This window comes from Triticum aestivum, chromosome 4B (assembly GCF_018294505.1).
Source record: "Triticum aestivum cultivar Chinese Spring chromosome 4B, IWGSC CS RefSeq v2.1, whole genome shotgun sequence".
Classification (NCBI taxonomy): Eukaryota; Viridiplantae; Streptophyta; class Magnoliopsida; order Poales; family Poaceae; genus Triticum; species Triticum aestivum.
The window spans coordinates 85,592,958-85,665,046 of NC_057804.1; the positions used below are offsets into that span (position 1 = coordinate 85,592,958).

Sequence of the window (72,089 nt, forward strand, 5' to 3'; positions counted from 1 at the left end):
CATCAAAAGTATGTCATCTACATATAATATGAGAAATGCTACAGAGCTCCCACTCACTTTCTTGTAAATGCAGGCTTCTCCATAAGTCTGCATAAACCCAAACGCTTTGATCATCTCATCAAAGCGAATGTTCCAACTCCGAGATGCTTGCACCAGCCCATAAATGGATCACTGGAGCTTGCATACCTTGTTAGCATTCTTAGGATCTACAAAACCTTCCGGCTGCATCATATACAGTTCTTCCTTAAGATAACCATTAAGGAATGCCGTTTTGACGTCCATCTGCCATATCTCATAATCATAGTATGCGGCAATTGCTAACATGATTCGGACGGACTTCAGCTTCGCTACGGGAGAGAAAGTCTCATTGTAGTCAATCCCTTGAACTTGCCGATAACCCTTAGCAACAAGTCGAGCTTTATAGATGGTGACATTACCATCCGCGTCCGTCTTCTTCTTAAAGATCCATTTGTTTTCTATCGCTCGCCGATCATCGGGCAAGTCTGTCAAAGTCCATACTTTGTTTTCATACATGGATTCTATCTCGGATTGCATGGCTTCAAGCCATTTGTTGGAATCTGGGCCCGCCATCGCTTCTTCATAGTTCGAAGGTTCACCGTTGTCTAACAACATGATTTCCAGGACAGGGTTGCCATACCACTCTGGTGTGGAACGTGTCCTTGTGGACCTACGAAGTTCAGTAGCAACTTGATCCGAAGTACCTTGATCATCATCATTAATTTCCTCTCCAGTCGGTGTAGGCACCACAGGAACATATTCCTGAGCTGCGCTACTTACCGGTTCAAGAGGTAGTACTTCATCAAGTTCCACTTTCCTCCCACTTACTTCTCTCGAGAGAAACTCTTTCTCCAGAAAGGACCCGTTCTTGGCAACAAAGATCTTGCCTTCTGATCTAAGGTAGAAGGTATACCCAATGGTTTCCTTAGGGTATCCTATGAAGACGCATTTTTCCGACTTGGGTTCGAGCTTTTCAGGTTGAAGTTTCTTGACATAAGCATCGCATCCCCAAACTTTTAGAAACGATAGCTTAGGTTTCTTCCCAAACCATAATTCATACGGTGTCGTCTCAACGGATTTAGACGGTACCCTATTTAAAGTGAATGTAGCTGTCTCTAGAGCGAATCCCCAAAAAGATAGCAGTAAATCGGTAAGAGACATCATAGATCGCACCATATCCAATAAAGTGCGATTACGATGTTCGGACACACCGTTACGCTGAGGTGTTCCAGGCGGCGTGAGTTGTGAAACGATTCCACATTTCCTTAAGTGCGTACCAAATTCGTGACTTAAATATTCTCCTCCACGATCTGATCGTAAGAACTTTATATTTCGGTCATGTTGATTCTCTACCTCATTCTGAAATTCCTTGAATTTTTCAAAGGTCTCAGACTTGTGTTTCATCAAGTAGACATACCCATATCTACTTAAGTCATCAATGAGAGTGAGAACATAACGATATCCTCCGCGAGCCTCAACGCTCATTGGACCGCACACATCAGTATGTATGATTTCCAATAAGTTGGTTGCTCGCTCCATTGTTCCGGAGAACGGAGTCTTGGTCATTTTGCCCATGAGGCATGGTTCGCATGTGTCAAATGATTCATAATCAAGAGACTCTAAAAGTCCATCAGCATGGAGCTTCTTCATGCGCTTGACACCAATGTGACCAAGGCGGCAGTGCCACAAGTATGTGGGACTATCGTTATCAACTTTACATCTTTTGGTATTCACACTATGAATATGTGTAACATCACGTTCGAGATTCATTAAGAATAAACCATTGACCATCGAGGCATGACCATAAAACATATCTCTCATATAAATAGAACAACCATTATTCTCGGATTTAAATGAGTAGCCATCTCGTATTAAATGAGATCTAGATACAATTTTCATGCTCAAAGCTGGCACTAAATAATAATTATTGAGGTTTAAAACTAATCCCGTAGGTAAATGTAGAGGTAGCGTGCCGACGGCGATCACATCGACTCTGGAACCATTCCCGACGCGCATCGTCACCTCGTCCTTCGCCAGTATCCGCTTATTCCGCAACTCCTGCTTTGAGTTACAAATATGAGCAACGGCACCGGTATCAAATACCCAGGAGCTACTATGAGCACTGGTAAGGTACACATCGATTACATGTATATCACATATACCTTTAGTGTTGCCGGCCTTCTTGTCCGCTAAGTATTTGGGGCAGTTCCGCTTCCAGTGACCCTTCCCTTTGCAATAAAAGCACTCAGTATCAGGCTTGGGTCCATTCTTTGACTTCTTCCCGGCAGCTGGCTTACCGGGCGCGGCAACTTCCTTGCCGTCCTTCTTGAAGTTCTTCTTACCCTTGCCTTTCTTGAACTTAGTGGTTTTATTCACCATCAACACTTGATGTTCCTTTTTGATCTCTACCTTTGCTGATTTCAGCATCGAATATACTTCAGGAGTGGTCTTTTCCATCCCTTGCATATTGAAGTTCATCACAAAGCTCTTGTAGCTCGGTGAAAGCGATTGAAGGATTCTGTCAATAACCGCGTCATCCAGGAGATTAACTCCCAGCTGAGTCAAGCGGTTGTGCAATCCAGACATTTTGAGTATGTGCTCACTGACAGAACTATTTTCCTCCATCTTACAGCTGAAGAACTTGTCGGAGACTTCATATCTCTCGACCCGGGCATGAGCTTGGAAAACCATTTTCAGTTCTTCGAACATCTCATATGCTCCGTGTTGCTCAAAACGCTTTTGGAGCCCCGGTTCTAAGCTGTAAAGCATGCCGCACTGAAGGAGGGAGTAATCATCAGCACGAGACTGCCAAGCGTTCATGACGTCTTGGTTCTCTGGGATGGGAGCTTCACCTAGCAGTGCTTCTAAGACATAATCTTTCTTTGCATCTATGAGGATGATCCTCAGGTTCCGGACCCAGTCCGTATAGTTGCTGCCATCATCTTTCAGCTTGGTTTTCTCTAGGAACGCGTTGAAGTTGAGGTGGACATGAGCGTTGGCCATTTGATCTACAAGACATATTTGCAAAAGTTTTTGGACTAAGTTCATGATAATTAAGTTCATCTAATCAAAAAATTTAATGAACTCCCACTCAGATTAGACATCCCTCTAGTCATCTAAGTGATACATGATCCGAGTCCACTAGGCCGTGTCCGATCATCACGTGAGACGGACTAGTCATCATCGGTGTACATCTCCATGTTGATCGTATCTTCCATACGACTCATGTTCGACCTTTCGATCTCATGTGTTCCGAGGCCATGTCTGTACATGCTAGGCTCGTCAAGTTAACCTAAGTGTTTTGCATGTGTAAATATGTCTTACACCCGTTGTATGTGAATGTTAGAATCTATCACACCCGATCATCACGTGGTGCTTCGAAATGACAAACTTTCGCAACGGTGCACAGTTAGGGGGAACACTTTCTTGAAATTATTATGAGGGATCATCTTATTTACTACCGTCGTTCTAAGTAAACAAGATGCATAAACATAATAAACATCACATGCAATTAAACAGTGACATGATATGACCAATATCATATAGCTCCTTTGATCTCCATCTTCGGGGCTCCATGATCATCTTCATCACCGGCATGACACCATGATCTCCATCATCATGATCTCCATCATCGTGTCTCCATGAAGTTGCTCACCAACTATTACTTCTACTACTATGGCTAATGGTTTAGCAATAAAGTAAAGTAATTACATGGCGTTAAATCATTGACACGCAGGTCATACAATAATTAAGACAACTCCTATGGCTCCTGCCGGTTGTCATACTCATCGACATGCAAGTCGTGATTCCTATTACAAGAACATGATCTCATACATCACAATATATCATTCATCACAACTTTTGGCCATATCACATCACAAATCATATGCCGCAAAAACAAGTTAGACGTCCTCTAATTGTTGTTGCATGTTTTACGTGGCTGCAATAGGGTTCTAGCAAGAACGTTTTCTTACCTACGTGAAAGCCACAACGTGATTTGTCAACTTCTATTTACCCTTCATAAGGATCCTTTTCATCGAATCCGCTCCAACTAAAGTGGGAGAGAGAGACACCCTCTAGCCACCTTATGCAACTAGTGCATGTCAGTCGGTGGAACCTGTCTCACGTAAGCGTACGTCTAAGGTCGGTCTGGGCCGCTTCATCCCACAATACCGCTGAAGCAAAATAAGACTAGTAGTGGCAAGAAAGTTGACAACATCTATGCCCACAACAAATTTGTGTTCTACTTGCGCAAAGAGAACTACGCATACACCTAGCTCATGATGCCACTGTTGTGGAACGTTGCAGAAAATAAAAAATTTCCTACGGTTTCACCAAGATCAACCTATGAGTTCATCTAGCAACGAGAGAGAGGAGTGCATCTACATACCCTTGTAGATCGAGTGGAAGCGTTCAAGAGAACGGGGTTGATGGAATCGTACTCGTCGTGATCCAAATCACCGGAGATCCTAGCGCCAAACGGACGGCACCTCCGCGTTCAACACACGTACGGTCAGGGAGACGTCTCCTACTTCTTGATCCAGCAAGGGGGAAGGAGAGGTTGATGAAGATCCAGTAGCACGACGGCGTGGTGGTGGATGCAGCAACGATCTCGACAAGGCTTCGCCAAGCTTCTGTGAGAGGGAGAGGTGTAGCAAGGGGAGAGGGAGGCGCCAAGAGCATGGGTGCGGATGCCCTCCCTCCCCCTTCTTTATATAAGGCCCCTAGGGGGGCGCCGGCCCTAGGAGATGGGGTCTCCAAGGGGGGCGGTGGCCAAGGGGGTGGCTTGCCCCCCAAGGCAAGTGGAGGCGCCCCCCACCCCTAGGGTTTCCAACCCTAGGCGCAGGGGGCCCAAGGGGGGCGCACCAGCCCACCAGGGGCTGGTTCCCCTACCACTTTAGCCCATGGGGCCCTCCGGGATAGGTGGCCCCACCCGGTGGACCCCCGGGACCCTTCCGGTGGTCCCGGTACAATACCGGTGACCCCCGAAACTTTCCCGATGGCCGAAACCTGACTTCCTATATATAATTCTTTACCTCCGGACCATTCCGGAACTCCTCGTGACGTCCGGGATCTCATTCGGGACTCTGAACAACTTTCGGTTTACTGCATACTCATATCTCTACAACCCTATCGTCACCGAACCTTAAGTGTGTAGACCCTACGGGTTCGGGAGACACGCAGACATCATCGAGACGCCTCTCCGGTCAATAACCAACAGCGGGATCTGGATACCCATGTTGGCTCCTGCATGCTCCTCGATGATCTCATCGAATGAACCACGATGTCGAGGATTTAAGCAACCCCATATACAATTCCCTTTGTCAATCGGTACGTTACTTGCTCGAGACTCGATCATTGGTATCCCAATACCTCATTTAATCTCGTTACCGGCAAGTCACTTTACTCGTACCGTAATGCATGATCCCGTGACCAGACACTTGGTCACATTGAGCTCATTATGATGATGCATTGCCGAGTGGGCCCAGAGATGCCTCTCCGTCATACGGAGTGACAAATCCCAGTCTCGATTCGTGCCAACCCAACAGACACTTTCGGAGATACCCGTAGTGCACCTTTATAGTCACCCAGTTACGTTGTAACGTTTGGCACACCCAAAGCACTCCTACGGTATACGGGAGTTGCACAATCTCATGGTCTAAGGAAATGATACTTGACATTTGGAAAAGCTCTAGCTAAATGAACTACACGATCTTTGAGCTATGCTTAGGATTGGGTCTTGTCCATCACATCATTCCCCTAATGATGTGATCCCGTTATCAATGACATCCAATGTCCATAGTCAGGAAACCATGACTATCTGTTGATCAACAAGCTAGTCAAGTAGAGGCTCACTAGGGACATGTTGTGGTCTATGTATTCACACGTGTATTACGATTTCCGGATAATACAATTATAGCATGAATAACAGACAATTATCATGAACAAAGAAATATAATAATAACCATTTTATTATTGCCTCTAGGGCATATTTCCAACACTCCCGCCCCGGCCCGAAGCGGCGGCGACCAGTGGATGCCGAGGAGGAGGACGTCCTCTTTTTCCTCCTCCTCCCGCTCCTCCTCCTTCTCCGGGTCGCCGACGCTGCTCAACGTCAAGGCCGAGCCCGCCGAGACGCCGCGCGGCCGGCGAACACGCAGCGCCGACATCGTCATCAATGATGGCGGGCGCGCCTCCTCTTTGGCTCCTCCCCGCTTCGTCAGGCCGAAGACGGAGCCCGGGCTCGCCGCGGTGAAGACGGAGCCAGTGCTCGCCGCGGTGAAGACGGAGCCAGGCCTCTCCGACGAGGCGGCCTTGAAGTGGGCGCATGAGGATTAGGCGCGGATGGAGCTAGAGCGCCAGTGTCGTGCCCTAGAACAGTACTCTACTCGGCGCCGCGACCGCGACGAGGGAGGCGTCGTCATTCTCAACGATGACGACGACGCGCCGCCACCAGTCCGCTAGGGCAACCCTGGGTAGGGGTCTAGAAGGGACGGCCGTGTCAAGGAGGAGAAGGACGACGACGAGGACAACAACGATGGAGGCGACGACGACGAGGACTTCGCTGTGCTCAGTGCGTTCTTCCTGTAGTATAGGCCTTTATTTTTTAGGTTTGCTATGTAAAAACTGTTTAAGTCACCAAAGTATATTAAAAAAAATAAAAAATCTTCTGGGGTGACCCTGGGGCCGGTGGCTGGGAACCCGATCGGCCCCAACCCGATTTTTTCGCCGGGTCGCCCCTAGGCGGCGATTTTCGAGCCCTCTGGGGGCCTAACGGCTGGACATGCTCTAAAAGCAGTAATATCTGGTAAGTTCCAGAACCTAGCCATTGAGTTCCACAGTTCCTTCGCAAACGTGCATCTGCACAAAGCATGGAACGAGTCCTCAATCTCGTTTCCACATATCGGACATGTTGGGAACGTAGCATGCAATTTCAAAAAAAATTCCTATGTTCACGCAAGATCTATCTAGGAGATGTATATCAACAAGGGGGAGAGTGTGTCTACATACCCTCGTAGAACATAAGCAGAAGCGTTTCACAACACGGTTGATGTAGTTGAACTTTCTTCACGATCCACTGATCGAGTACCAAACATACGACACCTCCGAGTTATGCACACGTTCAGCTCAATGACATCCCTCACCTTCTTGATCCAGCAAGGCGTCGAGGTAGTAGATGAGTTCCATCAGCATGACAGGATGGTGACGGTGATGGTGAAGTGATCTCCGCAGGGCTTCGCCTAAGCACTACGAAAAAATGACCGGGGGAGTAAATTGTGGAGGGGGGCACCGCACACGCCTAGGCAATTGTCTTCGGTGTGCTAGGAGTCCCCCTCCCACATATATATAGGTGGGGGGCAGGAGGGAGCAGCCAGGGGGCTCCCCAAGTAAGATCCGAATCCTACTTGGGGTTTCCCCAACTGGCGCCCCCTGCCTTTTTCACCGGAGAAGAAAGGGAAGGGGGAAGAGAGAAAGGGAAGAGGGGGCGAACCCCCTCCTTCCTTCTCCCAATTCGGCCTCCTGCCATAGGGGGGACGCGCCAACCCTTGTGGGCTAGTGTGCTCCCCTCTCATGGCCCATATGGCCATATCTTCCCCCGGGGGGTTCCGGTAACCCCTCCGGTACTCCGATAAATACCTGATACACTCCGGAACACTTCCGGTGTCTGAATACCATCGTCCTATATATCAATTTGACCTCTTGACCATTTTGAGACTCCTCATCATGTACGTGATCACATCTGGGACTCCGAACAACATTCGGTCACCAAATCACATAACTCATAATCTCTTATAATACTATATCATCAACGAATGTTAAGCGTGCAGACCCTACGGGTTCGAGAACTATGTAGACATGACCGAGACACCTCTCTGGTCAATAACCAATAGCGGAACCTGGATGCTCATATTGGCTCCCACATATTCTACGAAGATCTTTGCCGGTCGAACCGTTATGACAACATACGTTATTCCATTTGTCCATCGGTATGTTACTTGCCCGAGATTCGATCGTCGGTATCTTCATACATAGTTCAATCTCGTTACCGGCAAGTTCCATAATACATCACCTCATGACTAACCCCTTAGTTGTTTGCTTGCAAGCTTATGATGTGTATTACCGAGAGGGCCCAATGATACCTCTCTGATACTCTAAGTGACAAATCCTAATCTCGATCTATGCCAACTCAACAAACACCTTCGGAGATACCTGTAGAGCATCTTTATAATCACCCAGTTACGTTTTGACGTTTGATAGCACACAAGGCATTCCTCCGGTATCCGGGAGTTGCATAATCTCATAGTCGAAGGAATATGTATTTGACATGAAGAAAGGAATATCAATAAAACTGAACGATCAATATGCTATGCTAATGGATGGGTCTTGTCTATCACGTCATTCTCCCAATGATGTGATTCCGTTCATCAAATGACAACACATGTCTATGGTTAGGAAACTTAACCATCTTTGATTAACGAGCTAGTCTAGTAGAGGCTTACTAGGAACACAGTGGTTTGTCTATGTATCCGCACATGTATCAAGTTTATGGTTAATACAATTCTAGCCTGAATAATAAACATTTATCATGAAATAAGAAAATATAGAATAACAACTTTATTATTGCCTCTAGGGCATATTTCCTTCAGGACAAACGGCTGAGTCCTCTAAATTTCTTGAGTGTTTGAGTTACCAGGTTGGCAAGGAATTAGTTGCAAGCCTCCAGGAGAAGATTTTTACCTTCGGTGGGACATTACAACCCCAGATGGCTGCCCACATCGATCGTTCACCATCTTGTGCAGTGCTAGAAGCACTCTGGTCAGCCTGGTATATGTCGTCAAATGCAAGGTGGTAAACACTTCTCACCGAGAAATTTCGATTTTTTCACATGCCCAGGCTAGAAGATTCATGCTAAATGTGTATTAACCGTATCAAGTTTAGCATGATTTTTTTTCACATGTATCAAGTTTAGGATTTCTTCGACATCGAGAGGAAACAATTGACGGACCAATTGAGTGTTCCATGTACCATCTAGATTCAACACTTCATAAGCCCATCGAAGACGACACCTGCCCTTTGAGGAAATTACTTTGAAGGTGGGTTTCCTAGGGATCCATCGATCCCTCAAGATCCGAACTTGGGTTCCATTACCTATGCGCCAAATCAATCCCTTTTTCAACAGATCGAGTCCATGTGAAATACCTTGCCACGAGGATGAAGGGTTGCCGGTGAAGACAATATCCTCTAGCTTACCATTGGGATAGTATTTGGCCTTAAGGACTCTAGCACAAAGGTTGTCAGGAATTGTCAACAATCGCCAAGCCTAGCAGGCAAGCAATGCTTGATTAAATGGCCGAAAATCTCGGAAGCCAATACCACCCATTCCTTTCGGATTGATGATGTGTTTCCCAAGCCTTTCAATGTGTTTTTCTCTTTCCTTTCTCAGACCCCCACCAATAGTTTCAAATCATTTGGTTGAAGTCGTCACACAGCCCCAATGGGAGCTTGAAGACACTCTCAAATAAGTAGGCACTGATTGAGCAATAGATTTTATAAGAGCATCTCCAATAGCCGTGCCAAAAGACCCACGCGTGTGGTAAACTGACATTTTAGCGTGCACGAGACGTTTTCGCGCGCTCCAGCGGAGGCGGGAAACTAGCATGTGCAGGAAGCGATTGCGCGTGCGGGGAAAAGTGGCAGCTCATGCGGTAGATTTGGCACACCGCGTTCGGTGCGCCTATAAAATTATAGCGCCCTCTGCTGCTTCTCGTCGCTCCCTCCATAGCTTTCTCTCCTTTCCGCCGACATGCCACCACCGTGCCTGTTGGGGAACGTAGTAATTTCAAAAAAATTCCTACGAACACGCAAGATCATGGTGATGACATAGCAACAAGAGGGGAGAGTGTTGTCCACGTACCCTCGTAGACCGTAAGCGGAAGCATTAGCACAACGCGGTTGATGTAGTCGTACGTCTTCACGATCCGACCGATCCAAGTACCGAACGTACGGCACCTCCGAGTTCAGCACACGTTTAGCTCGATGACGATCCTCGGGCTCCGATCCAGCAAAGCTTCGGGGATGAGTTCCGTCAGCACGACGGCATGGTGACGATGATGATGCTCTACCGGCGCAGGGCTTCGCCTAAACTCCACGACGATATGACCGAGGTGGAATATGGTGGAGGGGGGCACCGCACACGGCTAAGGAACGATCCGTAGATCAACTTGTGTGTCTATGGGGTTCCCCCTGCCCCCGTATATAAAGGAGGGAGGGGGGAGGCCGGCCGGCCCTTGTTGGGCGCGCCAGGAGGAGGAGTCCTCCTCCTAGTAGGAGTAGGACTCCTCCTTTCCTACTCCTACTAGGAGGGGAAGGAAGGGGGAGAGGAGGGGAAGGAAAGAGGGGGGCGCCCCCCCCTCCTAGTCCAATTCGGACCAGAGGGAGAGGGGGAGTGCGGCCCTTCCTGGCCGCCCCTCTCTCTTCCCACCAAGGCCCATGTGGCCCATTAACTCTCCGGGGGGGTTCTGGTAACCCTCCGGCACTCCGGTTTTCTCCGAAATCACCCGGAACACTTCCGGTGTCCGAATATAGTCGTCCAATATATCAACTTTATGTCTTGACCATTTCGAGACTCCTCGTCATGTCCGTGATCACATCCGGGACTCCGAACAAACTTCGGTACATCAAAACTTATAAACTCATAATAAAACTGTCATCGTAACGTTAAGCGTGCGGACCCTACGGGTTCGAGAACTATGTAGACATGACCTAGAACCATTCTCGGTCAATAACCAATAGCGGGACCTAGATGCCCATACTGGTTCCTACATATTCTACGAAGATCTTTATCGGTCAAACCGCATAACAACATACATTGTTCCCTTTGTCATCGGTATGTTACTTGCCCGAGATTTGATCGCCGGTATCCAATACCTAGTTCAATCTCGTTACCGGCAAGTCTCTTTACTCGTTCCGTAATGCATTATCCCGTAACCAACTCATTTGGTCACATTGCTTGCAAGGCTTATATAGATGTGCATTACCGAGAGGGCCCAGAGATACCTCTCCGACAATTGGAGTGACAAAACCTAATCTCGAAATACGCCAACTCAACATGTACCTTCGGAGACACCTGTAGTACTCCTTTATAATCACCCAGTTACGTTGTGACGTTTGGTAGTACCCAAAGTGTTCCTCCGGTAAGTGGGAGTTGCATAATTCTCATAGTTACAGGAACATGTATAAGTCATGAAGAAAGCAATAGCAACATACTAAACGATCAAGTGCTAGGCTAATGGAATGGGTCATGTCAATCACATCATTCTCCTAATGATGTGATCCCATTAATCAAATGACAACTCTTTTGTCCATGGCTAGGAAACATAACCATCTTTGATAAACGAGCTAGTCAAGTAGAGGCATACTAGTGACACTATGTTTGTCTATGTATTCACACATGTATTATGTTTCCAGTTAATACAATTCTAGCATGAATAATAAAAATTTATCATGAAATACGGAAATAAATAATAACTTTATTATTGCCTCTAGGGCATATTTCCTTCGGTCTCCCACTTGCACTAGAGTCAATAATCTAGTTCACATCGCTATGTGATTTAACACCAATATTCAAATCTGCATGTGATTAATACCCATAGTTCACATCATCATGTGATCAACACCCAAAGGGTTTACTAGAGTCAATAATCTAGTTCACATCGCTATGTGATTAACACCCAAAGGGTTTACTAGAGTCAATAATCTAGTTCACATTGTTATGTGATTAACACCCAAAAGAGTACTAAGGTATGATCATGTTTTGCTCGTGAGAGAAGCTTAGTCAATGGGTCTGTCATATTCAGAGCCGTATGTATTTCGCAAATATTCTATGTCAACAATGCTCTGCACGGAGCTACTCTAGCTAATTGCTCCCACTTTCAATATGTATCCAGATTGAGACTTAGAGTCATCTGGATTGGTGTAAAAGCTTGCATCATTGTAACTTTTACGACGGGCTCTTTTATCACCTCCATAATCGAGAAACGTCTCCTTAGTCCTCACTAAGGATATTCTTGACCCATGTCCAGTGATCTACTTATTAGATCAAAATTGTATTCCTTTGCCAAACACAGAGCAAGGTATACAATAGGTCTGGTTCACATCATAGCATACTTTATAGAACCTATGACTGAGGCATAGGGAATGACTTTTCATTCTCTTTCTATTTTCTGCAATGGTCGTGTCTTGAGTCTTACTCAACTTCACACCTTGTAACACAGGCAAGAACTCCTTCTTTGACTGTTCCATTTTGAACTATTTCAAAAATTTATCAAGGTATGTACTCATTGAAAAATCTTATCAAGCGTCTTGATCTATCTATATAGATCTTGATGCTCAATGTGTAAGCAGCTTCACCGAGGTCTTGCTTTGAAAAATTCTTATTCAAGTATCCTTTCATGCTATCCAGAATTTCCATATCATTTCCAATTAACAATATGTCATCCACATATAATATTAGAAATGCTACAGAGCTCCCACTCACTTTCTTGTAAATACAGGCTTCTTCAAAAGTCTGTATAAAACCATATGCTTTGATCAACTCATCAAAGCGTATATTCCAACTCCGAGATGCTTGCACCAGTCCATTGATGGATTGCTGGAGCTTGCACACTTTGTTAGCATCTTTAGGATTGACAAAAACTTTCTGGTTGCATCATATACAACTCTTCTTTAATAAATCCATTAAGGAATGCAGTTTTGACATCCATTTGCCAGATTTCATAAAATGTGGCAATTGCTAACATGATTCAGACAGACTTAAGCTTCGATACGAGTGAGAAAATCTCATCGTATTCAACACCTTGAACTTGTTGAAAACATTTCGCAACAAGTCGAGCTTAGTAGATAGTAACACTACTATCAATGTCCGTCTTCCTCTTGAAGATCCATTTATTTAACATGGCTTGCTGATCATCGAGCAAGTCAATCAAAGTCCATACTTTGTTCTCATACATGGATCATATCTCAGATTTTATGGCCTCAAGCCATTTCGTGGAATCTGGGCTCATCATCGCTTCCTCATAGTTCGTAGGTTCATCATGGTCTAGTAACATGACTTCCAGAACAGGATTACCGTACCACTCTGGTGCGGATCTTACTCTGGAAGACCTACGAGGTTCTGTAGTAACTTAATTTGAAGTTTCATGATCATCATCATTAACTTCCTCACTAATTGGTGTAGTAGTCACAGGAACAGATTTCTGTGATGAACTACTTTCCAATAAGGGAGCAGGTACAGTTACCTCATCAAGTTCTACTTTCCTCCCACTCACTTCTTTCGAGAGAAACTCCTTCTCTAGAAAGGATCCATTCTTAGCAATGAATAACTTGCCTTCCGATCTGTGATAGAAGGTGTACCCAATAGTTAACTTTCAGTATTCTATGAAGACACACTTCTCCGATTTGGGTTTGAGCTTATCAGGTTGAAACTTTTTCCATATAAGCATCGCAACTCCAAACTTTAAGAAATGACAGCTTAGGTTTACTGCTAAACCATAGTTCATACGGTGTCGTCTCAACGGATTTAGATGGTGCCCTTTTAAAGGTGAATGCAGCTGTCTCTAATGCACAACCCCAAAACGATAGTGGTAAAACCGATAAGAGACATCATAGATCGCACCATATCCAATAAAGTGCGGTTACGATGTTCGGACACACCATAACATTGTGGTGTTCCAGGTGGCGTGAGCTGTGAAACTATTCCACATTGTTTTTAACTGAAGACCAAACTCGTAACTCAAATATTTGTCTCCGCGATCAGATCGTAGAAACTTTATTTTCTTGTTACGATGATTTTTCCACTTCACTCTGAAATTCTTTGAACCTTTCAATTATTTCAGACTTATGTTTCATCAAGTAGATATACCCATATCTGCTCAAATCATTTTGTGAAGGTCAAAAAATAACGATACTTGCCACGAGCATCAGCACTCATTGGATCGCATACATCGGTATGTATTATTTCCAATAAGTCAGTAGCTTGTTCCATTGTTCCGGAGAACGGAGTTTTTAGTCATCTTGCCCAAAAGGCACGGTTCGCAAGCATCAAATGATTCATAATCAAGTGATTCCGAAAATCCATCTTTATGGAGTTTCTTCATGCGCTTTACACCGATATGACCCAAACGACAGTGCCACAAATAAGTTGCACTATCATTATTAACTTTGCATCTTTTGGCATCAATATTATGAATATGTGTATCACTATGATCGAGATCCAACAAACTATGTTCATTGGGTGTATGACCTTCGAAGGTCTTATTCATGTAAACAGAATAACAATTTATTCTCTAACTTTAAATGAATAACCGTATCGCAATAAACATGATCAAATCATATTCATGCTCAACGCAAACGCCAAATAACATTTATTTGGGTTCAACACTAATCCCGAAAGTATAGGGAGTGTGCGATGATGATCATATAAATCTTGGAACCACTTCCAACACACATCGTCACATCACCCTCAACTAGTTTCTGTTTATTCTGTAACTCCTGTTTTGAGTTACTAATCTTAGCAACTGAACAAGTATCAAATACTCAAGGGCTACTATAAACACTAGTAAGGCACACATCAATAACCTGTATATCAAATATACCCTTGTTCACTTTGTCATCCTTCTTATCCACCAAATATTCAGGGCATTTCTGCTTCCAGTGACCATTTCCTTTGCAGTGTAAGCACTCAGTTTCAGGCTTTGGTTCAGCTTTGGGCTTCTTCGTGGGAGTGACAACTTGCTTGCCATTCTTCTTGAAGTTCCCTTTCTTTCCCTTTGCCCATTTCTTGAAACTAGTGATCTTGTCAACCATCAACACTTGATGCTCTTTCTTGATTTCTACCTTCGTAGATTTCAACATCACGAAGAGATCGGGAATTGTTTTCGTCATCCCTTGCATACTATAGTTCATCACAAAGTTCTACAAACTTGGTGGTGGTGATTAGAGAATTCTGTCAATCACTATTTTATTTGGAAGATTAACTCCCACTTGATTCAAGCGATTGTAGTACCCAGAAAATCTGAGCACATGCTCACTAGTTGAGCGATTCTCCTCCATCTTTTAGCTATAGAACTTGTTGGAGACTTCATATCTCTCAACTTGGATATTTGCTTGAAATATTAACTTCAACTCCTGGAACATCTCATATGGTCCATGATGTTCAAAACGTCTTTGAAGTCATGATTCTAAGCCGTTTAAGCATGGTGCACTAAACTATCAAGTAGTCATCATTTTGAGCTAGCCAAACGTTCATAACGTCTGCATCTGCTCCTGCAATAGGTTTGTCACCTAGCGGTGCATCAAGAACATAATTCTTCTGTGCAGCAATGAGGATAAACCTCAGATCACGGATCCAATCCGCATCATTGCTACTAACATCTTTCAACACAATTTTCTCTAGGAACATATGAAAATAAACATATGAAAGACAAGCTATTGATCTACAACATAATTTGCAAAATACTACCAGGACTAAGTTCATGATAAATTTAAGTTCAATTAATCATATTACTTAAGAACTCCCACTTAGATAGACATCCCTCTAATCCTCTAAGTGATTACGTGATCCATATCAACTACACCATGTCCGATCATCACGTGAGATGGAGTAGTTTCAACGGTGAACATCAATATGTTGATCATATCTACTATATGATTCACGCTCGTCCTTTCGGTCTCCGTGTTCTGAGGCCATATCTGTATATGCTAGGCTCATCAAGTATAACCTGAGTATTCCGCGTGTGCAACTGTTTTGCACCCGTTGTATTTGAACGTAGAGCCTATCACACCCGATCATCACGTGGTGTCTCAGCACGAAGAACTTTCGCAACGGTGCATACTCAGGGAGAACACTTCTTGATAATTAGTGAGAGATCATCTTATAATGCTACCGTCAATCAAAGCAAGATAAGATGCATAAAGGATAAACATCACATGCAATCAATATAAGTGATATGATATGACCATCATCATCTTGTGCTTGTGATCTCCATCTTCGAAGCACCGTCGTGATCACCATCGTCACCGGCGCGACACCTTGATCTCCATCGTAGCATCGTTTGTCGTTACGCCATCTATTGCTTCTACGACTATCGCTACCGCTTAGTGATAAAGTAAAGCAATTACAGGGCGTTTGTATTTCATACAATAAAGCGACAACCATATGGCTCCTGCCAGTTGCCGATAACTTCGGTTACAAAACATGATCATCTCATACAATAAAATATAGCATCACGTCTTGACCATATCACATCACAACATGCCCTGCAAAAACAAGTTAGACGTCCTCTACTTTGTTGTTGCAAATTTTACATGGCTGCTATGGGCTTTAGCAAGAACCGTTCTTACCTACGCATCAAAACCACAACGATAGTTCGTCAAGTTGGTGTTGTTTTAACCTTCGCAAGGACCGGGCGTAGCCACACTCGATTCAGCTAAAGTGAGAGAGACAGACACCCGCCAGCCACCTTTAAGCACGAGTGCTCGCAACGGTGAAACCAGTCTCGCATAAGCGTACGCGTAATGTCGGTCCGGGCCGCTTCATCTCACAATACCGCCGAACCAAAGTATGACATGCTGGTAAGCAGTATGACTTGTATTGCCCACAACTCACTCGTGTTCTACTCGTGCATATAACATCAACGCATAAAACCTGGCTCTGATACCACTGTTGGGGAACGTAGTAATTTCAAAAAAATTCCTACGAACACGCAAGATCATGGTGATGACATAGCAACGAGAGGGGAGAGTGTTGTCCACGTACCCTCATAGACCGTAAGCGGAAGCGTTAGCACAACGCGGTTGATGTAGTCGTACGTCTTCACGATCCGACCAATCCAAGTACCGAACGTACGGCACCTCCGAGTTCAGCACACGTTCAGCTCGATGACGATCCTCGGGCTCCGATCCAGCAAAGCTTCGGGGATGAGTTCCGTCAGCACGACGGCGTGGTGACGATGATGATGCTCTACCGGCGCAGGGCTTCGCCTAAACTCCGCGACGATATGACCGAGGTGGAATATGGTGGAGGGGGGCACCGCACACGGCTAAGGAACGATCCGTAGATCAACTTGTGTGTCTATGGGGTGCCCCCTGCCCCCGTATATAAAGGAGGGAGGGGGGGGGCGGCCGGCCCTTGTTGGGCGCGCCAGGAGGAGGAGTCCTCCTCCTAGTAGGAGTAGGACTCCTCCTTTCCTACTCCTACTAGGAGGGGAAGGAAGGGGGGGAGGAGGGGAAGGAAAGAGGGGGGCGCCCCCCCTCCTAGTCCAATTCGGACCAGAGGGAGAGGGGGGGCGCGGCCCTTCTTGGCCGCCCCTCTCTCTTCCCACCAAGGCCCATGTGGCCCATTAACTCTCCGGGGGGGGGGGGTTCTGGTAACCCTCCGGCACTCCGGTTTTCTCCGAAATCACCCGGAACACTTCCGGTGTCCGAATATAGTCGTCCAATATATCAATCTTTATGTCTCAACCATTTCGAGACTCCTCGTCATGTCCGTGATCACATCCGGGACTCCTAACAAACTTCGGTACATCAAAACTTATAAACTCATAATAAAATTGTCATCGTAAAGTTAAGCGTGCGGACCCTACGGGTTCGAGAACTATGTAGACATGACCTAGAACCATTCTCGGTCAATAACCAATAGCGGGACCTGGATGCCCATACTGGTTCCTACATATTCTACGAAGATCTTTATCGGTCAAACCGCATAACAACATACGTTGTTCCCTTTGTCATCGGTATGTTACTTGCCCGAGATTTGATCGTCGGTATCCAATACCTAGTTCAATCTCGTTACCGGCAAGTCTCTTTACTCGTTCTGTAATGCATTATCCCGTAACCAACTCATTTGGTCACATTGCTTGCAAGGCTTATATAGATGTGCATTACCGAGAGGGCCCAGAGATACCTCTCCGACAATCGGAGTGACAAAACCTAATCTCGAAATACGCCAACTCAACATGTACCTTCGGAGACACCTGTAGTACTCCTTTATAATCACCCAGTTACATTGTGACATTTGGTAGTACCCAAAGTGTTCCTCCGATAAACGGGAGTTGCATAATTCTCATAGTTACAGGAACATGTATAAGTCATGAAGAAAGCAATAGCAACATACTAAACGATCAAGTGCTAGGCTAACAGAATGGGTCATGTCAATCACATCATTCTCCTAATAATGTGATCCCATTAATCAAATGACAACTCTTTTGTCCATGGCTAGGAAACATAACCATCTTTGATAAACGAGCTAGTCAAGTAGAGGCATACTAGTGACACTATGTTTGTCTATGTATTCACACATGTATTATGTTTCCGGCTAATACAATTCTAGCATGAATAATAAACATTTATCATGAAATAAGGAAATAAATAATAACTTTATTATTGCCTCTAGGGCATATTTCCTTCAGTGCCACCATGCCGCCGTGCCACCGGGAGCTTCGGGCTACCACGGCGTCCGCGTGCGTCCGTCCGGCACCTACTCCGCCGAGATTTGGTCGGGCGACGTGCGCATCGGCCTTGGAACCTTTGACTCTGCCCAGGATGGCGCCCACACGTATGACGCTGCGGCATGGCGCCTCCGGCGGTCCTGTTGGGACATGGATTTTGAGAACGTGGCGACGTAGGAGCGGGCGCAAGAGTTGGCGCCTCCCCGCGGCTTCTCACCGACGAGAATCGTCGTGAGAATCGAAGGCGAGAGCGCCGTCTCAGCCTGGCCGAGATGGACGAGGAAGCCATGGCGATGTGGCGCCAACGCTTCCCGCAAGACGTCATCAACGAGCAACAGTTCTTCGCAGGGAGGAGGGCGGAGAGGGAGAAAAGGAGGCAGGAGCGAGCCTCCTATCGCGAGGACAAGCGAACGCGAAAGGCGGTCGCCAAATTGAACATTGCGCTAGGAGATGCGTCGTCCTGGGACTCCGGCGACGGGCGGTTCCTTGACGCCTACGCTCATACGTCGGAAGAGGACATCACCGAAGCAGAGTCCGAGTCGGAGAATGACGAGTAGTAGTAGTTTTTCTATCTATGTGCACTATTTGTATTGTAGAAGCAGTCTATGTGTGCACATTTGTACTATCGGAGCCAAATGTCTGTCGAACCGTAGTTAAAAAATAGATGCAATATAGCGCGCCTGCTGGAGCAACTTGGCCGCACTTTATTTTACGGCGATCGCTGAAGCCAGCGCACCGCGGCGCGCAAAAGTTGGCGATTTCGACGCTGCATACCGTTTTTTAGCACGCCGCGCGTTGGGCGCATGTTGGAGATGCTCTAAGGGCTTCCTTAGCTCCTTGAGATGGGCAACCCCATGATAGCATTACATTTTTTTTGAGAGTACGCAATCGCGTACCTTAGCTTTATAGAAGGTAGAAATATGTACAAGAAGTTTTACAAAAGGAGGCATATCCTAGCACACGACAAGACCGTTGCCCGGGACCCCAACTCCACTCATGAAACTAAACTCTACTACTCACAGAAGATGCTGACTCCTCGGCCTCCTGCCAACATCCAAGTGCGTAAACTCTCGAAAATCTGCGAGGTGAAGTGTTGCACCGTATCAATTGAAGTACGCGGGCCAAACACGATCCCATTCCTCTGCTTCCAAAGCTGCCAGGAGATCAACATGATCAACGAGTCAAACGCTTTCCTATGCTCAGCAGGGATACGAGCGCGACAAGCCATCCACCAGGCCTCCAGGGTGTCCCTCGACGTAGGGATCAGCGAGGTATCCACTCTGGCCTGAAGAAAACACCGGTGCCACACTTGTCGAGCGAACACGCACTGGATAAGAATGTGGTCCGCCGTATCTTCATCTTGAGCACAGATGAAGCATGGTGAGCGCTCCTCCTGTAGCCCATGTCTGAATCTACGATCAGCTGTCCAAAGACGATAATGTGTGGCTAGCCACATAAACAGCTTACAAGAGAGAGGCGCCCAACACTTCCAGATCGCTTTTGCCGGGGCGAAACCGATACTCCCTTCGCACAACATCGCATAGGTGGATGCCGAGGAGTACACCCCAAGATTGTTCCACTTCCAAGTAGGAACGTCTGAAAGTGCCGGATCAAGCTGAATATTGATCATGATCTCCCATAACCGAACAATCTGCACCATGCCATCAGCCGATAACTCCCCACAAACATCATTGGCCCAATGATGGAGCTGCAAAGCCTCCGAGACCGTCCTCCGGTTGGCCACTTGTGTGCGCACCTGTGCACGGGCCATAGGCGCCAGCTCAGCCACGGTGGATCCATTGAGCCACCTATCTTTCCAGAATAAAATGCTCCTTCCATCTCCAATGCTCCATTGCACAAGGTTGGTAAACACCGCATGAGTCTGTTTATCCAGCACGAGTGAGAGACCTTGCCAAGGCCTCCCCTGATCCGTGCGTTTCAACCATTCCCAGCGCAATCTAAGAGCCAACCCCCGCCTGTTGAGGTCGATCACTCCGAGCCCTGCAAGTTGTTTGGGACGGCAAACTTTCTGCCAAGCCACTAAACATTTGCCTCCATGGATTTGCTCCGAACCAGCCCAAAAGAAAGCCCGACATGCCTTATCAACCTGATTCAGCGCCCACTTGGGAGCATCAGCGATCATGAGATGATGCGTAGGCCTAGCACGCACCACATTGTTTACCAGAATCAGTCTCCCTGGCCTCGTGACTAGCCCCCTTTGCCATCCCGGAAGGAAGTTGAGCACTTGGTCGACAATAGGCTGCCACTCTGCTCTCATGAGCTGCTTGATCGAAAGTTGTAGCCCCATATATTTACATGGGAAGGAATCCATGCGCCAAGGTAAAGCTTGTGAAACTCGCAGTGTGTCAGCTTCCTCAGATCTGATCATGATCGCCGAAGACTTGGCAAAGTTGACATGTAAACCTGACGCTCTGCCGAAGATTTGCAAAGCCTCTCTGACAAAGCAAAGGTCGCTGATTGTGGGCCTGATAAAAAGGATTACATCGTCTGCGTAAATCGAGAGTCTCTGAAGAGGAGTGCATCCTGGCATCGCGCTGATGGCCATCATCTGCTGAGCCTTGATCATCATCGAGGAGAGAGTATCCATGGCAATGACAAACAGAAGAGGGGAGACCGGGTCCCCTTGGCGTAGCCCTTTTGCATGTCTGAACTTCCTGCTTTGGCAGCCGTTGACAATCACCCGTGAGCTGGCTGTGGTGAGCAGCGTAGCCAGCCTCGACACCAAAGCTCAGAGAAGCCTTTGGCTCGCAGCACCTCAAATAGGAAAGACCAGGAGATGGAGTCAAAGGCGCATGAAATATCGAGCTTGATCATGACACCTTTCGCTTTTCTTTTATGCAGATTTCGAGCCAACTGTCTTACGAGGAGGAAGTTGTCATGAATATTCCTCCCACGGATATAAGCCGACTGATTCACTTTCACCAAATCTCCCATACGTGGGCAGAGCCTCGAAGCCATCAACTTAGAGTTAATCTTGGGTATGCTATGAAGTAGGCTGATTGGCCGAAAATCTCCAATTCTGCAAGCATCCGGTTTCTTGGGGATGAGAGTGATAATGGCCTGATTAAGCCTGCCAAAACCCCGGCCATTGCCCAACTGAAATTTGTGAATCGCAGCCATGACATCCCCCTTAATGATCTGCCAAGCTCTGCAGAAGAAGAGACCAATGAATCCATCCGGACCGGGCGCGCGATCCGATGGCATACCTTTGATAACCGTCCAGATCTCCTCCTCGGTAAAGATGTTATCCAGCTCATGCAGATCTAAAGGCTCCACCCCCAAGAAATCCAAGTTGAGGGTTAGGTCTCTGGATTGATACGTGCCCAGCAACTCCTTGTACGCGTTATAGAACGCCTCCTCCTTGCCCTCTTGCTTTGTGATGATCTGATCGCCAAGGTGCAGCGCCGGGATGAAGTTCCTTAGTCTCCTGCCATTGGCCATAAGATGGAACAATTTGGTGTTGGCATCCCCTTCACAAAGCCAACGAATCCGAGAGCGCTGACGGGCAATCGTGTGTTCAAGCGATGCCAGCCCCAGGGACGCCAGCTTCAGATTGTTGCGCAGCCACCGCTCACCAGCAGAAAGAACACGATGGTCCATGGCTCTGTCCAACTGCAAGATCACCCAATTCGCGATCGCAATCTGCAACTTAACATTCCCAATAGCATTACATTTGAATTTATAGAATTTATAGAGACGGTGCATACTATTCCCACTTATATAGTAAACTTTGTAGGACCAATTACTCATTAAATAAACTTGCGTAAATATCATTTGGCCGAAATTTCATACGCTCAAAACCCATTTTTTTTATTTTTTTATTTTTTTGAGGAAAAAAAAAACCTACTGCTTTCACCACTTTATTTCTCTCCTCGTTCAGCAGTCAGCATCTCCGTGTCTCTCTCTGCCTTCCCCTCCACCGCCCGCCCCCCCTACTCTGACACCGCCAAAATCCCACCGCGCCACGCTGATGGCTTCGCCGCCGACGGGACCCGCGGCGCCGGCGGGTTTGGAGAGCATGGAGGGACTCGCCCTCGACACTATCATCGCCAAGGCCGGCGCGCGCCCCGCGGCCGCGCTCGCCTGCGCCAGCACGCACCTGCGCGCCGCCGTCGCCGAGGACGCCGTCTGGCGCAGCTTCTGCGCCCGAGACCTCGGCCTCGACGCGCCCCTAGACCCCGAGGACCGCCCGCTCCCCTCCTTCAAGGTCTGGTGCTGGCCTGATCTCCTCGTTCCTTTCCCGTAACTAACCCTCGCCCAAACACAAGAATTAAGAAGCAGTCAATATACGATCTGCCGCTTCGTGATGGGGTTGTACTGGCGTGGAACCTGGATGCTTTTCTTACTTGTATTGTTACTACTGTGAATTCTTTGGTGCGGGTTGTCAGCTTGGCAATGGCGGACCTAGCAGAAGGTTTGGAGGGCGGTCTTACTGCGAATTCAAAGAACTAACGTGTTTTCATTGCAAACGTAAAATAACTTACGGATTTGCAAATTAGGATTAGAAGTGGGGGCCTTTATCCCTGCTCAGTCCTTCTTGGTGTCTGTATTCTGATCAATGTCTCATTCTTGAATTTCCTGATCTTAGCCCATTAGTTATGACTATGACCAAACAGATGATAAATCAGAAACACATAGTACCAAGCAATTACCTATGATTTTGTAGATCGTTAAGGTTAGGTGTGTCGAAAGTAGAGTGAGGTGTGTCTGTAGACTCTGTAGAACTAGTTTTTATCATCTCACTGTTTACATAGGTAGGAAAGCGGCTTAGAGAAGATAGGACCCTGACTAACTACATGGTAAACGAAAATAGAAACATATAAGAGGAATAAAATAAGCAATTTTCCTAAAATTGGTAGTACTTCTCAGTTCTCACTTACATATATATTTTCTTCTAATATCCGTGTCCTTGTGTGGATGAAGTTAACATTTCATAGTCCTAATGTCTGTCAAAAGAGTTTGACCTGTAATGACTCCCCACCATGATTTTTTGTTTTCTTTTCAGTGTATCTTTTGTCACGTTAGCTTTCTGTCATTATTTTTCGGTTTAACTTGTCCAAAAGGGGATGCAGATTGATTATTGATGTTTAATTTGTGGTATTACTATCAGAGACTTGTACAGTTCTGCTCATGGACTGCATTTCTCAGGTAGAACATTTCCTCTGCATGTAAGCATGTAAAGTTTTACGTGCCACTGAAGAAAAATGCTGGTATTTTTTCCTATGATAATATATGAGTAGTGCCTATTTAATAGTTGTTCCACCAAGGAATACGATGCCATTGAATGATCCCAATAGTGAATTGTCTGAGACCCAAACTTTCAACTTTTACATGTCGTCTTTGGTTGTTATGACGTTACTTCAAATTGCATCCACTTCCTGCTGGCCTTCAGGGCCGTATGAGAGAAACAAGAGTCCCGTTGGGATATCTGAGATTAGGCCTCGTGTAAAAGAAACTCAACTATGAAAACTTGAACACTATTTTATTATTCATACTGGTAGTATAATATTTTGTCGAATTGCATATTTTTAAAAACAAGTTTTAGAGCACAAACTACTAATCTATGGTTTAGCGGAAATGTGACATCCTTTTGGCTTTCCTTGTTGTAAAATCTTCAAAACTAATTTATGTGCTGGAGCTATAGCACAGTTAGTATCATCACCATGAACCCAGTCATTATTAGCATCGATATTTGGTTTTCGAAAGACTCTTTTAAAGGTTTGTTGTCAATGTATTACAGTCCAGGGTCTGGAGTGTGTCGCTAGAGTCATTTACTGTATATCTGCGCTTTGGCTGTGCAATACAATTATGACCTTTTGAGCTATTCTCTAATATTGACAAATTGCACCCTATTTGGTCTTCTTCCTAGCAACTGCAAAAACTAAGAGTTAGGGGAACATGAATTATATGGAGTACAACACTCCTTATTCTGTTCACTTTGATTCTGTTAATCATTTCTTTCTAGAGAATGGTTATGTTATTGATTGTGCTCGCTGTTGTTCACTTATAGACGTCCAAATTCGTTCGTTGTTTGTAAATTTTCTTTTCGGTGGAATTATTATTTACGATGTTACTTCATCTGATTTTGGCGATTGACTGCATATCTTCTTCGCTTCAAATTAATTGGTTTTATCCATGATAGCAAACTGTAATCAATTTTTCAGGATGCATATAAAGTTTGGTCAGAGTCTTTTGGTATGTATCCATTACCCCTGGTAAAGAGAGTGAAACTTTTTTGGAGCTCATTAAAAGGCTGGATTTCTGAAAACTTCCCTGAAGCACTCAGAACTTTGAGTAAAGGTGCTTCTGAGGCTCAGATAAGATCAGCAGAAGATGATCTTGGTTTCAAGCTTCCTATGCCCACAAAGCTATTGTACCGCTTTTGCAATGGTCAACTGCCTTTCAGTAGAAACCACTTTGAGGATGTACGCATGGCTCCTCTTGGCATAATAGGAGGCTATGTGTTTTATGATCACAGTGTAAATGTGCACTTGTCATCTCTTGAGCAAATGGTCGAAGAGACAAAAGAATTTAATCTCGACTTGGAGGAACAAGGTCTTCCCATTGGGCCCAACCTTGCATTAGTGGCAAGTTCATGGTATCATCCTAAAACGTTTATTCTCAATTGTTCAAGTGGTGACCTTTACGTTGGCACTGCCAACTTATCAGCTGGAGAAATGATGCCATGCGTGCCAAAATCATTGATAAAGCCAACTGATAGTGATATGCCCCAAGATGGATTACTTTTGTGGTTGGAAGAGCACCTTAGGCGCTTACAGAATGGCATGATCAAGATTCGCCCGCTTAAGACGTCGAGGTATATCTGCTTATATCCAGAAGCATCCCCATTGTGTTCGTCAGCAGTGACAAATGGTGTAAAGGTGATAAATCGTGACTTCCTAAATATGGCATCATCATTTTATTAAGCTTGTTTGACTGTTCTTATTCATCACTTGCAACATTTCATCCCACTTGATTGCTTCCGTGAGCAATTTTTCATGACATGCAATTGACATTCTATATGGTCTCACTGGAGCACTGGGCTGACATTTCTGATGGTTATAGGTACGTGCATCTGCAGTCTTTGCGCCAGAACATCCTTATGGGGGGCATCCGGGCACATATCTGTACAGCTATTCCATCCGCCTGTCAGTTCCTGAGGCATGCATGCTAGGTGGAGTTTACTTTTCTTCCTGCCAGCTTCACTCACGCCACTGGATCATCCGATGTAAAGACACGGTTGTTTCGGATGTGAATGGGGAAGGTGTTATTGGGAAGGTATGCTGGAATCAAAAAGGAAAACTAATTTCTGCATCTTGAATTCTCGTGGAGAGAAGTTATAGTTAATGTGGCTATTTATTTGGCTTTGTGTTTTGCAGTTTCCTTTACTTTTACCAGGGCAGGACGAGTTTGTCTATGAGAGCTGCACGCCGCTGAATGGCAGTAGTGGATCTGTGGAGGGCTCCTTTACATTTGTGCCTGGGAGGTATGATCTAATTCACAAGAGAAGTTTCAATCGAGAAAATGAAGTCGTTTTATTAGGCATCTGTAGCCAAACTGTGTTTGTTAAGGATTGGCAAGTGTTTGTGTGCCAACTAACCGAATCATCTTGTTTTTTCGTTCTGTTGATGCGTGATCTGACTGTTTTATCCTTTGGTTAAGGGTGACCCAGCCAGAAGGAAAACCATTCAACGTCACGGTGGCTCCGTTCCCTCTGCAAGTACCCGACTACATCTTCTGAGCAATAGTATGTGCACCTAATAACAGCGTAGTGTCTTGGTAGAAACACCGAACATATCTCTAGTACTCTTGTCTGTTGCAGCAAAGTTGCTCTGCGTGGAGTTGATCTTGTCGATGTAATGTAAACTAAAGGACGCAAATGGTTGTCTTGCGCCGACCTTCTTCCGGTTCTTTGCTGTGGCCCTAAAGGAATCTGTAGCAGGTGGAGCTTGTCTGTTCATATGTGATGCGAGGTTGTTTGTTTCGGTGAAACATAAGAGGGGATTGTTCCAGGGAACACCTCTTTTGTCAGTGAAAACAGCAGGGTAGAGAATGGTAGCTGTTACCATGGGTGAGTTGCTGCAAGAAATGGTTCTTTGGCTGTCATGTCCGGGTTTGCGTGGTTTAAACACTGATGCGATCGAAGCGCTGCTGTTCATGACCGTGCTGTTTCAGTAGGTCATCCGTAATCCCACACTGATGTTCGTTTGTAATGTTTCCCCTATGGTTCATCACCACTGTACTGTTAGTTCGGCATTACCTGTATTGCAAAGTTGATCTTTATCCCTTGTATATACAGTGTGAGTGGTCCATCGGGTAGACGTGCGTGCTTCACTGCACCGGACAGCAACATAAGCAGATAGACAGAGGATGTCTGTCACATCAGTATAATAGCTGTGCATTGTCTTTCTATATTTTGTTTATGTTTTATCTACAATCTTCCTATAACCAGGACGCCTTCCAAAGAACTCCAGAATCAGGTTTTGATGCAACATAAGTATCAGTAGAATATTGTTTCAAGTATCAAAGTACAAACGGCTCATTAGCTTCTCAAATACCACTTGGAATAGATTTCAGGTACTTCTTCTGAATAACATGCCAAGGAAATTTGATCTCAAATCTCCCCCTGACAGCCTTATCATCCTTAAATCAGATCCCAGCTGCCATACCATCTTTCTGTGGGAACCGGATCCTCTAACATTCACAAGGAATGTTTGAGAAGCTACAGTACCCTAACTTTCCTTCTTTCTATTCATATGATTAAGGCTAAAATGACTTAAATTAATTTGTAAATTGATGATCTACTATGTACATTTCATAGTAACTACATACAAACAAATTGATGGTGAAATAAAATTAATTTTGAATTATTTATATCTACAGTAAATATCAACAATAAACAATCTGCTAACAGTCTCTAACTTTCCTTCTTGGATTTACACTAGACTAGCATTGTAGCATGGTGACTTTCCTTGTGAATGTTAGAGGATCCGGTTCCCTTTCTGTGGTGATTTCTTTCTCTCTTCCACTTGTTACAACACTCTTCTCTTAGATGCAATTGCATTGCAAGAATCACACTGTGAAAACCACAAAGAGAGCATGAAACATGATTTCCAACTTATCTCAGCAGCTAAGCACCGAGTATGTACAAGAAATTGTGACTAGAACCAGAACCTCATTTTTCTTTCTTTCTCTTGGCCATTACTAGAACCAGAACCAGGTAGCGTGAAGAGCCAAGCATTCTGAGCCATCTACTCTGCACACAGTAACCAAGTTAGAATGTGAAATTAACATCATGAAAGCAACTCCTACAAAAGAAATGTGGAACCAGTAATTTCGTAGGACCAAGTAATGAACGATGGTTCTTGCAAGCACAAAAGAGGGATGTGCTAGTGAACCAACTCAAAAGACACAAGTAAAATTCATTGATTCTACTGCCACATTGGCATTTGAAGTGTGAAGCTGGTGCGCACGCAGGATCAACTTTCTGTTGAAGGAAAAAAAGGTGCACCTTGTTATATGAGCAGTCTATCACCCCTATTAAGCAGAGATGTCACAGAACATCAGATAATAAGTATTTTTTTTTGCGGGGCAAAACATCAGATAATTCACATGAAAAGTAACCCCAAGGTGATGCTTAAACCCAATCCAATCTGCAAACAGATTTAGGACCCGAATGCAAAAATATATATAAAGAAAAATCTACCACCAGCTGAAAACATTTCTGCAGCTGAAAATTCAGAAAAGGAGGCTGGACAGCTCTGGATCAGTCTAGCTCTGCCTATGCCTGCACCATGGATCAAGATGGCAGAGATAACTGAAGTTGCTACGACAGTCCTCCAATAACCATGACAGGCCGCCAGGGCCGTGCGCGTCCGTGCGCGTGCATGTGAGCGTGAGCGTGAGCTGCTTCCTCCGGCCCGGCAATTACTACTACTTCCGTGGTTTTGCATGGATCTGCAATGCAAACCGTTGAAGAAATTTTTGCGCATGCACGTTTGTGGGCATTCATTCATGGACGGAGCACTTTTTTGCCTCCGGTCTCCACTCAACATGCATACACATGACCAGCTGTAAAGCGCGCCAACACAGTCTAGCTTGGTAAACCGAAACATTCAACATTTCTCCAAGTACAAAGGAGGAGCCGCGGCAAATTTAATTAAACAATCACGGCGATCACTTTACGTACCCCGTGATGTGCTCATGTGCATGTGCTGTACTACCATGGCATGCATCGGCGGTGGTGACAGAGCTAACGTGGAAATAAATCGCCAATGTGCTTGACTTGAGAACCTGGGTCGCAGCAAATGGAACCACGGTAATAGACATAACGTGGTCACCATGTTATAGCACTCCCTCTGTAAATAAATATATGACGTTTTAAGTCTTTAGTGAGCTAAAACGTACTATTTGTTTATAGAGGTTGTGTACTTTCTAGCACAAATATGGTGCAACTATATTTTATTTCACAAGAAAATTATACAATTTTTCATCAAATATTAACAGAAAATTATCAAGATCAACTTATCAGAACGACCGGAAAATTCAACCAATTTTAGATTTTTAGTCATGGCAAATCAAACGTTTTTCATGGCTAGTTGTGTTTGCCAAGGATGGCCAGTTTAGTTGGGGAGAGCATGACAAATTCGCCCCAGTTTATTATTTATTAAAAAATTGCAATGCTTGACAACTAAATTTGTCATCTTCGCGCAAATATGCATTGTTATGAAAAACATTTGATTTGCCATGTCTAAATATCTGACATCAGATTTTTAGCATTTTCGTGTAGAAACAGTTCCAAGCTTATATGTGCACGCGCTTCTTTCAGCAACCGTGGTACACTGTTAGTTAAGACTTCTTCTAGACCGAGATCGACCATATATACACATGCATGCATGTATATATACACTGCTCAGGCGTCCCTTGGATCAAGATGAATGAATGAATGGTCCAAAGAGATTGGGACCATGCATCTTCAAATTTCTCTTGAAAGAGACTACTAGCTAGGATAATTTGCCATGTACGTACTATTGAGCATCTGGATACGACCCAAACTGGTTCCAAAACGCATAATCGAAATCAAACGACCCCCCAACCTCTACTTGCACCTCCTTAAATAACGACGTAGCACCCTCAACTCCCTTCTCCTTAATTGTGCTCGGCTCGATCCAATGCACCGACTCACTACTCCAGCCGAATCATCCGTCCACTCGGCCTCGTAAATGCCTTCGCTCATCGACGGCCCGGGCTCGCTGCGGTCGCTGCTCCGGCCGGTCAGCGACGAGCGCCGGACCAAGCACGGCGGCGCCGTCGTGGGGCTCTTCAAGATGTTCAAGCTGGTGCCGATGCTCACCACCAGCACCGGGTGCAAGATGGCCGCGCTGCTCGGGCGGCACAGCGGCGGCGGCGGCAGGGCCCTCCTCGCCGACCACGCGCCGGCGGTGACGCTCTTCGGGCACCGCCGCGGCCGGCTGAGCCTGACCATCCACGAGGACACGCGGGCGCCGCCGGCGTTCCTCATCGAGCTGCCCATGCTGGCGGCCGCGCTGCACCGGGAGATGGCCACGGGGACCGTGAAGCTGGCGCTGGAGAGCGATACCCGCAGCGCGCGCCGGCGGCTCCTGGAGGAGTACGTGTGGGCCGTCTACTGCAACGGACGCAAGGCAGGGTACGCCATCCGCCGCAAGGACCCGTCCGACGACGAGCGGCACGTGCTGCGCCTGCTGCGCGGCGTCTCCATGGGCGCCGGGGTGCTGCCGCCGCCGCCCGCCGACGGCTCCCACGGCCCCGACGGCGAGCTCACCTACATGCGCGCCCGCGTCGAGCGCGTCGTCGGGTCCAAGGACTCCGAGGCCTTCTACATGATCAACCCGGACGACGACAACCGGGGTGGCGATGGCGCCGCGGAGCTCAGTATTTTCCTTGTGAGGAAGAAGTAAAGAAAATCTAACTACTACGAATACCTCTTGTGGATAGATATGATACGAGCATAAGCATATACTAGTAGTAATATTTTTGTGTGAAGAGATAGATGAATATATTATGGGCTATCGATTCAATTCAAATTGTGTCACCTTTGCTATATAGTAGAAAAAATAAAGAAAAACGAAAACCAATTGTGTCATCCGAGTAAAATATGCGTGGGGCGGTGTGTTACACAAATGTTTACCAACAATGTGGATGTATTACTGCGTCATACTCCCTCCGTTTGAAAAATCTTGTCCCAAGCTTGTTCCTCAAATAAATATATCAAGCACTAACTTGATGCTAGATACATTCATTGAGGAGATAAGTTTTTTCGGACGGAGGAACTATGTGGTAAGTAATCAGAATAATTAAAAAAAAGTAGTGTGGATGTATTCGTGGTATGGCAAAAGACCTATCTTGTTTGTTTCAAAGATGAGCTCGGTTAGCTAGCGTCTTGCGAATTTCAACGTGCTAAACACTATTGCATGCCATAAATTGTGATGGGACAAATACATACTATACCCTAATAATGGCAGATCTTGACACAAGGGGCCTGGTTTTGAGTGCTTCGTTTGTAGTCCATTTTGATCATAACACTAGTGTGGCCCCAATTTTGGATACATTAGTGAAGAATTTCATTTTGAGACAACATAGATTAGAAGAAATAGTACCCCCACCCCCCACCCCCACCCCCCATTTGAACGTTGTCAAGGTCCAACGCTGAATAAAGTCAACCACGGTACCGGGGCTCCAAGCCTCAACCTTGATCGCCTTTTTGATCTTGCATCGAGATCCACGATAAGTAAAGAGTCAACCTTGTTTGTCAATTTGTTGAAATAAATGATGGATTATTTCATGATGTTTGCCAGCTTTCGCTTCTTCCCCAAGAAAAGCTTGATCTTGTTTGCTGCAGTGTTTATTCCCTCGGGTCTGCATACATAAAGTATTTGTCGGATTACGAGTTCCGCAAACCCTTGAAAGGTTCGAACTTTGGGGTGCGTGCGGAGATCTCAACCTACCCAGCCTGCCTACTCGCGATCCTTCTAAGCCTAGCGCGACAAGCTCGAAAAGACAAAGAGACACGGCAGTTTATCCTGGTTCGAGCCACTTTGCGGGTGTAATACCCTACTCCAGCGTTTTGGTGGATTGCATCGAGGGGCTGAGAATGAACTAGTACAGGGGATGAACTGGCCTCAGGAGGTGAGGTGTTCTTGAGCTCAAGAGAGCTGGTGAGGTGGTCGGGTGAGAATGGATCCGATCCGTTCGTCCCCTTCTATGGTTGTGGCTAAGTCCTATTTATAGTGGCCTTAGTCCTCTTTCCAAACGTAGGCGGAAAGGGATCCCGCAACGGCGGGATTTGAAAGGGGAAAAGTAGTACAACTTATCCTGACAAAAGTGGTATTTGCCAGCGAAAAGCCCCTAGTCGTTACGCTGCGGTGGGCTCGGTGATGACCTCCATCCCGCTGTCCTGGTGGTCTCGGTCTTGTTGCACCAGAATGGAAACCTATGGCTGATTCCTCGGGACTCCGCGTCTGTGGCTTGCCTCCCATGCACCGAAGAGGAAACTGGCGCTGTGTGCCCGCTGGCGCCTGATAACCCACAAGTATAGGGGATCGCAACAGTTTTCGAGGGTAGAGTATTCAACCCAAATTTATTGATTCGACACAAGGGGAGCCAAAGAATATTCTCAAGTATTACCAGCTGAGTTGTCAATTCAACCACACCTGGAAACTTAGTATCTGCAGCAAAGTGTTTAGTAGCAAAGTAATATGGTAGTGGTGGTAACGGTAACAGAAGTAAAGACAGCAAAAGTAATGTTTTTGGTATTTTTGTAGTGATTGTAACAGTAGCAACGAAAAAGTAAATAAGTAAGAACCAGTATAAGGAAAACTCGTAGGCACCGGATCAGTGATGGATAATTATGCCGGATGTGGTTCGTCATGTAACAGTCATAACATAGGGTGACACAGAACTAGCTCCAGTTCATCAATGTAATGTAGGCATGTATTCCGAATATAGTCATACGTGCTTATGGAAAAGAACTTGCATGACATCTTTTGTCCTACCCTCCCGTGGCAGCGGGGTCCTATTGGAAACTAAGGGATATTAAGGCCTCCTTTTAATAGAGAACCGGAACAAAGCATTAGCACATAGTGAATACATGAACTCCTCAAACTATGGTCATCACCGGGAGTGGTTCCGATTATTGTCACTTCGGGGTTGCCGGATCATAACACATAGTAGGTGACTATAGACTTGCAAGATAGGATCAAGAACTCACATATATTCATGAAAACATAATAGGTTCAGATCTGAAATCATGGCACTTGGGCCCTAGTGACAAGCATTAAGCATAGCAAAGTCATAGCAACATCAATCTCAGAACATAGTGGATACTAGGGATCAAACCCTAACAAAGCTAACTCGATTACATGATAAATCTCATCCAACCCATCACCGTCCAGCAAGCCTACGATGGAATTACTCACGCATGGCGGTGAGCATCATGAAATTGGTGATGGAGGATGGTTGATGATGACGACGACGACGAATCCCCCTGTCCGGAGCCCCGAACGGACTCCAAATCAGCCCTCCCGAGAGAGATTAGGGCTTGGCGGCGGCTCCGTATCGTAAAACGCGATGATTTCTTCTCTCTAGGTTTTTTCTCCCCGAAAGCCAATATATGGAGTTGGAGTTGGCGTCGGAGGGCCACCAGGGGGCCCACGAGGTAGGGGGCACGCCCTAGGGGGGGGCCCACCCTCGTGAACAGGGTGTGGGCCCCCTGGTCTTCATCTTTGGCGAGGATTTTTTATTATTTTTTCTAAGATGTTCCGTGGAGTTTCAGGTCATTCCGAGAACTTTTATTTTCTGCACATAAAACAACATCATGGCAATTCTGCTGAAAACAGCGTCAGTCCAGGTTAGTTCCATTCAAATCATACAAGTTAGAGTCCAAAACAAGGGCAAAAGTGTTTGGAAAAGTAGATACGACGGAGATGTATCAACTCCCCCAAGCTTAAACCCTTGCTTGTCCTCAAGCAATTCAGTTGACAAACTGAAAGAGAAAAAGAAAAAGTTTTACAAACTCTGTTTGCTCTTGTTGTTGTAACATGAAAAGCCAGCATTCAAGTTTCAGCAAATATTATGAACTAACCATACTAACAATAACACAAAGGTCCCACAATTACTCATATCAATAGCATAATCAGCTAGCGAGCTATAATAACAAACTCGGATGACAACACTTTCTCAAAATAATCATAACATGATATAACAAAATGGTATCTCGATAGCCCTTTTGAGACCGCAAAACATAAATGTAGAGCACCTTTAAAGATCAAGGACTGACTAAACATTGTAATTCATAGTAAAAGAGATCCAGTCAAGTCATACCCAATGTAAACCAATTATAATGAATGCAAACGACAGTGTGCTCTACAGCGGGTGCTTTTTAATAAGAAGGATGATGACTCAACATAAAAGTAAATAGATAGGCCCTTCGCAGAGTGAAGCAGGGATTTGTAGAGGTGCCAGAGCTCGGTTTTAAAATAGAGATTGAATAACATTTTGAGCGGCATACTTTTGCTGTCAACGCAACAACTATGAGATGACGATATCTTCAATGCTAAACAAATTATAAGCGGTTCCCAAACAGAATGGTAAAGTTTATACTCCCCCTCCTCCACAGACATCAATCCATGGCTTGCTCGAAACAACGAGTGCCTCCAACATTCAACGGGTCCCAGGGGGAGTTTTGTTTGCAATTATTTTGATTTAGTTTGCATAAAGCATGGGACAGGGCATCCTGGTGACCAGCCATTTTCTCATGAATGAGGAGCGGAGTCCACTCCTCTTGAGAATAACCGCCTAACATGGAAGATAAGGGCAGCCCTAGTTGAAACATGAGCTGCTCGAGCATACAAAACAGAATTTCATTTGAAGGTTTGGAGTTTGGCACATACAAATTTACTTGGAACGGCAGGTAAATACCGCATATAGGTAGGTATAGTGGACTCATATGGAACAACTTTGGGGTTTAAGGAGTTTGGATGCACAAGCAGTATTCCCGCTTAGTACAGGTGAAGGCTAGCAAAAGACTGGGAAGCGACCAACTGGGAGAGCGACAACAGTCGTAAACATGCATTAAAATTAATTTACACCGAATACAAGCATGAGTAGGATATAATCTACCATGAACATAAATATCATGAAGGCTATGTTGATTTGATTCAACTACATGCGTGAACATGTGCCAAGTCTAGTCACTCAATTCATTTAAAGGAGGATACCATCCCATCATACCACATCATAATCATTCTAATAGCATGTTGGCACGCAAGGCAAACCATTATAACTCATAGCTAATCAAGCATGGCACAAGCAACTATAATCTCTAAATGTCATTGCAAATATGTTTACTTCATAATAGCTAACTCGGGAACGATGAACCATCATATTTACAAAAACAAGAGAGGTCGAGTTCATACCAGCTTTTCTCATCCCAATAAGTCCATCATATATCATCATTATTGCCTTTCACTTGCACAACCGAATGATGTGAATAGTAATAAGAGTGCACGTGCATTGGACTAAGCTGGAATCTGCAAGCATTCAATAAACAGGAGAAGACAAGTAATATGGGCTCTAAGTTAAATAAACAATCATGCATATAAGAGCCACTTCAACAATTTAATCATGGTCTTCTCCTACTGACCCCCAAAGAAAAAGAAAGGAAATAAAAACTATTTACACGGGAAAGCTCCCAACAAGCAAAAGAAGAACATGAAATATTTCTGGGTTTTCCTTTTTAATTACTACAACAAAGAAATAAACTACTACTAATTTTTTTTGTTTTTCTTAAGGTTTATTAAACAAACAATAAGAAAGCAGGAAAAAGAAAGTAATCTAGCATGGATATTACAGTGAAAGAGTATGAACACCAACATCTAGCAATGAGTGTGTGTGAGCATGAATGTAATGTCTGTGGGAAATACGTACTCCCCCAAGCTTAGGCTTTTGGCCTAAGTTGGTCTATTGCCAGGGATGGCCTGGCGGATACCCGTAGGTGATGCTGGGGTCGTACTGTGATGAAGAAGACTCTGACTGCCACTGGCTGGCAACCACCTCTGGATCCCAAGAATAAACAGACTGTCGTGGAGGCTCATCTTGTGGCTCCGGTTCTGGGGCGGGTGCAGGATTTCGATAGGCTTGAATGGCCGCCCACGGAACGATGTGAGGACCTGCAGACAAGTTAAACAAAGAGGGAGCAGGCAAAGTAATAGTCTCAGGGTGATGTTTATCAAAGTACAATTTATATTTGAGTTCCCCTTCACGACTCTTAACAAGAAAGTCATGCGCTAGCATACTCCTATAATCTAAATAAGCATGGGGCAGTGATGTTTCCTCTTTCTCCTCATGCCTAATAGGTATTTCAAAATATTCAGCTAGGCATGAAGCATAAATGCCTCCAAAGACGGGGCCCTTAGTACGGTTCAGACTTAACCGTCTAGCAACAATTCCACCCATACTAACAGAGTTATTGCGGTATAAACCATGGAACAAAATGATAACATCAGGAACACTAAGGTTTCCACAGTTTCCGCGACCTATCAAGCAACGACTAGCAAATAAGGCAAAGTAGCGTAAAACAGGAAAATGTATGCTAGTAATTCTTGCATCAGAAACCTTCCAGGTTTCTCCCACCGTGATAGTGTTAATAAGAGCTTCTACTTCGTTACGGTGTGGTTCATCCAAGGTGCCCTCAAAGGGTATTTTGCAAACCTCGCAAAATTCAGCTAATGGCATCCTCTTAACAACGTCATATAAATGAAACTCTACTGATGGAGGTGAATTCTTAGGGAAAAAGTAGAAATTTTGCACAAAAGTATTTGTGAGTAAGAGATACTGATGACGTTGGTCGCAGAGGAAGTCGGTGAGGCCAGCATTCTCAATTAATAAATAGAAATCTTCATTAATCCCGGCTTTCCTCAAGAAGTCATCGGAAGGCCATTCACACGGCCGGACCTCCGCGGTGCGAGGAAAATTAAATTTGGGCTTCTGTTCTTCTTCCTTTGGGTTTTCCTTCAAGCTTTGGCTCGACGAGCCCCTCAAAAGTCTCTTCATTATTTTTGAAACAATCTAAATTTTTTAGTAACTTCAAATAAAAGTGAACCAACTTCAATAAAATTGATAGCAACTACTCCCACGAGTGCCTAGAGCCTAAATCAAGCATTAGAACTACTTGGGACCATATGAATTTGACATGCAAGCTCAAGAACATGGTCACCTATGCAGCATAAATTTGCAATGAATAGAGCACTAGAACAAAAACTAATTGGACCAATGGAGGAGTCACATACCAAGGAACAATCTCCCCAAGCAGTTTTGTGAGAGGTGCTTTGAGCAAGGAGATCGAAAATCACAGCAACAGGGGCAGGAACTCGTGCTTGAGTTAGTTTTTCGTGTTTGTGTGAGGCAGAGAAAGAAGATGGGTGCAGGGATAAGTGGAGGAGGGCCACCGTGGGCCCACGAGGTAGGGGGCGCGCCCAAGGGGGTAGGGCGCGCCCTCCACCCTCGTGGCCAGGTGGCAGCTCCCCCCGCGGTAATTTTTGCATGGAAAATTCTCAAATATTCCCGAAAAAATCATATTAAATTGGCATGGCATTCTGAGGACTTTTATTTTTGGGATATTTTTATATTGCACGGATAAGTCAGGAGACAGACAGGAAAATACTATTTTACTTTATTTTTCCTAAATAACAGAAAATATAAAGAGGGTACAGAAGGTTGTGCTTCTAGTTTCATCCATCTCATGCTCATGAAAAAGAATCCACTAACAAGGTTGATCAAGTCTTGTTAACAAACTCATTCCGATTAACATGGAACCCGAGAAATTTCAAATAACACTATGTTACCTCAACGGGGACATGGACATCCCCAATAATAAGTATATCATACTTTTTCTTGGCAGTAGGGAGAGGAAATTCAAAACCTCCAAATATAATTGATGGAATTTTTCCAATAGAGTTGATACTGTAAACTTGAGGTTGTTTCCTCAGAAAGTGTACCGTGTGCTCATTGCCATTAACATGAAAAGTGACATTGCCTTTGTTGCAATCAATAACAGCCCCTGCAGTATTAAGGAAAGGTCTTCCAAGAATAATAGACATACTATCATCCTCAGGAATATCAAGAATAACAAAGTCCGTTAAAATAGTAACGTTTGCAACCACAACAGGCACATCCTCACAAATACCGACAGGTATAGCAGTTGATTTATCAGCCATTTGCAAAGATATTTCAGTAGGTGTCAACTTATTCAAGTCAAGTCTACGATATAAAGAGAGAGGCATAACACTAACACCGGCTCCAAGATCACATAAAGCAGTTTTAACATAATTTCTCTTAATGGAGCATGGTATAGTAGGTACTCCGGGATCTCCAAGTTTCTTTGGTATTCCACCCTTAAAAGTATAATTAGCAAGCATGGTGGAAATTTCAGCTTCAGGTATCTTTCTTTTATTAGTAATAATATCCTTCATATACTTAGCATAAGGATTTGTTTTGAGCACATCAGTTAATCGCATACGCAAAAAGATGGGTCTAATCATTTCAGCAAAGCGCTCAAAATCCTCATCATCCTTTTTCTTGGATGGTTTTGGAGGAAAAGGCATGGGTTTCTGAACCCATGGTTCCCTTTCTTTACCATGTTTCCTAGCAACGAAGTCTCTTTTATCATAACGTTGATTCCTTGATTGTGGGTTATCAAGATCAACAGCAGGTTCAACTTCTACATCATTATCATTACTAGGTTGAGCATTATCATGAACATCATCATTAACATTTTCACTAGGTTCATGTTCATTACCAGATTGTGTTTCAGCATCAGACATGGAAATATCATTTGGATTCTCAGGTGGCTCAGCAATAGGTTCACTAGAAGTTTGCAAAGTCCTATCATTCTTCTTTTTCTTCTTTCTTGAAGAACTAGGTACATCAATATCATTTCTCTGAGAATCTTGCTCGATTCTCTTAGGGTGGCCTTCAGGATACAAAGGTTCCTGAGTCATTCTACCAGTTCTAGTAGCCACTCTAACAGCATAATCATTTTTCTTACTATTCATTTCATCAAGCACTTCTTTTTGAGCTTTAAGTACTTGTTCTACTTGAGTGGTAACCATAGAAGCATGTTTGCTAACAAGTTTAAGTTCACCTCTAATATCAGCCATATAATCACCCAAGCGTTTAATCATATAAGCATCTTGTTTTAATTGTCTACCAAAATAAGCATTAAAGTCATCTTGCTTAAACATAAAGTTATCAAACTCATCCAAGCACTGACTAGCAATTTTAGTAGGAGGGACTTCAGCTTTATCATATCTATAGAGAGAATTTACCTTTACTACCTGTGTCGGGATATCGGGATCAGGAGGTTCTTCAGTGAATAAAGTATTGAGATCATATACTTCTTCAACAGGCGGTAAATTAAGACCGTGTATTTCTTCAATAGGAGGTAAATTCTTAACATCTTCGGCTTTAATACCTTTTTCTTTCATAGATTTCTTTGCCTCTTGCATATCTTCGGGGCTGAGAAATAGAACACCTCTCTTCTTCGGATTTGGTTTAGGAATAGGCTCAATAATTGGCTCTGGAGCTGGCTCAGGAGGTGCCCAATTATTTTCATTTGTCAACATATTATTCAATAGAATTTCAGCTTTATCTGGTGTTCTTTCCCTGAAAAGAGAACCAGCACAACTATCCAGGTAATCTCTGGAAGCATCAGTTAGTCCATTGTAAAAGATATCAAGTATTTCAGGTTTCTTAAGAGGATGATCAGGCAAGGCATTAAGTAACTTGAGAAGCCTCCCCCAAGCTTGTGGGAGACTCTCTTCTTCAATTTGCACAAAGTTATATATTTCCCTCAAGGCAGCTTGTTTCTTATGAGCAGGGAAATATTTAGCAGAAAAGTAATAGATCATATCCTGGGGACTATGCACACAACCAGGATCAAGAGAATTAAACCAGATCTTAGCATCACCCTTTAATGAGAACGGAAATATTTTGAGTAAATAAAGGTAGCGCGATCTCTCATTATTAGTAAATAGGGCGGTTATATCATTTAACTTAGTAAGATGTGCCACAACGGTTTCAGATTCATAGCCATAAAAAGGATCAGATTCAACCAAAGTGATTATATCTGGATCAACAGAAAATTCATAATAATCCTTATCAGGAACACAAATAGGTGAAGTAGCAAAAGCAGGGTCGGGCCTCATTCTATCTCTAAAAGATTCTTTACTCCATTTAACTAGCAACCTCTTAAGTTCGTATCTATCCTGGCAAGCAAAAATAGCTGCAGAAGATTCTGCATAAAAAAGATAACCCTCAGGAATAGCAGGCATATTTTCATCATCACTCTCATCATTGTATTCAGATTCAATAATTTCTCTTTCTCTAGACCTAGAAATTTGCTCATCTAGAAATTCACCAAGGGGCACAGTAGTATCAAGCATAGAAGTAGTTTCATCATAAGTATCATGCATAGCAGAAGTGGCATCATCAATAACATGCGACATATCAGAACGAATAGCAGAAGCAGGTTTAGGTGTCGCTAGCTTACTCATAACAGAAGGTGAATCAAGTGCAGAGCTAGATGGCAGTTCCTTACCTCCCCTCGTAGTTGAGGGATAAATTGTTGTCTTAGCGTCTTTCAAGTTCTTCATAGTGTCCAGCAGATATAAATCCCAAGTAACTCAAGAATAGAGCTATGCTCCCCGGCAACGGCGCCAGAAAAAGGTCTTGATAACCCACAAGTATAGGGGATCGCAACAGTTTTCGAGGGTAGAGTATTCAACCCAAATTTATTGATTCGACACAAGGGGAGCCAAAGAATATTCTCAAGTATTAGCAGCTGAGTTGTCAATTCAACCACACCTGGAAACTTAGTATCTGCAGCAAAGTGTTTAGTAGCAAAGTAATATGATAGTGGTGGTAACGGTAACAAAAGTAAAGACAGCAAAAGTAATGTTTTTGGTATTTTGTAGTGATTGTAACAGTAGCAACGGAAAAGTAAATAAGCGAGAACCAGTATATGGAAAACTCGTAGGCACCGGATCAGTGATGGATAATTATGCCGGATGTGGTTCGTCATGTAACAGTCATAACATAGGGTGACACAGAACTAGCTCCAGTTCATCAATGTAATGTAGGCATGTATTCCGAATATAGTCATACGTGCTTATGGAAAAGAACTTGCATGACATCTTTTGTCCTACCCTCCCGTGGCAGCGGGGTCCTATTGGAAACTAAGGGATATTAAGGCCTCCTTTTAATAGAGAACCGGAACAAAGCATTAGCACATAGTGAATACATGAACTCCTCAAACTATGGTCATCACCGGGAGTGGTTCCGATTATTGTCACTTCGGGGTTGCCGGATCATAACACATAGTAGGTGACTATAGACTTGCAAGATAGGATCAAGAACTCACATATATTCATGAAAACATAATAGGTTCAGATCTGAAATCATGGCACTCGGGCCCTAGTGACAAGCATTAAGCATAGCAAAGTCATAGCAACATCAATCTCAGAACATAGTGGATACTAGGGATCAAACCCTAACAAAACTAACTCGATTACATGATAAATCTCATCCAACCCATCACCGTCCAGCAAGCCTACGATGGAATTACTCACGCACGGCGGTGAGCATCATGAAATTGGTGATGGAGGATGGTTGATGATGACGACGGCGACGAATCCCCCTCTCCGGAGCCCCGAACGGACTCCAGATCAGCCCTCCCGAGAGAGATTAGGGCTTGGCGGCGGCTCCGTATCGTAAAACGCGATGATTTCTTCTCTCTAGTTTTTTTCTCCCCGAAAGCCAATATATGGAGTTGGAGTAGGCGTCGGAGGGCCACCAGGGGGCCCACGAGGTAGGGGGCACGCCCTAGGGGGGGGCCCACCCTCGTGGAACAGGGTGTGGGCCCCCTGGTCTTCATCTTTGGCGAGGATTTTTTATTATTTTTCTAAGATGTTCCGTGGAGTTTCAGGTCATTCCGAGAACTTTTATTTTCTGCACATAAAACAACATCATGGCAATTCTGCTGAAAACAGCGTCAGTCCAGGTTAGTTCCATTCAAATCATACAAGTTAGAGTCCAAAACAAGGGCAAAAGTGTTTGGAAAAGTAGATACGACGGAGACGTATCAGCGCCCGCCTAGCGCCCGCCTGGCCTTGGTCGCCATGGCCCACGTCAGCTGAGCCTCGTGAGGTGCACCTTGCATAGAACTCTTCACCCCTCGCGAGCCAGCCTGAAGAGGCCGATCCCCTCGGGGGTCTTGGCGTCGTCCGCCTCGCGAGGCTTGGCCCCTCGCGAGGGTCTTGAGCTGTTGATGTGGAAGTTGGGCCGTACCAGGCCGTCGATGGAGCCACATGGTGGGCCGCGGGCAGGCAAGTCTGGATACCCCCATACCCAGAACGCCGCCAGTAGCCCCCGGGCCCAAGGCATGCTCGGACTTGGCTTCCAGGCGAAGCCAAATGGCCAGTGTGGAGCGCGAGCCCTAACGTCCTATGACCTTGATGACGTGTGGCGATTGATGGGACGTGGGCGTATCCACTTCCCCATGCTGCCTCGGTAACTGTTCGAATTGACGGAACGATGCGGCATGCAGAAGATCATCATGGCGCGAGGTCCTGGAGGCTGACGGATGGCCTTCTCTAACTATAAATGTAGGGGAGGGGCAGAGCCCCCCCAGTCATCTCTCCTCCGCCTTCCTGCCGCCCGATTCTTCTCCTTCGTCTTGCCTCCATGGCGCCCATCAGGAGATTCTCAGCGGCCGAAAAGGGGAAGGCCCCTAGGAAGGGGCCTGATCCTCTCCCACCGAATAAGTGACCCCGCTTCCCTCTTGACGTCAGCGTGGGGCGAGAGGTGACCAGGCCTTGGAAATCGAGGCCTCCGCCTGACTTCCCCCTCCCCCTGTACGCCCGCGCCCAGGATGAAGTTGTGTGCCGACGAGCGCCCCCCAACGATGGAGGACGGGCCGCCATTGCCTTGCCATCCGTGCCACGGACTCATGCCGAGGGCAGCTCGCGAGAGTTCATGGTGTGGGCGATGATGCCTCCTGATTCCTGGATCCGGCTCCCGAGGTTCTTCGCTAGCGAGCTGCCTCCGAGGGGGGCGCTTGAGCTGTGGCTGCAGCACGTCGGGTGCTGCAGCTTGGCCACTAGAGCTGAGGTCGAGGTGGTGCCCCCGCAGAGGTCTTCATGACCCGCGGATGGGGTGAGGTCGCTCGGGCTTGCTGGGCCGCGAGAGACCTCGCAATTCTCTTCGATTATGATGGCGCATCCACCTTGTTCTTCAAGGTCTTCAACAAGGAGGGCGAACGGCTGGAGTGCTGCCCCGGAGAAAGCAGCCCACGGGGTGCAGCCGTGGGTGCAGGACCGGCTTCTATCCCCTATGGCGCCTCTTCCAGCAGCAGCGACGACTCATGGGAATCCAGTGATTCTCCCGAGCCCAGCGAGTCTCCGGAGTCTAGCGACGACAACTACGTGTCGCCAAGCTCCCGCCGTGGTCGAAGCGCAGCAGCGGCTGCCACCCGGCGTCGTCAGTGATGCTCAACGGCTTAGTAGTATCCTTCCTTCTTTTGCTTTCCCTGCGCGGAATGAAAACCAACCCCAGTGGGGTTTGTAAGGATCGGCGTATATTTAATACCATCGTCGCTTTCTTTGGCTCTGTGATGAATTCGCGTATCCCAGTTTGGCACGATTCCTCCCTTTTCTTTTCCCTAGACGTCGCGTCGCTCTATGCCGATGGGACCCAGTCCCCAGGCAGGCTTCAGCCGTCACTAGTATGCCAGGTCGCGATGCCGTGGTCAAGGCTAGGAGGTGAGCGGCCTGAGGTCCGGTGAGAGATCATGAGACGCAATGCTCACGAGGTCCCCCTTGGCATGCAAGAAGCCGCCTAGAGAATTGAAAAGGGGAGTGAAGCCGTCGGAGTGGGACTGCGAGGTTGGGTCGTGCAGGGAGCGAGACCGGTGCCATAGCGAATGCGACTTATCTTTTGGTAGTCCTGATTCGTCGGGAGGAGCGTGCCTGCTCCTGCATCTGTGGTGGTATCATTAGGCACGTCCCACAACGACCACCCTCTCGCCTCGCTTGCCCAGGTGCTCTACGTCTTCGGGTCCCGGCCCTCGAGCAAGCTCAGCCCCGCTGGTAGCCAGGTCGCGGTGCCGTGGTCAAGGCCAGGGGGTGAGGGCTGGAGAGCCAGTAGGAGCTCCCGAGACGCGATGCTCGGGACCTCCCCCTTTAACACGCAAGCTACTCGCGAGGTAAGATGGTGGTCATCCAAACTGTCCCTTGAACCATCGTCAGGTGAACCTACAGGTTAGATGACAGAAGAGGCCGAGAACACCTGCGGAGCAGGTCGTCCACTCAGGGTCCCTGGCACCAGACGAAGGCACCGAGGACCTGGTGAGGTGGCGTGTGCGAGGCGGGTCGCAAGCCAGAGCTCGGTCCTCGGGTCTGTTAGCGTTGCAGGGACGGAATTGAGCACAAGCGCCATGCCGATGTGAGTAGCCATGCAGCGAGGTGAGCAAGGGACAAGCCAACAAATACAGGGAGACTGCGAGACGGTTAAGACCCAAGGTCGCGGGGTGACGATCATAGGTAAAGTCACAAAAGACGGTTAGACAGTCCTGGTGAATGCAAAACGATACACGCCGCAGGGACCGACCCACACAGCCTGGGGATGATGCAACCCGAGGGGCGCCCTCAAACTGAACGAACTAGAGAGATGTCACCTGGTACTGTCGCTGAAGAGGTGTTGGGGTAGTGGAAGACGCGCGCTGCTGGAGTCGTTCCTCATGAGCCGCCCTGGCCCCGAGCCTCGGGAGGACTAGAGGGCCCGTGAGGCTCCTGGGGGTGCTCCTCCATCTCCGCCAGGGTTGCCTGATGCCTGGCCTCATGAGCTGCCAGGGCATCCCTTGCGCAACGCTGGAACACCACCGCTACGCCTGGTAGGCCGAAAGGCATGCAGACGTAGCTGTGGGGTGGACCCTCGCATCGGCCGACACAAGACAGTCAGAAGAGCTACCGAGATGCGGCCCTGTTGAGCCCTGGGATGTCGATGCAGACGCGGAACTCCTTACCCTCGCCAGGGCAGTGAGCCGCGCCTCGTGGTAGGCAGTGATCGCCTTGCAGAACCCTTGCCTCTTCAATCCCCTCGATTGCCTTGTTAATGAACTCCTGAACGCCTGGCGCCTCCCGCCTGGTGCTTTCTCCTGGGAAGCGCGCCTCCACATGGTGCACGAGCGCCTCCCTCGTGAACCCGGCTAGGTCTGAGGCCCTCCCGATGAGAGGGGCGCCGGGCGCACCTTCCTATGCGATGGGCAAAGGCGCCCCGTCCGGGGACGCGAGGCTCAGCCCAGCGTCCTTAGGCGAGGCTTCCTCGCGAGATCCTTGACCCGGCTGCATCTTCTTTGTCTTGGGGGCGACCTCAGGAGGTAGGACGCCACCCTCATCTTCAGGGCTCTCGACTACTGCAGCTTGGAAGGCACGCTCAAGGGAGCACACCACATCCTTTTTCTGGCATGCGACCGTGATGACGCTGCCACTTGCTGGCATCTTGAGGATGTTGTAGCTGTGGTGCGTCGCTGCCATGAACTTGGCTAGTGCTGGGTACCCTAGGATGGCATTGTACGGCAGGCGAATGTCGGCGACGTCGAAGTCGATGAGCTCGGTGTGGTAGTTGTTGCGTTCGCCGAAGGTGACAGGGACGCGAACCTGCCCTATCGGGTGCGTGGAACAGTCGGTCACTCCTGAAAATGGCTTGGTTGGCTAAAGCTGGTAGTACGGTACTTGGAGTCTGTCGAACGTTTGAACAGACAGGACATTGAGCCCCGCTCGATCGTCGATGAGAGTCTTGGTGATGACCACGTTGCTGATGACGGGCGAGCAGAGCATAGGGAGCACGCCAGCAGTGGCCGCACACTTGAGCTGGTCTGAGGAGCTGAAGGTGATGGCGCATTTGGACCACCTGAGAAGGCGAGTTGCTTCGGGCTTGGGGAGCGCTGCGTTCACCTCGCGCGTGAACTTCTTGAAGACGTGGTGAGAAGCTGGGGCCTGCGAGCCACCCATGATGCAGGTAATCGCTCATGGCTCCTGGAAGCCCCCGCCCCCCTCGTCCTGGTGATGATCTTCGTTCCTTCTTGGTGGTGGAGGCAGTGGAGGAAGACCGGTATTTCCCCGAGGGTGCTCCTCACGAGGCTGCTCCCTCCAAGTGCCCTCGTGAGGTTGGCCCTGCCAACGGTCCTCTCGGTGATGGTCGCATCCATCCTAGCGTCCTCCACCTCGGCCACCCCCACGGCCGTAGCCTTGATCGTTGTGCTCGGGGCATCGACCGAGGCGCCCGTCGCAGAGGGCCCTGAGTTCCTGACAGTCGTTAGTGTTGTGGCTGTGGACGTAGTGGAAAACGCAAAACGGTCGGTTCTCTTGGACGACTCGGGGTGATCGCAGCCGCACTTCATCTCTGGCTCTGTCGCGAGCATGGCCGGCCCCTTGCCCTTCACGTCCTTGGCCTTGGCCTTCTTGTCTTCTGGGTCAGCATCGGGGAGCTCGAGGAGGGAGAGGCGCCCCTCCTCAGCCCTTGCGCACTTGTTCGCCATGTTGAACATCTCCAAGGCCGTGCAGAGGTCCTCATGGATCGCGAGCTCCTCCTTCATCTTGACATCGCGGACGCCATCAGTGAATGCTGAAATGATGACCTCGTCTGACACCTTGGGGATCTTGAGGCGAACGTTGTTGAAGCGCTGGATGCACTTTTGCAGGGTCTCTCCTGGCTGCTGCTTGATGCGTCGCAGGTCACCCGCGGCGGCGAGCGGTCGCGAGTGCCCTGGAAGTTGGTGATGAAGCGGCCGCGCATCTCCTCTCAGGAAGAGACCGATACCTTAGGGAGGTTCAGGATCCAAGAACGCGCTCCATCCTTGAGGGTCATCGGGAACCAGTTCATCATGATCTTCTCATCGCCGCTGGCCCCGCCTTGATGCTCAGCTCGTAGAGTTGTAGGAACTCGGCGGGGTCGGCGGTGCCGTCATAGTGTGGGGGTAGGTCAGGCTTGAACTTGCTCGGCCAGATGATGTTGTGGAGCTCCGAGGTGAACGCACGACATCCTGCGGTGACCACTGGAGCCCGCCGAGGAGGTAGAACTTGGTCCTGGTGCACGTGCACCGCCATCTCTTGTGGCAGCACGCGGACCTGACGCGGGGGTGCAGGAAGTACGCGTGCTTCTCCTTGAGGCCGCTGCACCACCTGGCAGCTCACCTCTTCCCGTGCAGGCGCTTGACGTGGTGGTTCGCACCGCGGCGCCACACGCCTTGGCTCGACGATGACGCCCTGGGCTGGAGGTGGTGGAGGAGCCCCGTGAGCCACATCGCCCGCGGTAGGCGGCTGCTGAGGCAGTGAGCGGGCCGGTGCAGCGGAGCCCCCGGCCGTGCTGACGAGCTCAGCGATCCGCTCGAGCCACTCCTCGTAGAAGTCGTCGACTGGGCGGTAGCGTAGGAGCTCCCGCGCCATGAGCAGAGCGGCCTTGGCGTTCGCCGGGCCGTGACGCGCGTGGGAGGATGAAGCTACTATGGTCAGTGACGGAGTGGCGGTGCGCCCGTCGGGGCGCACCGAAGGGTGCAGCGAAGAAGCTTGATGCTCGTGGCCGGCAGGGCCCATGGAGACGTTGGCCAGCGGAGATGGAGCACGACGAGCACAGCCATCGCCCATCGGAGCCATCTGAGCAACATGAGCGGCGACTGCGGCCCGACGCTCGACGCGAGCTTGGCGTGCGTCGGCCATGGAGTTGTCGGAGTGACGATGGATCAATCGACAGAAGAGGAGATCCGACACACCCCTACCTGGCGCGCCAAATGTCGGATTACGGGTTCCGCAAACCCTTGAAAGGTTCGAACTCTGGGGTGCGTGCGGAGATCTCAACCTACCCATCCCGCCTACTCGCGATCCTCCTAAGCCTAGCACGACGAGCTCGAAGAGACAAAGAGACACAACAATTTATCTTGGTTCGGGCCACCTTGTGGTGTAATACCCTACTCCAGCATTTTGGTGGATTGCCTCGATGGGCTGAGGATGAACTAGTACCATGGATGAACTGGCCTCAGGAGGTAAGGTGTTCTTGAGCTCAAGAGAGTTGGTGAGGTGGTCGGGTGAGAATGGATCCAATCCGTTCGTCCCCTTCTACGGTGGTGGCTAAGTCCTACTTATAGTGACCTTAGTCCTCTTCCCAAATGTTGGAGGCAAGGGATCCCACAATGGATGGATTTGAAAGGGGACAAGTAGTACAGCTTATCCTGACAAAAGTGGTCTTCGCCTGCGAAAAGCCCCTGGTCGTGACGCTGCGGTGGGCTCGGTGATGACCTCCGTCCTGCCGTCCTGGTGGTCTTGGTCTTATTGCACCAAAATGGAAACCTTTGGCTGATTCCTCGGGACTCCGCGCCTGTGGCTTGCCTCCCTTGCACCGAAGAGGAAACTGGCGCTTTGTGCCCGCTGGCGCCCGCCTGGCCTTGGTCGTCATGGCTCATGCCAGCTGAGCCTCGTGAGGTGCACCTTGCATAGAACTCTCCGCCCCTCGGGAGCCGGCCTGAAGAGGGCGATCCCCTCGAGGGTCTTGGCGTCGTCCGCCTCGCGAGGCTTGGCCCCTCACGAGGGTCTTGAGCTGTCATGGAATTGTCACGTCACATGTCCTAAGGAACGGACTTCATCGTGGAGCCATCGCAACTAGGAAGCTTGAAGGGGTTGTTGGAAATATGGCCTAGAGGCAATAATAAAATATTATTATTATATTTCCTTGTTCATGATAATCGTCTGTTATTCATGCTATAATTGTGTTATCCGGAAATCGTAATACATGTGTGAATACCTAGACCACAACATGTCCCTAGTGAGCCTCTAGTTGACTAGCTCGTTGATCAACTGATAGTCATGGTTTCCTGACTATGGACATTGGATGTCGTTGATAACGGGATCACATCATTAGGAGAATGATGTGATGGACAAGACCCAATCCTAAGCATAGCACAAGATCGTGTAGTTCGTTTGCTAGAGCTTTTCCAATGTCAAGTATCTTTTCCTTAGACCATGAGATCGTGTAACTCCCGGATACCGTAGGAGTTCTTTGGGTGTACCAAACGTCACAACGTAACTGGGTGACTATAAAGGTATGCTACGGGTATCTCAGAAAGTGTCTGTTGGGTTGACACGGATCGAGACTGGGATTTGTCACTCCGTATGACGGAGAGGTATCTCTGGGCCCACTCGGTAATGCATCATCATAATGAGCTCAAAGTGACCAAGTGTTTGGTCACGGGATCATGCATTACGGTACGAGTAAAGTGACTTGCCGGTAACGAGATTGAGCGAGGTATTGGGATACCTATGATCGAATCTCGGACAAGTAACGTACCGATTGACAAAGGGAATTGTATATGGGGTTGCTTGAATCCTCGACATCGTGGTTCATCCGATGAGATCATCGAGGAGCATGTGGGAGCCAACATGGGTATCCGGATCCCGCTGTTGGTTATTGACCGGAGAGCCGTCTCGGTCATGTCTACGTGTCTCCCAAACCCATAGGGTCTACACACTTAAGGTTCGGTGACGCTAGGGTTCTAGAGATATTAGTATGCAGCAAACCGAAAGTTGTTCAGACTCCCGGATGAGATCCCGTACGTCACGCGGAGTTCCGGACTGGTCCGGAGGTAAAGAATTATATATAGGAAGTCAGGTTTCGGTCATCGGGAAAGTTTCGGGGGTCACCGGTATTGTAGCGGGACCACCGGAAGGGTCCCGGGGGTCCACCGGGTGGGGCCACCTATCCCGGAGGGCCCCATGGGCTGAAGTGGGAGGGGAACCAGCCCCTGGTGGGCTGGTGTGCCCCCCTTGGGCCCCCCTACACCTAGGGTTGGAAACCCTAGGGGTGGGGGGCGCCTCCACCTGGCTTGGGGGGCAAGCCCCCCCTGGCCGCTGCCCCCCCTTGGAGATCCCATCTCCTAGGGCCGGTGCCCCCCCTAGGGGCCCTATATAAAGAGGGGGGAGAGGGAGGGCAGCCGCACCCATGCACTTGGCGTCTCCCTTCCCCCAGCTACACCTTTCCCTCTCGCAGACGCTTGGCGAAGCCGTGCCGGGATCCCTGCTGCATCCACCACCACGCCGTCGTGCTGCTGGATCTCCATCAACCTCTCCTTCCACCTTGCTGGATCGAGAAGGAGGAGACGTCTTCCCCAACCGTACGTGTGTTGAACGCGGAGGTGCTGTCCGTTCAGCACTAGGATCATCGGTGATTTGGATCACGACGAGTACGACTCCCTCAACCCCGTTCTCTTGAACGCTTCCGCTCGATCTACAAGGGTATGTAGATACACTCCTCTATCTCGTTGCTAGATGAACTCATAGATTGATCTTGGTGAAACCGTAGAAAAAAAAATTATTTTGTGCAACGTTCCCCAATAGTTGCATCATGAGCTAGGTCTATGCGTAGTTCTCTTTGCGCGAGTAGAATACAAATTTGTTGTGGGCATAGATGTTGTCAACTTTCTTGCCACTACTAGTCTTATTTTGCTTCAGCGGTATTGTGGGATGAAGCGGCCCGGACCGACCTTACACGTACGCTTACGTGAGACAGGTTCCACCGATTGACATGCACTAGTTGCATAAGGTGGCTAGCGGGTGTCTGTCTCTCCCACCTTAGTTGGAGCGGATTCGATGAAAAGGGTCCTTATGAAGGGTAAATAGAAGTTGACAAATAACGTTGTGGATTTCACGTAGGTAAGAAAACGTTCTTGCTAGAACCCTATTGCAGCCACATAAAAGATGCAACAACAATTAGAGGACGTCTAACTTGTTTTTGCAGCAATTGCCTTGTGATGTGATATGGCCAGAAGTTGTGATGAATGATACATATGTGATGTATGAGATCATGTTCTTGTAATAGGAATCACGACCTGCATGTCGATGAGTATGACAACCGGCAGGAGCCATAGGAGTTGTCTTAATTATTTTATGACCTGCGTGTCAATGAATTAATGCCATGTAATTACTTTACTTTATTGCTAAACCGTTAGCCATAGTAGTAGAAGTAATAGTTGGCGAGCAACGTCATGGAGACACGATGATGGAGATCATGATGATGGAGATCATGGTGTCATGCCGGTGACGAAGATGATCATGGAGCCCCGAAGATGGAGATCAAAGGAGCTATATGATATTGGCCATATCATGTCACTACTATTTGATTGCATGTGATGTTTATCATGTTTTTGCATCTTGTTTACTTAGAACGACGGTAGTAAATAAGATGGTCCCTCATAATAATTTCAAGAAAGTGTTCCCCCTAACTGTGCGCCGTTGCGGAAGTTCGTTATTTCGAAGCACCGCGTGATGATCGGGTGTGATAGATTCCAACGTTCACATACAACGGGTGTAAGACAGATTTACACATGCAAAACACTTAGGTTAACTTGACGAGCCTAGCATGGACAGACATGGCCTCGGAACACAGACACTGAAAGGTCGAACATGAGTCGTATGGAAGATACGATCAACATGGAGATGTTCACCGATGATGACTAGTCCGTCTCACGTGATGATCGGACACGGCCTAGTCGACTCGGATCATGTAACACTTAGATGACTAGAGGGATGTCTAATCTGAGTGAGAGTTCATTAAATAATTTGATTAGATGAACTTAATTATCATGAACTTAGTATAAAATCTTTGCAAAAAACGTCTTGTAGGTCAAATGGCCAACGCTCATGTCAACATGAACTTCAACGTGTTCGTAGAGAAAACCAAGCTGAAAGATGATGGTAGCAACTATACGGACTGGGTCCGGAACCTGAGGATCATCCTCATAGCTGCCAAGAAAGCATATGTCCTAGAAGGACCGCTAGGTGAAGCACCCATCCCAGAGAACCAAGACGTTATGAACGCTTGGCAGTCACGTGCTGATGATTACTCCCTCGTTCAGTGCGGCATGCTTTACAGCTTAGAACCGGGGCTCCAAAAGCGTTTTGAGCAACACGGAGCATATGAGATGTTCGAGGAGCTGAAAATGGTTTTCCAAGCTCATGCCCGGGTCGAGAGATATGAAGTCTCTGACAAGTTCTATAGTTGTAAGATGGAGGAAAATAGTTATGTCAGTGAGCACATACTCACAATGTCTGGGTTGCACAACTGCTTGTCCCAGCTGGACATTAACCTCCCGGACGAGGCGGTCATTGACAGAATCCTTCAGTCGCTCCCACCAAGCTACAAGAGCTTTGTGATGAACTACAATATGCAGGGAATGGTGAAAACTATTCCTGAAGTATTTTCAATGCTGAAGTCAGTAGAGGTAGAAATCAAAAAGGAACATCAAGTGTTGATGGTCAATAAAACCACTAAGTTCAAGAAGGGCAAGGGTAAGAAGAACTTCAAGAAGGACGACAAGGATGTTGCCGCGCCCGGTAAGCCAGTTGCTGGGAAGAAGTCAAAGAATGGACCCAAGCCTGAGACTGAGTGCTTTTATTGCAAAGGGAAGGGTCAGTGGAAGCGGAACTGCCCCAAATACTTAGCGGACAAGAAGGCCGGCAACACTAAAGGTATATGTGATATACATGTAATTGATGTGTACCTTACCAGTGCTCATAGTAGCTCCTGGGTATTTGATACTGGTGCTGTTGCTCATATTTGTAACTCAAAGCAGGAGCTGCAGAATAAGCGGAGACTGGCGAAGGACGAGGTGATGATGCGCGTCGGGAATGGTTCCAAGGTCGATGTGATCGCCGTCGGCACGCTACCTCTACATTTACCTACGGGATTAGTTTTAAACATCAATAATTGTTATTTAGTGCCAGCTTTGAGCATGAACATTGTATCTGGATCTCGTTTAATGCGATATGGCTACTCATTTAAATCCGAGAATAATGGTTGTTCTATTTATATGAGAGATATGTTTTATGGTCATGCCCCGCTGGTCAATGGTTTATTCTTAGTGAATCTTGAACGTAATGTTACACATATTCATAATGTGAATACCAAAAGATGTAAGGTTCATAACGATAGTCCCACATACTTGTGGCACTACCGCCTTGGTCACATTGGTGTCAAGCGCATGAAGAAGCTCCATGCTGATGGACTTTTAGAGTCTCCCGATTATGAATCATTTGACACATGCGAACCATGCCTCATGGGCAAAATGACCAAGACTCCGTTCTCCGGAACAATGGAGCGAGCAACCAACTTATTGGAAATCATACATACTGATGTGTGCGGTCCAATGAGCGTTGAGGCTCGTGGAGGATATCGTTATGTTCTCACTCTCACTGATGACTTAAGTAGATATGGGTATGTCTACTTGATGAAACACAAGTCTGAGACCTTTGAAAAGTTCAAGGAATTTCAGAATGAGGTAGATAATCAACGTGATCGAAAGATAAAGTTCTTACGATCAGATCGTGGAGGAGAATATTTAAGTCACGAATTTGGTACGTACTTAAGAAAATGTGGAATCATTTCACAACTCACGCCGCCTGGAACACCTGAGCGTAACGGTGTGTCCGAATGTCGTAATCGCACTCTATTGGATATGGTGCGATCTATGATGTCTCTTACCGATTTACCGCTATCATTTTGGGGATACGCTCTAGAGACAGCTACATTCACTTTAAATAGGGCACCGTCTAAATCCGTTGAGACGACACCGTATGAATTATGGTTTGGGAAGAAACCTAAGCTGTCGTTTCTAAAAGTTTGGGGATGCGATGCTTATGTCAAGAAACTTCAACTTGAAAAGCTCGAACACAAGTCGGAAAAATGCGTCTTCATAGGATACCCAAAGGAAACCATTGGGTATACCTTCTACCTTAGATCCGAAGGCAAGATCTTTGTTGCCAAGAATGGATCCTTTCTGGAGAAAGAGTTTCTCTCGAAAGGAGTAAGTGGGAGGAAAGTAGAACTCGATGAAGTACTACCTCTTGAACCGGAAAGTAGTACAGCTCAGGAAAATGTTCCTGTGGTGCCTACACTGACTAGAGAGGAAATTAATGATGATGATCAAGGTACTTCGGATCAAGTTGCTACTGAACTTCGTAGGTCCACAAGGACACGTTCCACACCAGAGTGGTATGGCAACCCTGTCCTGGAAATCATGTTGTTAGACAATGGTGAACCTTCGAACTATGAAGAAGCGATGGCGGACCGAGATTCCAACAAATGGCTTGAAGCCATGCAATCCGAGATAGGATCCATGTATGAAAACAAAGTATGGACTTTGATAGACTTGCCTGATGATCGGCGAGCGATAGAAAACAAATGGATCTTTAAGAAGAAGACGGACGCGGATGGTAATGTTACCATCTATAAAGCTCGTCTTGCTGCTAAGGGTTATCGGCAAGTTCAAGGGGTTGACTACGATGAAACTTTCTCTCCCGTAGCGAAGCTGAAGTCCGTCTGAATCATGTTAGCAATTGCCGCATACTATGATTATGAGATATGGCAAATGGATGTCAAAATGGCATTCCTTAACGGCTATCTTAAGGAAGAACTGTATATGATGCAGCCGGAAGGTTTTGTCGACCCTAAGAATGCTAACAAGGTATGCAAGCTCCAGCAATCCATTTATGGGCTGGTGCAAGCATCTCGGAGTTGGAACATTCGCTTTGATGAGATGATCAAAGCGTTTGGGTTTGTGCAGACTTATGGAGAAGCCTGCGTTTACAAGAAAGTGAGTGGGAGCTCTGTAGCATTTCTCATATTATATGTAGATGACATACTTTTGATGGGAAATGATATAGAACTTTTGGACAGCATTAAGGCCTACTTGAATAAGTGTTTTTCAATGAAGGACCTTGGAGAAGATGCTTACATATTAGGCATCAAGATCTATAGGGATAGATCGAGACGCCTCATAGGTCTTTCACAAAGCACATACCTTGATAAGATATTGAAGAAGTTCAATATGGATTAGTCCAAGAAAGGGTTCTTGCCTGTATTGCAAGGTGTGAGATTGAGCTCGGCTCAATGCCCGACCACGGCAGAAGATATAGAAGAGATGAGTGTCATCCCCTATGCCTCAGCCATAGGGTCTATTATGTATGCCATGCTGTGTACTAGACCTGATGTTAGCCTTCCTGTAAGTTTGGTAGGAAAGTACCAAAGTAATCCCGGCGAGGAACACTAGACAGCGGTCAAGAATATCCTGAAGCACCTGAAAAGGACTAAGGATATGTTTCTCGTTTATGGAGGTGACGAAGAGCTCGTCGTAAAGGGTTACGTCGACGCTAGCTTCGACGCAGATCTAGATGACTCTAAGTCACACACCGGATACGTGTATATGTTGAATCGCGGAGCAGTAAGCTGGTGCAGTTGCAAGCAGAGCGTCGTGGCGGGATCTACATGTGAAGTGGAGTACATGGCAGCCTCGGAGGCAGCGCATGAAGCAATATGGATGAAGGAGTTCATCACCGACCTAGGAGTCATACCCAATGCGTCGGAGCCGATCACTCTCTTCTGTGACAACACTGGAGCTATTGCCCTTGCGAAGGAGCCCATGTTTCACAAGAAGACCAGGCACATCAAGCGTCGTTTCAACTCCATCCGTGAAAATGTTTAAGATGGAGACATAGATATTTGCAAAGTGCATACGGATCTGAATGTCGCAGATCCGTTGACTAAACCTCTTCCACGAGCAAAACATGATCAACACCAGAACTCTATGGGTGTTCGATTCATCACAATGTAACTAGATTACTGACTCTAGTGCAAGTGGGAGACTGTTGGAAATATGCCCTAGAGGCAATAATAAAATATTATTATTATATTTCCTTGTTCATGACAATCGTCTGTTATTCATGCTATAATTGTGTTATCTGGAAATCGTAATACATGTGTGAATACCTAGACCACAACATGTCCCTAGTGAGCCTCTAGTTGACTAGCTCGTTGATCAACTGATAGTCATGGTTTCCTGACTATGGACATTGGATGTCGTTGATAATGGGATCACATCATTAGGAGAATGATGTGATGGACAAGACCCAATCCTAAGTATAGCACAAGATCGTGTAGTTCGTTTGCTAGAGCTTTTCCAATGTCAAGTATCTTTTCCTTAGACCATGAGATCGTGTAACTCCCGGATACCGTAGGATTTCTTTGGGTGTACCAAACATCACAACGTAACTGGGTGACTATAAAGGTATGCTACGGGTATCTCCGAAAGTGTCTGTTGGGTTGACACGGATCGAGACTGGGATTTGTCACTCCGTATGACGGAGAGGTATCTCTGGGCCCACTCGGTAATGCATCATCATAATGAGCTCAAAGTGACCAAGTGTTCAGTCACGGGATCATGCATTACGGTACGAGTAAAGTGACTTTCCGGTAACGAGATTGAACGAAGTATTGGGATAACGACGATCGAATCTCGGGCAAGTAACGTACCGATTGACAAAGGGAATTTTATACGGGGTTGCTTGAATCCTCGACATCGTGGTTCATCCGATGAGATCATCGAGGAGCATGTGGGAGCCAACATGGGTATCCAGATCCCGCTGTTGGTTATTGACTGGAGGGCCGTCTCGGTCATGTCTACGTGTCTCCCAAACCCGTAGGGTCTACACACTTAAGGTTCGGTGATGCTAGGGTTGTAGAGATATTAGTATGCAGCAAACCGAAAGTTGTTCGGACTCCTAGATGAGATCCCGGACATCACGACGAGTTTCGGACTGGTCCGGAGGTAAATAATTACATATAGGAAGTCAGGTTTCGGCCATCGGGAAAGTTTCGGGGGTCACCGGTATTGTAGCGGGACCACCGGAAGGGTCCCGGGGGTCCACCGGGTGGGCCACCTACCCGGAGGGCCCCATGGGCTGAAGTGGGAGGGGAACCAGCCCCTGGTGGGCTGGTGCGCCCCCCTTGGCCCCCCCTGCGCCTAGGGTTGGAAACCCCAGGGGTGGGGGGCGCCTCCACCTGGCTTGGGGGGCAAGCCACCCCCCTGGCCGCCGCCCCCCCTTGGAGATCCCATCTCCTAGGGCCGGCGCCCCCCTAGGGGCCCTATATAAAGAGGGGGGAGGGAGGGCAGCCGCACCCATGCACTTGGCGCCTCCCTTCCGCCTGCTACACCTCTCCCTCTCGCAGACGCTTGGAGAAGCCCTGCCGGGATCCCTGCTGCATCCACCACCACGCCGTCGTGCTGCTGGATCTCCATCAACCTCTCCTTCCCCCTTGCTGGATCAAGAAGGAGGAGACGTCTTCCCCAACCGTACGTGTGTTGAACGCGGAGGTGCTGTCCGTTCAGCACTAGGATCATCGGTGATTTGGATCACGACGAGTACGACTCCCTCAACCCCGTTCTCTTGAACGCTTCCGCTTGATCTACAAGGGTATGTAGATGCACTCCTCTCTCTTGTTGCTAGATGAACTCATAGATTGATCTTGGTGAAACCGTAGAATTTTTTTTATTTTCTGCAACGTTCCCCAACAAGGGTTAATCGGGACAAGAGAGACAAGGTTTATACTGGTTCGGCCCCTTACGGTGAAGGTAAAAGCCTACGATCCAGTTTTGAGTGGGCTTATGTCTCGATCACTAGGGAGCAAATCGCTTGACCTAGCTCTCGGGTTGTTGTTACTTGCCGTAAACCGCCATCGGGTCGTCCATTTATATATAGAGGTCAACGCCCAGTGGCTCTACAGAGTCCCAGTCGGCTTATAAACAATATCCGGCTCGGTCTCTTAATCTTTCTTGCCTTACAATACAAGTCACACTTATACGGAGGTTTATCACTACGGGCCTTAAGTTGCCTCTGGGCCTTGGGCCCTTACTAAGCCGTCGTCTTCAACCTTGAGCGTTGGGCTTCAAGAATGCTTATAGGTATAACCCGGCCCCTCCTGGAAGGTCATACCTAATAGTTATATCCCCAACATTAGGCCCGAGATTGATTTGAGCTGGTTCATGTCAATCTTTGACACTTAAGAAAAAATCTTCTGCTCCTTGCTTATGAAATTTTCTTTAACCCGCCATGACGTCATCCTTCGAACTTGTGGTAACCCGCCATGACGTCACCTGTCATAAATGCATGTTCGTCCAATACATCTCAACAGATCTCTGTCTTAATGACCATCCAAAAATCGAGGCGCCTTTGTAGCTGGATAACTATGTTTTTTTCAGCCTCCTCGTTTTTCACGCCCACTTAACAGGTTTTTCCTTATAAATAGACCTGATTAGGTATCTTCCCATTCTCCGTTCGCATCTTCTTCCTCTCACCCCCATCTGCCACTAGAGCTCCTCCGCCATCGCCACTGCGTCCTTCGTCCTCGTCGAGCTTGGCCGCTGCATCGACCTGATCTTGACCAGAGAACGGCAGCGCTCCTCCTCCGTGGATCCTCCGCAGTAAGTTCTTCCCCTTTCCGCGCCATAGATCTGTATTAGGGCTAGCGTGTTCTTCTGTACTGGCACAGTTCCTCGAAGCTCTTGCATTTTTTCCTTGCCATGGCTTCGTTTAATCCAAAAACCCCATGGATCTGATGCGTTTCATGTTCCGCATCCATTTTGATTAATAGTAGACCTCCTTTCCTTGTAAGAAAACCTCATCATAGCACATGAATTCTCTGCGCCCTGTTTTTAGGTCTAGTAATTTTTCTTTTCTGAACCTTTGTTTGATCCAAAATAATTGCTGCCAACTGTGAAACCTGTTTGCACAACACTTAGGCAAAAATCCATATTTTGTTAAACTTATCATGGTGACTCTGATTGCCGACTTTAGGAAGTAATGCTCAATTAATAATCTGAACCACCCCTATCAGTTTAAATAGTGCTGACGGCTTATAAAACCTATGGCAGCTTAAATAACCAGGACGTAACTATCCTTATACCATTAGGCCCCTTTCATAAGTCGCCATATTGTTATTCACAGTAATACTTTTATCCTGCCCGGCTTAAATTTGAACCGGCCCCTTTACTTTGTCTTAGGCTTTCAAACAGAATGGCACCCAAAGCACCTACCTCTTGCAACTGGGTGAAATCCATTGTCACTAACAGCACTTTGAATGACTTTGTGAAAACCGGCTATCTGCTGAAGAAAGAAGTCATGTCTTATCGTGCTCCTAACCCGGATGAAGAATTTCCTCAACCCAAAGAAGGGGAGGTCATTTTTTCACAGATCATATGAACCGGGGTTTTACTCCTCCTGGTTCAAAGTTTTTCAGAGATGTGCTGAAGTTTTTTGACCTTCACTCACAAGAAATTGGACCCAATTCCGTGTCTAATATCTGCAACTTCCAAGTATTCAGCGAATATTATCTTGGTGAAGAGCCCAATTTACTGCTTTTCAGAGAATTGTTCTAGTTGAACCGCCAGATGGAGTGCGCCAGCGGCCAGAGCTTGGAACTTGGCGGAGTTTCAATCCAGCGCTGCAGAGATGTGATCTTTCCCTATTCTAACCAGCCAAGCCATCCCAAAGACTGGAACATGACATGGTTCTACTGCAAGGACACTTCTCCGGCTGACGAGAACCCTCTGCCCGGATTTCGCGCCCTTCGTCTTGACACCAATCATCCTCTGCCTGACAAGATTACTGTTGCAGAGCGCAAATCCCTTGCTCCTACCCTTGCTAAGATCAAGGCTCTGCTGGGGAACGGGTTGACTGGTATTGACCTGGTTCGGCTCTGGCTTGGCGAGTTATTCCATTGAGCCGCCACACCGTCTTAATGTGCGAATATACCGGCGCCAAGAATGATCCCCTGCGCCATAGCCCTAACAATTTACTTGCTCATGTTGTTGATGACATGACCAAATCTCTTCTCAACGAGAGTCTGGCGGATTGTGGCAAAGTGGGTCTAGCCCCTTTCTGCAAAGATAACCCGGCTCCAAAGGTAAACCGTCCATATGAAATGTTTATTTTATTTTCTTAATGTTTCCCCCATACTCATGAATATTCTTTAATCCTTGCAGGCGGGTGATAGATTTTAGTTAAATATGACCATGAAGCTACCAAAAAAGCAAGAAAGGAAAAGAAAGCCGCCAGGAAAGAAGCTGTCAGAAAGAAGGGCAAGAAAGCTTCCGCTTCTGAGCTGCTTCGGCTATCACACTCTTCTGGGTCAGAGGTAGCCCTTGAATCCCTTGGCTTACTTTTTAATCACCTTATTGACACTGATCATCAGCAGGAGGACACTGGGACAAGCCGTAGCAAGGCTGATGAGGTAACTATCCTTTCCTCCGACACCGAGCCTTCGCCAAGACGAAAAATTCGAAGGGTGACCCAGGAAGTAAGATTTTCTCATCCTCTAGCTCATCACGATCCTCAATTTCTTGTGAAGCGGCAGACTCATGAGAGCCGAAGGCAGACCCAGACTAGCAAGGACGTGGAGCTATCCTCCGGCTTACCAAACACTCCAAGGAAACGCCGAAATGAGGTTACCTCTACTTTAAATAAGTTTTACCCCTTGGCGGGTCTCTTTCGTCAACCACTCAATCCCTCTGACTCGGATTATCAGGATACTTCCCCTTCATCCGGCGAGTCATTGCAGTCCAATCTGCCAGCCTTCAAGACTGCTCCAGGGTATACTAACCCGCTCATCTTGTATTTGTTGGGGAACGTAGTAATTTCAAAAAACTTCCTACGCACACGCAAGATCAGGTGATGCATAGCAACGAGAGGGGAGAGCGTGTCCACGTACCCTCGTACACCGAAAGCGGAAGCGTTAGAACAACGCGGTTGATGTAGTCATACGTCTTCACGGACCGACCGATCAAGCACCGAAACTACGGCACCTCCGAGTTCTAGCACACGTTCAGCTCGATGACGTCCCTCGAACTCCGATCCAGCCGAGTGTCGAGGGAGAGTTCCGTCAGCACGACAGCGTGGTGACGATCTTGATGTTCTACCGTCACAGGGCTTCGCCTAAGCACCGCAACAATATTATCGAGGAGGACTATGGTGGAGGGGGCACCGCACATGGCTAAGAGATCAATGATCAATTGTTCTGTCTAGAGGTGCCCCCTGCCCCCGTATATAAATGAGCAAGGGGGAGGGGGCGGCCGTCCAGGAGGGGACGCGCCAAGGGGAGTCCTACTCTCACTGGGAGTAGGACTCCCTCCTTTCCTTGTCCAAGTAGGAGAGGGGGAAGGAAGGGAGAGAGGGGAGGAAGGAAAGGGGGGGCGCCGGCCCCCCTCCTTGTCCAATTCGGACTAGAGGGGAGGGGGGCATGCGGCCTGCCCTGGCCCCCCCTCCTCTTCTCCACTTTGGGCCCAAGTGGCCCATTAACCCCCCGGGGGGGTCCGGTAACCCCCCGGTTCTCCGGTATATATCCGATAACCTCCGAAACTCATTCCGGTGTCCGAATATAGTTGTCCAATATACCAATCTTCATGTCTCGACCATTTAGAGACTCCTCGTCATGTCCGTGATCACATCCGGAACTCCAAACAATCTTTGGTACATCAAAACTCATAAACTCATAATATAACTGTCATTGAAACCTTAAGCGTGCGGACCCTACGGGTTCGAGAACAATGTAGACATGACCGAGAACTGTTTCCGGTCAATAACCAATAGCGGAACCTGGATGCTCATATTGGCTCCTACATATTCTACAAAGATCTTTATCGGTCAAACTGCATAACAACATACATTGTTCCCTTTGTCATCGGTATGTTACTTGCCCGAGATTTGATCGTCGGTATCTCAATACCTAGTTCAATCTTGTTACCGGCAAGTTTCTTTACTCGTTACGTAATGCATCATTCTGTAACTAACTTATTAGCTACATTGCTTGCAAGGCTTATATTGATGTGCCTTACTGAGAGGGCCCCAGAGATACCTCTCCGACAATCGGAGTGACAAATCCTAATCTCGAAATATGCCAACCCAACATGTACCTTCGAAGACACCTGTAGAGCTCCTTTATAATCACCCAGTTACGTTGTGACGTTTGGTAGCACACAAAGTGTTCCTCCGGTAAATGGGAGTTGCATAATCTCATAGTTGTAGCAACATGTATAAATCATGAAGAAAGCAATAGCAACATACTAAACGATCAAGTGCTAAGCTAACGGAATGGGTCAAGTCAATCACATCATTCACTCAATGATGTGATCCCGTTAATCAAATGACAACTCTTTTGTCCATGGCTAGGAAACATAACCATCTTTGATAAACGAGCTAGTCAAGTAGAGGCATACTTGTGACACTCAGTTTGTCTATGTATTCACACATGTATCATGTTTCCGGCTAATACAATTTTAGCATGAATAATAAACATTTATCATGATATGAGGAAATAAATAAGAACTTTATTGTTGCCTCTAGGGCATATTTCCTTCAGTCTCCCACTTGCACTAGAGTCAATAATCTAGATTACACAGTAATGATTCTAACACCCATGAAGTCTTGGTGCTGATCATGTTTTGCTCGTGGAAGAGGCTTAGTCAACGGGTCTGCAACATTCAGATCCGTATGTATCTTTCAAATCTCTATGTCTCCCACCTGGACTTGGTCCCGGATGGAATTGAAGCGTCTGTTGATGTGCATGGTCCTCTTGTGAAATTTGGATTCCTTTGCCAATGCAATTGCACCAGTATTGTCACAGAAGATCTTCATTGGTCCCGATGCACTAGGTATGACACCTAGATCGGAAATGAACTCCTTCATCCAGACTCCTTCATTTGCTGCTTCTGAAGCAGCTATGTACTCTGCTTCGCATGTAGATCCTGCTACGCCGCTTTGTTTAGAACTGCACCAACTTACAGCTCCACCGTTCAATATAAACACGTATCCGGTTTGCGATTTAGAATCGTCCGAATCAGTGTCAAAGCTTGCATCGATGTAACCATTTACGACTAGCTCTTTCTCACCTCCATAAACGAGAAACATATCCTTAGTCCTTTTCAGGTATTTCAGGATGTTCTTGACCGCTGTCCAGTGATCCACTCCTGGATTACTTTGGTACCTCCCTGCCAAACTTATTGCTAAGCATACGTCAGGTCTAGTACACAACATTGCATACATGATAGAGCCTATGGCTGAAGCATAGGGAACATCTTTCATTTTCTCTCTATCTTCTGTTGTGGTCAGGCATTGAGTTTGACTCAACTTCACACCTTGTAATACAGGCAAGAATCCTTTCTTTGCCTGATCCATTTTGAACTTTTCAAAACTTTATCAAGGTATGTGCTTTGTGAAAGTCCTATTAAGCGTCTTGATCTATCTCTATAGATCTTGATGCCTAATATGTAAGCAGCTTCACCAAGGTCTTTCATTGAAAAACTTTTATTCAAGTATCCCTTTATGCTATCCAGAAATTCTATATCATTTCCAATTAACAATATGTCATCTACATATAATATCAGAAATGCTACAAAGCTCCCACTCACTTTTTTGTAAATACAGGCTTCTCCAAAAGTCTGTATAAAACCATATGCTTTGATTACACTATCAAAGTGCTTATTCCAACTCCGAGAGGCTTGCACCAGTCCATAAATGGATCGCTGGAGCTTGCACACTTTGTTAGCATCTTTTGGATTGACAAAACCTTCTGGTTGCATCATATACAACTCTTCTTCCAGAAATCCATTCAGGAATGCAGTTTTGACATCCATTTGCCATATTTCATAATCATAAAATGCGGCAATCGCTAACATGATTCGGACAGACTTAAGCATCGCTACGGGTGAGAAAGTCTCATCGTAGTCAACCCCTTGAACTTGTCGAAAACCTTTTGCAACAAGTCGAGCTTTGTAGACAGTTACATTACCATCAGCGTCAGTCTTCTTCTTGAAAATCCATTTATTCTCGATGGCTTGCCGATCATCAGGCAAGTCGACCAAAGTCCATACTTTGTTCTCATACATGGATCCTATCTCAGATTTCATGGCCTCAAGCCATTTTGCGGAATCTGGGCTCATCATCGCTTCCTCATAGTTCGTAGGTTCGTCATGGTCAAGTAACATGACTTCCAGAATAGGATTACCATACCACTCTGGTGCGGATCTTACTCTGGTTGACCTACGAGGTTCGGTAGTAACTTGATCTGAAGTTTCATGATCATTATCATTAGCTTCCTCACTGATTGGTGTAGTTGTCACAGGAATGGTTTCTTGTGATGAACTACTTTCCTACAAGGGAGTAGGTACAATTACCTCGTCAAGTTCTACTTTCCTCCCACTCACTTCTTTCGAGGAAAACTCCTTCTCTAGAAAGGATCCGAATTTAGCAACAAAAATCTTGCCCTCAGATCTGTGATAGAAGGTGTACACAATAGTTTCTTTTGGGTATCCTATGAAGACACATTTCTCCGATTTGGGTTCGAGCTTATCTGGTTGAAGTTTCTTCACATAAGCATCGCAGCCCCAAACTTTAAGAAACGACAACTTTGGTTTCTTGCCAAACCATAGTTCATAAGGCGTCGTCTCAACGGATTTTGATGGTGCCCTATTTAACGTGAATGCGGCCGTCTCTAAAGCATAACCCCAAAACGATAGCGGTAAATCAGTAAGAGACATCATAGATCGCACCATATCTAGTAAAGTACGATTACGACGTTCGGACACACCATTTCGTTGTGGTGTTCCGGGTGGCGTGAGTTGTGAAACTATTCCGCATTGTTTCAAATGTAAACCAAACTCGTAACTCAAATATTCTCCTCCACGATCAGATCGTAGAAATTTTATTTTCTTGTTACGATGATTTTCCACTTCACTCTAAAATTCTTTGAACTTTTCAAATGTTTCAGACTTGTGTTTCATCAAGTAGATATACCCATATCTGCTCAAATCATCTGTGAAGGTGAGGAAATAACGATACCCGCCGCGAGCCTCAATATTCATTGGACCACACACATCGGTATGTATGATTTCCAATAAATCAGTTGCTCGCTCCATAGTTCCGGAGAACGGCGTTTTAGTCATCTTGCCCATGAGGCACGGTTCGCAAGTACCAAGTGATTCATAATCAAGTGATTCCAGAAGTCCATAAGTATGGAGTTTCTTCATGCGCTTTATACCAATATGACCCAAACGGCAGTGCCACAAATAAGTTGCACTATCATTATCAACTCTGCATCTTTTGGCTTCAACATTATGAATATGTGTATCACTACTATCGAGATTTAATAAAAATAGACCACTCTTCAAGGGTGCATGACCATAAAAGATATTACTCATATAAATAGAACAACCATTATTCTCTGATTTAAATGAATAACCGTCTCGCATCAAACAAGATCCAGATATAATGTTCATGCTCAACGCTGGCACCAAATAACAATTATTCAGGTCTAAAACTAATCCCGAAGGTAGATGTAGAGGTAGCGTGCCGACCGCGATCACATCGACTTTGGAACCATTTCCCACGCGCATCGTCACCTCGTCCTTAGCCAATCTTCGCTTAATCCGTAGTCCCTGTTTCGAGTTGCAAATATTAGCAACAAAACCAGTATCAAATACCCAGGTGCTACTGCGAGCATTAGTAAGGTACACATCAATAACATGTATATCACATATACCTTTGTTCACCTTGCCATCCTTCTTCTCCGCCAAATACTTGGTGCAGTTCCGCTTCCAGTGACCAGTTTGCTTGCAGTAGAAGCACTCAGTTTCAGGCTTAGGTCCAGATTTGGGTTTCTTCTCTTGAGCAGCAACTTGTTTGTTGTTCTTCTTGAAGTTCCCCTTCTTCTTCCCTTTACCCTTTTTCTTGAAACTAGTGGTCTTATTGACCATCAACACTTGATGCTCCTTCTTGATTTCTACCTCCGCAGCTTTTAGCATTGCGACGAGCTCGGGAATAGTCTTGTTCATCCCTTGCATATTATAGTTCATCACAAAGCTCTTGTAGCTTGGTGGCAGTGATTGGAGAATTCTGTTAATGACACAATCATCCGGAAGATTAACTCCCAGTTGAATCAAGTGATTGTTATACCCAGACATTCTGAGTATATGCTCACTGATAGAACTATTCTCCTCCATCTTGCAGCTGTAGAATTTATTGGAGACTTCATATCTCTCAATCCGGGCATTTGCTTGAAATATTAACTTCAACTCCTGGAACATCTCATATGCTCCATGACGTTCAAAACGTCGTTGAAGTCCCGGTTCTAAGCCGTAAAGCATGGCACACTGAACTATCGAGTAGTCATCAGCTTTGCTCTGCCAAACGTTCACAATGTCTGTAGTTGCATCTGCAGTAGGCCTGGCACCTAGCGCTGCTTCCAGGACGTAGTTCTTCTGTGCAGCAATGAGGATAATCCTCAAGTTACGGACCCAGTCCGTGTAATTGCTACCATCATCTTTCAACTTAGCTTTCTCAAGGAACGCATTAAAATTCAACGAAACAATAGCACGAGCCATCTATATACAACAGACATAAACATGCAAAATACTATTAGGTACTAAGTTCATGATAAATTTAAGTTCAATTAATCATATTACTAAATAACTCCCACTTAGACAGACATCTCTCTAGTCATCTAAGTGATCACGTGATCCAAATCAACTAAACCATGTCCGATCATCACGTGAGATGGAGTAGTTTTCAATGGTGAACATCGCTATGTTGATCACATCTACTATATGATTCACGTTCGACCTTTCGGTCTCTGTGTTCCGAGGCCATATCTGTATATGCTAGGCTCGTCAAGTTTAACCTGAGTATTCCGCGTGTGCAACTGTTTTGCACCCGTTGTATTTGAACGTAGAGCCTATCACACCCGATCATCACGTGGTGTCTCAGCACGAAGAACTTTCACAACGGTGCATACTCAGGGAGAACACTTCTTGATAATTAGTGAGAGATCATCTTAAAATGCTACCGTCAATCAAAGCAAGATAAGATGCATAAAGGATAAACATCACATGCAATCAATATAAGTGATATGATATGGCCATCATCATCTTGTGCTTGTGATCTCCATCTCCGAAGCACCGTCGTGATCACCATCGTCACCGGCGCGACACCTTGATCTCCATCGTAGCATCGTTGTCGTTTCGCCATCTATTGCTTCTACGACTATCGCTAACGCTTAGTGATAAAGTAAAGCAATTACAGGGCACTTGCATTTCATACAATAAAGCGACAACCATATGGCTCCTGCCAGTTGCCGATAACTCGGTTACAAAACATGATCATCTCATACAATAAAATATAGCATCACGTCTTGACCATATCACATCACAACATGCCCTGCAAAAACAAGTTAGACGTCCTCTACTTTGTTGTTGCAAATTTTACGTGGCTGCTACGGGCTGAGCAAGAACCGTTCTTACCTACGCATCAAAACCACAACGATAGTTTGTCAAGTTAGTGTTGTTTTAACCTTCGCAAGGACCGGGCGTAGCCACACTCGGTTCAACTAAAGTTGGAGAAACTGACACCTGCCAGCCACCTATGTGCAAAGCACGTCGGTAGAACCAGTCTCGCGTAAGCGTACGCGTAATGTCGGTCTGGGCCGCTTCATCCAACAATACCGGCGAACCAAAGTATGACATGCTGGTAAGCAGTATGACTTGTATCGCCCACAACTCACTTGTGTTCTACTCGTGCATATAACATCTACACATAAAACCTGGCTCGGATGCCACTGTTGGGGAACGTAGTAATTTTAAAAAAAATTCCTACGCACACACAAGATCATGGTGATGCATAGCAACGAGAGGGGAGAGTGTGTCCACGTACCCTCGTAGACCGAAAGCGGAAGCGTTAGAACAACGCGGTTCATGTAGTCGTACGTCTTCACGGCCCGACCAATCAAGCACCAAAACTACGGCACCTCCGAGTTCTAGCACACGTTCAGCTCGATGACGTCCCTCGAACTCCGATCTAGCTGAGTGTCGAGGGAGATTTCCGTCAGCACGACAGCGTGGTGACAATCTTGATGTTCTACCGTCGCAGGGCTTCGCCTAAGCACCGCTACAATATTATCGAGGAGGACTATGGTGGAGGGGGGCACCGCACACGGCTAAGAGATCAATGATCAATTGTTGTGTCTAGAGGTGCCCCCTGCCCCCGTATATAAAGGAGCAAGGGGGAGGGGGCGGCTGGCCAGGAGGGGGAGCGCCAAGGGGAGTCCTACTCCCACCGGGAGTGGGACTCCCTCCTTTCCTTGTCCAAGTAGGAGAGGGGGAAAGAAGGGAGAGAGAGGAGGAAGGAAAGGGGGGGCGCCGCCCCCCCTCCTTGTCCAATTCGGACTAGAGGGGAGGGGGGCATGCGGCCTGCCCTGGCCGCCCCTCCTCTTCTCCACTTTGGGCCCAAGTGGCCCATTAACCCCCCGGGGGGTTCCGGTAACCCCCCGATTCTCCGGTATATATCCGATAACCTCCGAAACTCATTCCGGTGTCCGAATATAGTCGTCCAATATACCAATCTTCATGTCTCGACCATTTTGAGACTCCTCTTCTTGTTCGTGATCACATCCGGAACTCCGAACAATCTTCGGTACATCAAAACTCATAAACTCATAATAGAACTGTCATCGAAACCTTAAGCGTGCGGACCCTACGGGTTCGAAAACAATGTAGACATGACCGAGAACTGTTTCCCGTCAATAACCAATAGCGGAACCTAGATGCTCATATTGGCTCCTACATATTCTACGAAGATCTTTATCGGTCAAACCGCATAACAACATACGTTGTTCCCTTTGTCATCGGTATGTTACTTGCCCGAGATTTGATTGTCGGTATCTCAATACCTAGTTCAATCTCGTTACCGGCAAGTCTCTTTACTCGTTACGTAATGCATCATTCCGTAACTAACTTATTAGCTACATTGCTTGCAAGGCTTATAGTGATGTGCATTACCGAGAGGGCCCTAGAGATACCTCTCCAACAATCGGAGTGACAAATCTTAATCTCGAAATACGCCAACCCAACATGTACCTTTGGGGACACCTATAGAGCTCCTTTATAATCACCCAGTTACATTGTGACATTTGGTAGCACACAAAGTGTTCCTCCGGTAAACGGGAGTTGCATAATCTCATAGTTGTAGGAACATGTATAAGTCATGAAGAAAGCAATAGCAACATACTAAACGATCAAGTGCTAAGCTAACCGAATGGGTCAAGTCAATCACATCATTCACTCAATGATGTGATCCCGTTAATCAAATGACAACTCTTTTGTCCATGGCTGGGAAACATAACCATCTTTGATAAACGAGCTAGTCAAGTAGAGGCATACTAGTGACACTCAGTTTGTCTATGTATTCACACATGTATCATGTTTCCGGCTAATACAATTCTAGCATGAATAATAAACATTTATCATGATATGAGGAAATAAATAATAACTTTATTATTGCCTCTAGGGCATATTTCCTTCGGTATTTATTTAAATCCCTTTTGCCTGTATTAATCTTTTCTTTTGGCACAGTGGCCAAGCCAAACCCAGCAAGAGGGTTAGGAAGAACAAACCAGCTGAAGACAGAGTTGTAACTGAGCCGGCTCCTGAAACAACCATGCCGGACTCAAATACTCATGAACTGCCATCTAAACCAGCACAAGATGTGTCTCCTCCTTCTACCGACCTGCCTACTGACCAAGCTGCCAATGACTCAAAAAATCCCAAGCTTCCAAGCCCAATCCGGACAGATGATCCTTCCAATGCTGATATAGAAATCACTAGAATTGGCTATGCTGAGCCGGGGAAGCCAACTGAACTGGCTAAATGTCCTGCCAAGGAAGAACTTCTGGACCAACGTCAAGTCAAGATGGATGTTGCTAATTATGCTCATATGAGCATTGGAGATATCTTTTCTGGCTTTATGAGTCAAGTGCACAGCAGCCGGGACCTCGAAGTTGACATGGTAAAGCAGATGCATCACAAATTCGAGGTATAACCGGCTCCTTCTTGTTCATTATCCTTTAGTATGTTAGCCCCCAAGTCTGCTGCTTATGATGCTTATGTTGTAGACTTAGAAACAACTGAACAACATAAAGAAAGAAAAATTTTCCGGCTTACCATGTAGTCCCCAAGGGGCGGCTTAACCAATATGGTTGAGCTAGTTCTTGATAGAAAAGATCCTTTTAGTTGTCTGAACAACAGTATGCATTAGCCCCCAAGTGCCAAGTATTATTGCTTGCAAAATGCTTGGGACTAACTCGTATAAATCACCATCTGATGACCCGCCATAGAAAAGAAAAACTCTTTGGGACATTAGCCCCGAAGTGCCAAGTGTTATTGCTGGAAAAATGCTTGGGACTTTAATACTGCAGAAACAACTTATGTGTTTTGAATTTTGCACTTGTATAGGCTACCACGAGTCAACTCGAGTCCGAGGTGACTAATCTGAAGAGCTGCCTTGAATTCAAAGAGACGGAACTTGCGAAGGCCAACACCAAGTTTGAATTCAGTGTTTCTGAACAGGAGAAACTAAAGAAAGAACTTGAAGCTAAAAAGAAAGCTTAGGCGGATGAAAAGACCGCGTTGATAAGCCGAGCTGAAAAAGCAGAATCGGCTTTGGAAGAAGTTACTGGTGAATTAGCTAGTCTAAAGCGCCATATTTCACAAATGGTCTCAGCCATCTTTGGTAAGTCACCTTGCCATTGTGTAAATATGTAAGCCATGTAATGGATCATAAGCCTGGAACTAACTCTCTTGATTATGCTTATACAGGCCCCAGAAGCTCAAACTTGAACGAAAACATGCTGACAAAACTGAAGGCAGTGTACACCTTGGTGGAACAACTGTACATTGGGTCTCAACATACCATTGCTTCGGTGGCTTTGTCCAATGAAATGCCAACCCTCCTAGCACATGTATTGAGGAAGCTTTCAGTTCTTCTGCAACGGATCAATGAATTGAGATGGTCAGCTGCAAGAGCCGGAGCGATAAATGATCTAAGCCGGGCTAAAGCCTGTTTACCGGAACTAGACCCGGCGGACATTGCCATTGGTTACCCAAGCCTGAAGGAAGACGACACGCCGTTTGAAGACGCATATTTTCTCGCCTGTGTCAAAGAGATACGCCCTGTGGCGACTTTGATAGCAAATGAAGTGAATCTTACCAAGTACCAGGCGGGTTACGATGAAGAGAACAGAAGAATTCCAACGCCTCAATACGATGTGACCGGTTTGATTCCTCCACCTCGTAAGCATACCTTTGCTCCTGAAGTTGACCCGGCCGGTCTTGTTGACGATGAAGCTGTTTGAAGCCTTGAACAACATTGACTGGTCATCATCAACCTTCCAGGAAAAGGAGCAGGGTGCAGACGCGGAGAGGGATAACACGGACGCTTATGGGCAATCTTGAAGGTGAACCTGTCATGGCGGCTCATACCTGGGGCGGAAAAAACAATGTGAACTATGTGGACTTAATGAGTCCTGTAATAGGATAGAGATAACGTTATTTTGTGGCCGTGCCATCGTGCACGTCATTGATGCTTTGTTAAACCACCGTGGTTATATCCATTCATGCATGATCAGGGTTCAAAAACCGTCCTTCAACAGACTACAAGAAATCCCTTGACATCGGACAACCAGGCGGGTCAAAAGGATTTAAAAACAATCATAGATTAGCTTGTTGCAAAAAACACAACTATGATCTCATGCTTAAGACTTCTCAAATTTGCTCCACCGGTTTATATGAACCGGTCAGTAAGGGTCATAACCCGATGTTTGGATACCTGATAATTTCAAAGATATAATGATGCTTATGGATCGGCGACTCATCTATCAAATTTGAGCTGGGTTATAGCAATCATACTTAAAAGTTATAAGCCTCAGAAAAAATCTCAAGTCAAACAAGGGGGGTGTCCAAAAAAGAACTTAAATCAAAAAAGAAGGAAAAAATGGCAAGGCTACTAATTCGAATACGATAAGTGAACCGTTCTAGAGGGGTTTAAGCTAGGATTCGAATACGATCATGTAGCCCCCAATGGCTTTGGAATTGCACCGAATCAATAGGGTACCGAGAGCTGTGTTCTATTTGGTTCGAATACGACCTATGTTTGAACAGGAAGCCCCCTAATGACCTTGAGAGTTTTTTAACGACTCTGATTCGAATACGATCAAAGTCGGATCCTGTCGTGGATTTGTCACGGCAGATGTCCTTAGTGTCAGGACTTAGTCGCGAGGCCAACTCATCTATGTAGTAGCTTGAGAGGGGTTGATCGAGACGAGAGACGCGACACAAGACAAAGATTTAGACAGCTTCGGACCCCGGGAAACATCATCGGTAAAAACCCTACATGTTGTTTGAGGCTAGATCTCATTATCATCACGAGGGAGTCGCCGTAAACCAGCTCTCCTCTAGTTGTGTCTACCCTAGAGATTGTGTCTTGCTCCTCCCTCTTTGGGGAGCCCTGCCCCTCCTTATATAAGTTAGAGGGGCGGGTTACATGTAGAGTCCTATTAGGATTAGAACTAACTTATTCTCTATTACAAGTCGGATACAAGTACGGGTCTTGCTTCCTCGTAAAGGAAATATTCCTCATGCCTTCTGTCTTAAGCCGGCCCGCCAGAGTATAAGCTGACCTGCTGGGCCTTGGGCCTTGTCGTCCGTCTAATCCGCCCGTCGGGTCTCCAGTGACTCACAATGTCCAGGCGGGTTATATG

General features: G+C 46.5%; 2 protein-coding genes across 2 annotated transcripts; both read left to right on the forward strand.

The window, feature by feature from the left end:
- The first annotated feature begins 22,143 nt into the window (after window positions 1-22,143).
- Window positions 22,144-26,557, forward strand: LOC123089986 (F-box protein SKIP16). Its single transcript, XM_044511494.1, has 6 exons — window positions 22,144-22,182; window positions 22,426-22,752; window positions 24,710-25,426; window positions 25,611-25,823; window positions 25,925-26,031; window positions 26,208-26,557. The coding sequence occupies exons 1-6, from the start codon at window positions 22,144-22,146 to the stop codon at window positions 26,284-26,286; spliced, it is 1,482 nt and encodes a 493-aa protein (XP_044367429.1). The 3' UTR covers window positions 26,287-26,557.
- Window positions 26,558-29,717: 3,160 nt separating this feature from the next.
- LOC123094523 (protein MIZU-KUSSEI 1-like) lies at window positions 29,718-30,604 on the forward strand. The gene has a single exon (XM_044516510.1). The coding sequence runs from the start codon at window positions 29,768-29,770 to the stop codon at window positions 30,482-30,484; it is 717 nt and encodes a 238-aa protein (XP_044372445.1). The 5' UTR covers window positions 29,718-29,767; the 3' UTR covers window positions 30,485-30,604.
- Window positions 30,605-72,089: the final 41,485 nt, after the last annotated feature.

Bases quoted from the DNA above. Each gene is read 5' to 3' on its own strand.
- LOC123089986 (XM_044511494.1), top strand. From the start codon at position 22,144: ATGGCTCTGTCCAACTGCAAGATCACCCAATTCGCGATC. The intron at 25,427-25,610 runs GTGATAAATCGT...TGATGGTTATAG, and splicing joins CAGTGACAAATGGTGTAAAG to GTACGTGCATCTGCAGTCTT. The intron at 25,824-25,924 runs GTATGCTGGAAT...TGTGTTTTGCAG, and splicing joins GGGAAGGTGTTATTGGGAAG to TTTCCTTTACTTTTACCAGG.
- LOC123094523 (XM_044516510.1), top strand. From the start codon at position 29,768: ATGCCTTCGCTCATCGACGGCCCGGGCTCGCTGCGGTCGCTGCTCCGG.